The sequence below is a fragment of the Coregonus lavaretus genome (assembly GCF_964263955.1).
Source record: "Coregonus lavaretus genome assembly, chromosome: 11".
Taxonomy (NCBI): Eukaryota; Metazoa; Chordata; class Actinopteri; order Salmoniformes; family Salmonidae; genus Coregonus; species Coregonus lavaretus.
The window spans coordinates 15,106,846-15,174,410 of record NC_139998.1 but is presented as its reverse complement, the minus strand read 5'-3'; the positions used below and the strand labels follow the sequence as shown (position 1 = coordinate 15,174,410).

The 67,565-nt window shown below is 42.8% G+C and overlaps 1 protein-coding gene across 1 annotated transcript; it reads left to right on the top strand.

Moving 5' to 3' along the window:
- The first annotated feature begins 7,461 nt into the window (after positions 1 to 7,461).
- LOC311137749 (protein VAC14 homolog) lies at positions 7,462 to 48,245 on the top strand. The gene is made up of 19 exons (XM_084172326.1): positions 7,462 to 7,706; positions 8,607 to 8,757; positions 10,553 to 10,720; positions 10,807 to 10,869; positions 11,082 to 11,189; positions 11,480 to 11,589; positions 11,703 to 11,824; positions 13,797 to 13,934; positions 17,092 to 17,235; positions 31,632 to 31,695; positions 44,308 to 44,452; positions 44,544 to 44,609; positions 44,930 to 45,077; positions 45,158 to 45,290; positions 45,442 to 45,616; positions 45,835 to 45,953; positions 46,070 to 46,149; positions 46,814 to 46,964; positions 47,132 to 48,245. The coding sequence occupies exons 1-19, from the start codon at positions 7,606 to 7,608 to the stop codon at positions 47,304 to 47,306; spliced, it is 2,361 nt and encodes a 786-aa protein (XP_084028452.1). The 5' UTR covers positions 7,462 to 7,605; the 3' UTR covers positions 47,307 to 48,245.
- Positions 48,246 to 67,565: the final 19,320 nt, after the last annotated feature.

Sequence of the window (67,565 nt, the reverse complement as noted above, 5' to 3'; positions counted from 1 at the left end):
ACAGTGTAGAAGTAGTACCATAACCTGTCCAGTCGTAGATGGCAAATTGTAGGCCTGTTCAAAGCCCTGAAAATCCAGATTCTGTGATCTTGATATTGTGGTATCTGGATCAGAATAATCCTATTTATTTATTTATAAATACAGTGGGGAAAAAAGTATTTAGTCAGCCACCAATTGTGCAAGTTCTCCCACTTAAAAAGATGAGGCCTGTAATTTTCATAATAGGTACACGTCAACTATGACAGACAAATTGAGAATTTTTTTTCCAGAAAATCATATTGTAGGATTTTTAATGAATTTATTTGCAAATTATGGTGGAAAATAAGTATTTGGTCACCTACAAACAAGCAAGATTTCTGGCTCTCACAGACCTGTAACTTCTTCTTTAAGAGGCTCCTCTGTCCTCCACTCGTTACCTGTATTAATGGCACCTGTTTGAACTTGTTATCAGTATAAAAGACACCTGTCCACAACCTCAAACAGTCACACTCCAAACTCCACTATGGCCAAGACCAAATAGCTGTCAAAGGACACCAGAAACAAAATTGTAGACCTGCACCAGGCTGGGAAGACTGAATCTGCAATAGGTAAGCAGCTTGGTTTGAAGAAATCAACTGTGGGAGCAATTATTAGGAAATGGAAGACATACAAGACCACTGAAAATCTCCCTCGATCTGGGGCTCCACACAAGATCTCAACCCGTGGGGTCACAAGCAAAAATCCCAGAACCACACGGGGGGACGTAGTGAATGACCTGCAGAGAGCTGGGACCAAAGTAACAAAGCCTACCATCAGTAACATACTACGCCGCCAGGGACTCAAATCCTGCAGTGACAGACGTGTGGTGTGGACTCGAGTCATGTGACTTGGACTCGAGTCAGACTCGAGTCATGAATTTGATGACTTCAGACTCGACTCGACAAAATGTACAAAGACTTGCAACTCGACTTGGACTTTAACATCAATGACTCGTAACTTCACTTGGACTTGCGCCTTATGACTCGAGAAGACTTGCTACTTCCCATGAAAACTGGGGGAAAAAATTTTCACACGGCCGCGCCGCTCTCCGTTTATCTGCATCTGTGAAAAAAATGTGCACCATCCACCTGTATGCATACAGAGAGCGCGCGCTGCCTGCACGTTATCCAATCACTGTAGTCCCACGTTGTTTTGATTCGACAGCATCTAAGCAGGCACATTGCAAGACAACCAATGAAGCAACAACGCGCCAGTTGTCAAAATGATACCGAAGATAGTTTGGTTTGGCTATAAAAATTACGAGGTAGTCGACAAAAAACGAGTTGCAATCTGCAAAACATGCGGATCGAAGATTACAGACGGAGCTGCCACAACGTCCAACTTTGTTCGACACCTGAAGTTGCACAAAGAAAGGTAAGTTTTGAACGAATGCTACGCACCTTATCGGATGTACCGTAACTTACTAGCTAGCTGCTGCATATTTACTGTATCAACGAGACAAACGCACGTCTCCCTTGCTGGTTCATGCTTAAAAAAATATGGATTTTTGAACTGCTATTATATGGACATTCTAAAACGCTTTCGTGAAAAACGCTTAACGTTCTTTAATGTACTAAGACAGTGTTATTAAAAGACCAAACTCTGTAAATATCATATTAATAAAGTATACTATGTACAAAACATCAGATGAGCCCAGAATATGAACGCAAACACGTTTAATAACACGTTGCGTTTTCCTCCCATAGAAAACTATTATAAGAAAAGGCTTAACGTGTCTTAATATACTGAGACAGTAATATTAAAAGACCAAACTATAAATATCATATTAATAAAGTATACTAAATGTACAAAACATCAGATGAGGCCAGAATATGAACGCAAACACGTTTAACAACACGTTAAGTGTTTTCCTCCCATAGAAAACCATTATAAGAAAAGGCTTAACATGTCTTATGTAGGCTACTATGTATTCTGGGCTCATCTGATGTTTTGTACATAGTATGCTTTATTAATATGATATTTGCAGAGTTTGGTCTTATAATATTACTGTCTTAGTATATTAAGCATTAAGCAACGTTAAGCGTTTTTCACGTTAAGCGTTTTAGAATTCAGTTTCAGAGTTGCTGGTGTGCTGCCTCATTGAGGTCGTTTATGTAATTTTGGTTAATCACAACTAAGCTGAACTGTCGCTGAAGACAAAATATCACAATTAAACAATGAATGCACCCCCTTTCACAACTCGGATGTAGTTGGTGCATCCCTAAACCCATCCAAGTACAACAGGAAACATAGTAAGACGTATACATTGTAAAGAGGAAAATGATAACACAGTCACAGTAGATCCACCATTAGCCTTCCCTTTTCATATCATGCCCAAACAGCAGACAGCGCATGGACAGAGTGCTACCGTAGTCTACAGTAGGTCTGTGAGGCAGCGCACCACTGGGATATATACAGTATATAATAAAATAATAACGATTATAGTAGTAATGTTCAGAGATGCAATAGATTATTATAGTGCAGTTCTTAACTAATGGGAATATTGTTTAGCTTATTTTTGGTTTAATTTGGTTTACTTTAGTTATTTAATTTATTCAATTATTTTGTTTTTCTATACTTTTCATGCCAACTTGCCATGGCCCCCCTAGAACCCCCTCGCGGCACCCAAGGGTCCCCGTCCCCACTTTGAAAACCACTGCTATAAAGCATATGACTTCAGTTTCTTGAGGGAAAGGGCTTTCTTATGAATTTTGAAGCAGTGAAAATATTCTTAATATTGCATACACTGACACTGAAATGTATTATCGTAAACCGTAGTGTACAATAGGCAATGAATATTAACACAACAACATTGATATGAGTAAAGAGTAGTTTCAAATACAACATGTGTGGCTGTAAAGGATTTTCTGACATCTGTTTCATATTCTTCTCTGTTACAGGTATGAAGAATACCAGATGAACAAAATCATCGTAGATGAACCACAACAGCCTTCAATCTCACAATTCCTTGACACTCGTGTAGGGCGTTACAGCCTGACCCACCCACAGCAGAAGGCCATCTCCAATGCGATACTGTCTGACTTGATTATTGATTGCAATTTCCCTCTGTCTATTGTGGAAAATAAGAGCTTTCGTCACTTTCTGGCTGTGCTGGACAGCAAGTATACCCCAGTATGTCGCCGAACGCTGACCACAAAAACAGAGAGCCTTGCTGAGGAGAGACGGTCAAAGTTAAAAACTCAATTGAGCAACACTGACCATGTTTCAGTCACTGTGGACATTTGGTCTGATCGAAAGATGAGGGGATTCCTTGGTGTCACTGTGCACTGGATGGAGCGAGATGCAGAGAGGGTACAGCTAAAGACTAATCTCTTGGCCTGCAACCGCTTCAAAGGCTCTCACACAGCAGAGCGAATCTGTGACCAATTTGAGGCAATATGTGATGAATACAACATCAAAGCTAAATTGGACTATATAATTAGTGACAATGCTGCTAACATGCGCAAGGCATTTACAGTCTGCTTCCCCAGCGAACAGGAGGAAGATGAAGATGCTGGAGATAATCTTGATGATCCTGAGCTATGGCATGACTTAACCCAAGAAGACCAGCAAACCGTCGATGCTGCTATGGCAAAGAAACAGCGCCTGCAGTGTTTTGCACACACATTGCAGCTGGTTGTGGGAGACGGTTTGAAAGAAACAAAAGCGGCATGTCCTTCTCTCTCCAAGTTATCAAAACTTAGCTCCCTGCTCCACACAAGCACAACGTTTAAAGACATCTTCGATGGTGAATTTGGGGAGCACAGAGGCATCCCTGCTGCAGTGAGCACGAGGTGGAATTCCACACTGCGGCAGGTAAAAGCAGTCCTTCATTGTGATCAGCAAAAGCTCTGCGCAGTTCTTGAGAAGGCCGGGCATAAAGAACTGTCATTCACACCACGAGAGTGGAATCTACTGAAGGAGTTGGTGGACATCTTAAAACCGTTCGGAGAAGCAACTGATTTGACACAGGGGGAGAAAGTCATTACAATCAGTGCAGTTGTTCCATCCATCTTGTCCCTCAATCACCATCTTGAGAAGCTGAAGCCTCAAGTTCGTTTCCTGAGTGGCCTGGTCAGAGGTCTGCAGGCATCCCTGAAAAAAAGATTTCTTGGGATCTTCATTAATGTAAAAATGGCCCAGTCTCAAGAAGGGATCACTGCCCCCTTTTCAGACACAGTCTACCTGAAAGCAGCTGCCTTGGATCCAGCCTTTTGTCTGCTGTGGATTGAGCCCCATGTGCTGGTCAACCGTGACATCAAGGCAGAGGTGGCACAACGAGTTAAAGGTAAATATTATTGACTTGCAATGCAACTTAAATGCAACGTACAATAATTTGATCTTAATCTGATATAGGATCTAATGTGATATTAATCTGACTTTAACAATAATAAAAAATTTCAGTCTTGAACAGTATCATCAACATCAGAAATAAGGGCTCTTTTGTTTCTGCTGTTGTGACACGTTTTTATTTTTATTTTTAGAATTGATCCTGCAAGATGCTGCAGAGACAGAGCAGCCTGTGCCGGTGCCTGCTGAAGAAGAACTAGAGGACATGGAAGGAGAAGGGCTGTTTGCTGCATACCATAAGAGGCAGAAAAGGGATGTTGGGACCCCACCAGCAGTACAGCTAAGTCACTACATTGACATGGCAGAAGGACAGAATGCCCTTTTGTTCTGGGCACTGAACAGTAAGACTCTTCCTTCACTCTTTCAAGTAGCCATCCGAGTCTTGGCAGTGCCTGCTTCTAGTGCTCCAGTGGAGCGAGTTTTCAGCCATGGTGGCATCATTCTGCGTCCCCATCGTGCACAAATGACTGACAGACTTTTGGCCAATTTGATCTTTTGCAAATGCAATGCAGTATAGGGGCCTCCCTCCACCTGTCCACAGCACGCATGCGCGCACACACACTCACTCTCTGCTCATCACCTGTCCACACAGCTCTCTCTCTCCTGTGGTAGGAGTTTCACATGGAGTAAGATCTGTTCATTTGCAGTGCAGGTTCCCACACTGTTTTTACTTCCAGAGCTTTTGGTGTTTGTCCTTCCCCGTAAACCATTTTCTCTCTCTCTCTCTCTCTCTCTCTCTCTCTCTCTGCATTGTTCTAGTGCAATATGCTGTTCAAATACAAGCATTTTTTTTGTGAAAATTAAATGTTATGTTTTTTGCTGTATTTGATTAATGTTATTGTATAAAAAGGTTTAAATAAATACAAATCTTACAGACATACATGATTTGTATACATTTTATTTCTGTGGTAAGAGGACTTGAAATGACTCGAAACTAAAATGGTAGGACTTTGGACTCGACTTGAGACTTGATGGCTTTGACTTTTGACTCGACTTGGGACTTGCCTCATCTTTGACTCGACTTGACTCGGGACTCGAGGGCAAAGACTTGAGACTTACTTGTGACTTGCATAACAATGACTTTGTCCCACCTCTGATGATTAGGTCCATGCATGTTAATTAGCAGGATCCCATGCATGTTAGCTAACAGTAACAGATATCTCTGTGTTTAATAAACTGCCTTTTGCTTAAGCAAATTCCTCTCTGTCTAGCGTCGTTGGTTTTGTACTTCCTCTCCAATTATGTGTTCACCAACATTTTCTTTAGGAATATAGTGAAGTAAAAGTTGTCAAAAATATAAATTGTAAAGTACAGATACCCAAAAATGTTTTACTAAAGTAGTACTTTACACCACTGGATATCAAACACTTCGTTGTCACAGTGCAGTGTGACATAAATCGAGTAAATACTGTCAATCTATAACGATCCGATGTAACAATTCAGGCAAATAGTCGTTTCTCACCAAGGACACCGTCGCGGACACAGCAGAAAATGACCATGAGGACCAAAAATACCTAGTAAATGTCACATCCATTAACCTACATAGCATTTACAATGTTCATTAAACAGACTTAATTCATAAATGTGTTGTCGGTTGTAAAAGTTTGTCATTTTGTTAACACAACCATAACATTTTCAACACACATTCAAGTTGAATTTGAGAGCCATTAGTTATTGCAATCTCGTTTTGTAAGAGTTTTTTATGAACTATAAAACGTCAAAGTAACATATTCCTGGCTGAAGAAGACCAAAAAACGTAGCATTGTCAACAATCATATACTCAACAAATCGAAAGGACTAGACCGGTGATTACCACAGACCTATAAGTGATTGCCTGTATGAAAAAACACCTGTTTAAATTTCACCTGAGCGAATAGGCCTACCTCCTAGCACCCCCTAATGGCTCTTTCCAGTCACACAGCCCAATTTCCCAGAGCGCCCCATCTTCCATCCAGCAACCTTATTGGCCAAGCATAGCAATCAACAGTCACCCCATCAGTAATCTAATTGCAGAACACCCCCTCCTAATCAGAACACCTTTGCAGCGAGAGACGTGCTTTCCTCCATTTTGATGAACATTTCAGGCGTTAGCATACCTCCCGCAGAACTCCTTTTGGATTGAAACACTGCTGTCCATTTTAAATTGTGCATCAAACTGTAAGTGCCATATTACTAATTTCTCAGGAGCTGAGAGGTTTTTGATCAGTTTTACAAAAGCGAACATTATCATGAGCATTTACGTTAACATTAGGGTTGTTGTCCGTAGGGTTCCTTATGCAGGGGGCAAATTGAGAACATCATATAGAACACATTTCAGACTTTTCTCTCCGCTGACCACATGTCTAAAAAAGTCCTGCATGTGGGCCATACCCTGCACAAAAAAGCAATAACTTGTGGGGGACAGACCCACGTGTGGAAATTCTGTTTAATTATACATTCCATGAATGTAAAAAAAAAAAAAAAAAAGCCCCAACTGCATAAGGACCAAACCGCCACACAATCGACAGTAAGTTGAAATATAATTGTTTTTAACTTCCGGCGGCCGGCTGACTATTACGTTTTTTTGTGAGCTAATTACCAACAACGTCAGTGTGTAAATACTAGCATTGCTAAAAACAGCTAGCCTACACATTTCAGCAACAGTGATGAAAAGTTCATTTAACACAAGTGGTGTCCCATTCCAAATGTAAAAATGGACCATGTTTTTTTATTATCCAGTGAGAGTGCCTGTGCGTCATTCTGGGGGTGCGGTTGAACGTTTGCTACGTTACGAAATGGTTTGTACTGAACGACACATTTCACCCAAAACGCACCTGTACGTTCTTGACAGACATTTGTACGTTTGTTCCGTTTGGTGGGTGTGGCTTGAAGCTATTAGTGACGTGTTCAAATGGCAGCGGTGCACATTGAAATCAAAACACCACCCCTCCCCGTTTTTCAGCTGGTCTTTAGCACCGTTTCCGTTTAATTGAACCTTCCACTACGTTTTTTCATACTGAACGCAGCCCTGATGTTAAAGCGCCCCACCCCTCCCGTTCATTTGCAAGTGACGTTCAAAACAGAGCTTCAGATCTGTGCTTGACTACCCGCCCTTCAAGGAAGTCATGTGAGCCAGGAAAATGGCTACATGAGCAAGTCTCTTAGGACGAATCGCTTCATATTGTCAATAGGTATCTTCGCAACGAACATCTTTCCACGCGCCGTCGTAACAGGTTATCCCAATTTTCTAAAACAAAGATGGCTTTGAAATATAATTCGGCTTCGAAGCCTGCTATTCTCAGGTTGGGTATCGGGGACTATTTTCTTTCTGATTTGCGTCGTTATTGGAATAGTTTAGGGTGAGTTTATGAAACAACGTGCACCTGATTATTAACCGAACTGTCAAGTTCCCCGCTAAAGCCTCTGAAAATGAACACCGAGAAAGACTTCTCGCCTTTGACCCCAAATATTGTCAGAGCACTCAACGACAAACTGTACTATTGTTTTGTGTTTGTAGGAGGTAATATATAGCCTTCCGAAAAGTTTTTGCCCACCCAAGGCTACTTGTCTGTCTCATACCTGTGCATCACTGGCATAGTTGGTACGAGTCAGCTAGTGGGAAGGGTTTGTACAGTAATGTGACCATCACGTCACACACTCCATAGAATTTCAATTAAGTTGGGTTTGGCTGTGGGCAGTACACATGGTAAGCAATCTCTTGAGAACCCATATGAGATGTCACCCACTGCCATCAAATGATTAATTGAAATGCTCTGGATTTTGAAAGTTGAGGCCTTTTTATTAAGTGAAATTAAATAGGGAAACCTGCATTCTTTCAGGCACATGATACTGGTTTGTCCTTGTGTTTCCATTCATGGGACATGTAAAAGGCATCATGTGACACTCAAGTTAAAATGGGAAAGGATTATGGAGCATTAGGTGGTCCTGCCACAGGCCCCTGATTGGGTTATTTCGCTGCATTGTATGATAAGTTGATGGCTGGAGACAGACTGTGGGCAGGCCTTGTTCTAGCCAAGTACTAACACTCCTGATTAAACTCATCAATGTCTTTATGATTAGGCCTAAGCCTAGTTGATCAGTGGAGGCAAATGTTTTGGGCTAAAGCCTGCATTGCACACCATGTGTATCCCCAGGACCAGGATTGAACACTACTCTGATTATTGTGTGTCCTAATCTCGCTAGACAGTTGTTTCTGTATGTTCATGAACATAGCCTTTCTCTGTTGCCTTAATCCACAGACTGGTGAGGGAGTTTGTGGCTCAGAACAACTCTACCCAGATCAGACATGTTATCCAGATCCTGGCCTCAGAGTTCGCCCTGTCCCAGCACCCCCACAGCCGCAAAGGAGGCCTCATAGGCCTGGCAGCATGCTCCATTGCCCTGGGAAAGGTAATGGCCTCTGGGCGCCCATACACAGATCTGCAACGCATTATACATTACACAGGGTTGTTTTGTAGTTTGCATATCATGCTTTTTTTTTTTAATGCTTTTGTTTTCCCCCGTTCCAACAAGTTACAAGTTTGTAAGTGCGTCTGGATAAGTGCGTCAACATTTCATGTAAATGCATCGACTTAATATACAGTCGTGGTCAAAAGTTTTGAGAATGACACAAATACTAATTTTCACAAAGTCTGCTGCCTCAGTTTTGATGATGGAATTTGCATAAACTCCAGAATGTCATGAAGAGTGATCAGATGAATTGCAATTAATTGCAAAGTCCCTCTTTGCCATGAAAATGAACTTAATCCCCCAAAAACATTACCACTGAATTTCAGCCCTGCCAAAAGGACCAGCTGCCATCATGTCAGTGATTCTCTCGTTAACACAGGTGAGTGTTGACGAGGACAAGGCTGGAGATCACTGTCATGCTGATTGAGTTAGAATAACAGACTGGAAGCTTTAAAAGGAGGGTGGTGCTTGAAATCATTGTTCTTCCTCTGTTAACCATGGTTACCTGCAAGGAAACACGTGCTGTCATCATTGCTTTGCACAAAAAGGGCTTCACAGGCAAGGACATTGCTGCTAGTAAGATTGCAACTAAATCAACCATTTATCGGATCATCAAGAACTTCAAGGAGAGAGGTTCAATTGTTGTGAAGAAGGCGTCAGGGCGCCCAAGAAAGTCCAGCAAGCGCCAGGACCGTCTCCTAAAGTTGATTCAGCTGCGGGATGGCAGCAGGCAGGTGTGAGTGCATCTGCACGCACAGTGAAGCAAAGACTTTTGGAGGATGGCCTGGTGTCAAGAAGGGCAGCAAAGAAGCCACTTCTCTCCAGGAAAAACATCAGGGACAGACTGATATTCTGCAAAAGGTACAGGGATTGGACTGCTGAGGACTGGGGTAAAGTCAATTTCTCTGATGAATCTCCTTTTCGATTGTTTGGGTCATCCGGAAAACACCTTGTCCGGAGAAGACCAGGTGAGCGCTACCATCAGTCCTGTGTCATGCCAACAGTAAAGCATCCTGAGACCATTCATGTGTGGGGTTGCTTCTCAGCCAAGGGAGTGGGCTCACTCACAATTTTGCCTAAGAACACAGCCATGAATAAAAAATGGTACCAACACATCCTCCGAGAGCAACTTCTCCCAACCATCCAAGAACAGTTTGGTGATGACCAATGCCTTTTCCAGCATGATGGAGCACCTTGCCATAAGGCAAAAGTGATAACTAAGTGGCTCGGAGAACAAAACATCGAAATTTTGCGTCCATGGCCAAGAAACTCCCCAGACCTTAATCCCATTGAGAACTTGTGGTCAATCCTCAAAAGGCGGGTGGACAAACACAAACCCACAAATTCCAAGCATTGATTATGCAAGAATGGGCTGCCATCAGTCAGGATGTGGCCCAAAAGTTAATTGACAGCATGCCAGGGTGGATTGCAGAGGTCTTGAAAAAGAAGGGTCAACACTACAAATATTGACTCTTTGCATAAACGTAATGTAATTGTCAATAAAAGTATTTGACACTTATGGAATGCTTGTAATTATACTTCAGTATACCATAGTAACATCTGACAAAAGTATCTCATAACACTGAAGCAGCGAACTTTGTGAAGACCAATACTTGTGTCATTCTCAACTTTTGACCACGACTGTACATGTTCGAGAAGACTGCATTTAAGTCATTTTTTAAAGTTGAGATTGCATCCCTAATGTATTTGGTGTGTTAATGTGTGTGACTTGCAGGACTCCGGGCTGTACCTGAAGGAGCTTATCGAGCCCGTACTCACCTGCTTTAATGATTCAGACAGCAGACTGCGGTACTATGCCTGTGAGGCGCTCTACAACATAGTGAAAGTGGCCAGAGGAGCAGTGTTGCCCCACTTTAACGTGCTCTTTGACGGACTCAGCAAGGTAACCAGAGTCTCAATGCTCTGAGAAGACATGCCCAGAGAAGACATGTCTTTAGGCTACCTCTGATGTTGTGCTCTCTACTCCAGCTTGCTGCAGATCCTGACCCCAATGTGAAGAGTGGCTCTGAACTCCTTGACAGACTGTTGAAGGTGAGATTCCAGTACAAACCATGTCGAGACATTTCCTGGAAATGTAATGTCAGGTTAGAATGGGCTTTGGCTAGATTAGGTGGTTAACGATAGTGCTTTCAGTATAGCTAAAGCGACAAATGGAACAATCAGTTATAGATGAATGGCAGCTAAGGTAAGAGATGAGTTCGGTCATGAACCCCCCAAAAAATGTTACTTCTCTGCCTTCACAGGACATTGTGACAGAGAGTAACAAGTTTGACCTGGTGGCGTTTGTCCCCCTGCTGCGTGAGAGAATCTACTCCAATAACCAGTATGCCCGTCAGTTCATCATATCCTGGGTGAGTATGTCTGTGCATGGCTTTTACAACTGATTGCCATGTCACAATAAAACATATTTTGTTGATGAGCAGAATAAGACCTGTTTCTATACTTTTACAGCAATATCATTATTCATCACTCTTTATTAATTCATATCCATTCCTTAATAGCCATTTTAACGTTTTGGTCAAATGTGGGAGTTTTTTGGCTATCCTATAGCCCACCTAAAAGTGTGTTATGAAAAATGTTATACACTGGTAGTTGTATTAATAGCAGCTGAGGTTGTCTCTCTGGTTCTCCCCTGCTACAGATACTAGTTCTGGAATCTGTTCCGGACATCAACCTCTTGGACTACCTGCCAGAAATCCTTGATGGACTTTTCCAGATCTTAGGGGACAGCAGCAAAGAGATCCGGAGGACGTAAGAACCCTTTATTCCTATTTTCTCTTCCCATATCCAAACCCTCTGTTCTCCCCTCCTCATGCTGCTGGACTCTAGGAAGGACACTGTGACTGTCGTTTCTTGTCTTTCAGGTGTGAAGTTGTCTTGGGAGAGTTCCTGAAGGAGATCAAGAAGACTCCCTCTAGTGTCAAGTTTGCGGAGATGGCCAACATCCTGGTCATCCATTGCCAGGTTTCTGATGAGTCCAAACTCAGTAAGTTTCACATGGGGATCCATCCATTAAATCTTTAATTAAAACTGGTAAAGTGGAATTTCAGGAATATGTCCTTAGATTAATCTGTAAGCAATTGTTAGGGTTTAACACTACAACCGCTGGGCCTCGATGGACCCCCCTTCAAGCTAACGAGCAGTCATTCTGACTACGACATTTTAACAGTGTAAATAATAGATTTCATGTATGCTATCGCAAAAATAATAATTTGGTTGTTTTTATGAAGGTCTTAGGTATCATTAGAATACGATTTTTATTTTATTTCAAATAACACAATAGCATTTTAATTAGTTTGTTGCTGTATGTAAAAACCACAAACACAAATTCAAGTGTGCAATCACTGTTATTCGTGGAGTGACTTACAACTCTGAAACAGAAAGCATATGTGTTGGAACACGGTAACAGCTTATTTTTATAACGACAAAATGAAATAGCCCAGCCACAAAGACACATGGTCAGCAAGACGCGCGGTCAAGTGATGAAAACATCAGTAGCCTGGGGAAGTTGTGTAATTCAAATAAAACCAGAGAGGATGAGTCGAACTTTGGGCTACTTGGTGAATTTGCAAAACAAGACATTGCTAGATGCAGATCACCAAAACATATGAGCACGCTTCTGCGCCTCTCTCCGTCACGCTGGCCTGCCTGCTCTCTCTTCGCTAATGATGCAAATATGTCTTCGGTCTGTTGCGTGTAGAATATCCTAGCCTATTCATGGCACCGATGTCTTCGGGCCAGTCTTGCGAGCACGGAGTAGCCTACTCTTCGTATTTACCAAATATTAACTTACAGTAGGCTACCGGAACCTGTATCGATTACGCTTTTCAGACATAATGGAATGTGGCCCCTTGAAAGCGCAACCACATGTTTTTTTTTCTTTTCTGTCTGTTCGTGTAGGCTATACTACGTTTTTTTTTTTATGCAGACACAACCTTTTCTAGTGGTATGAATGGACATTTTACTTACATTTACATGTCTGTAAAGGAATGCTCCTTCCAAAGCGGGACTAAAATCCATCAGTAGGCAACCAGAACTGTCAATCAAATAATCGGGAGCTGCTGCGTGCAGCCTGTGTGTATACCACTAAAAAAGTACTTTAAAGTTTGTTAAATACCGTGACTTATCAAGACATTTAGTAGAAATAAAACATCTAGCTACCATACCATAAAAAACAACACAGCAGCACATCAACCAGCAACGTTTATTGTTAGGGAAAAAATACAGAACATTTTATGCCGGAGCAGAATTCTACTGTCTGAGAAGGTACAGACCTGAGGCTGCACTTTTTATTTTATTTTATTGTCTGTAAAGTTATCAATTGTCTCTTGACATGTTACTGTAGCTGTGTTCTATTTATGTCTGTAAAGGGTTGCGGTGTATAGAACTTATTTGCCTGCCCCTAGTGGTCATGCATACGTAATAGGAACATTCTGCATTGTAAACTGATGTGGAATTTTGTAATTGTTTTTCGTTTTAACGGAAAACCGATTTTAAAAACAGGACCATAGATCGTAGCTGGGCTTAGTGTGTGTAAGAGGAACCCAGCATTCACCACACTATAACCATCACAGGGGTAGTGTGACTCATTAGCCAATGAGGAAAGAAGAACTGATCTGCTCTAATGCTGCAAGGAAATCTGATATTAGTGGCAGGGAGAGCTTGCATTGCTTTGAATATCTTCTGTTTTTAAATTGACTGTTTTTAATTTATGTTCTGTTTTTTTTAAGCACCCACTTTCAAAATGCCACTGTGGTGCGATCTAGGCCTGTTCTATCCATTAGACAAAAATATGACTTACACAGTTATCCCTAGTGGAATGAAGGTTGAAAGTTCAGGAGTGATTTGATATTCGCCTGAAAGTTTCTAACAAGTTATCACAGAACCATTTCCAAGTTCTCTGTCTTATCAAAGTCCCCACCTGGCTCCAGAATGACTTTCTCTTTCTGTCCTTCTAGCTAATGACCTAATCCAGTTGACAGCCATGACGTGGATGAGGGAGTTTATCCAGCTGGCTGGGAGGGTGGTCCTGCCCTACTCCTCTGGCATCCTGACTGCTGTCCTGCCCTGCCTGTCCTACGACGACCGCAAAAAGAGTATCCTTCATCACGTTAAGCTTAGTATCAAATCAAAATCATATCAAATGTTATTTGTCACATGCGCAGAATACAACAGGTGTATTACAGTGAAATGCTTACTTACAAGCCCTTAACCAACAATGCAATTTTAAGAAAGAACAACAAATAATTAAAGAGCAGCAGTAAAATAACAATAGCGAGGCCATATACAGGGGTACCGGTACCGAGTCAATGTGCGGGTGCACCGGTTAGTCAAGGTAATTGAGGTAATAGGTACATTAATAGAGTTATTAAAGTGACTATGCATAGATAATAAACAGAGAGTAGCAGCAGTGTAAAGGGTGGGGGGGGGGTGCAAATAGTCTGGGTAGCCATTTGATTAGACGTTCAGGAGTCTTATGGCTTGCGGGTAGAAGCTGTTTAGAAGCCTGTTGGACCTAGACTTGGCACTCCGGTACCACTTGCCGTGCAGTAGCAGAGAGAACAGTCTATGACTAGGGTGGCTGGAGTCTTTGACAATTTTTAGGGCCTTCCTCTGACACAGCCTGGTATAGAGGTCCTGGATGGCAGGAAGCTTGGCCCCAGTGATGTACTGGGCCGTACGCACTACCCTCTGTAGTGCCTTGCGGTCGGAGGCCGAGCAGTTGCCATACCAGGCAGTGATGCAACCAGTCAGGATGCTCTCGATGGTGCAGCTGTAGAACCTTTTGAGGATCCATGCCAAATCCTTTCAGTCTCCTTAGGGGGAATAGGTTTTGTCGTGCCCTCTTCACAACTGTCTTGGTGTGCTTGGACCATGTTAGTTTGTTGGTGATGTGGACACCAAGGAACTTGAAGCTCTCAACCTGCTCCACTACAGCCCCGTCGACGAGAATGGGGGCGTGCTCGGTCCTCTTCTTTTTCCTGTAGTCCACAATCATCTCCTTTGTCTTGATCACGTTGAGGGAGAGGTTGTTGACCTGGCACCACACTGCCAGGTCTCTGACCTCCTCCCTATAGGCTGTATCGTCGTTGTCGGTGATCAGGCCTACCACTGTTGTGTCATCGGCAAACTTAATGATGATGTTGGAGTCGTGCTTGGCCATGCAGTCATGAGTGAACAGGGAGTACAGTAGGGGACTGAGCACGCACCCCTGAGGGGCCCCCTTGTTGAGGATCAGCGTGGCAGATGTTTTGTTACCATCCCTTACCACCTGGGGGCGGCCCGTCAGGAAGTCCAGGATCCAGTTGCAGAGGGCGGTGTTTAGTCCCAGGGTCCTTAGCTTAGTGATGAGCTTTGAGGGCACTATGGTGTTGAACGCTGAGCTGTAGTCAATGAATTGCATTCTCACGTAGGTGTTCCTTTTGTCCAGGTGTAAAGGGGCTGTGTGGAGCGCAATAGAGATTGCATCATCTGTGGATCTGTTGGGGCGGTATGCAAATTAGAGTGGGTCTAGGGTTTCTGGGATAATGGGATAATGGTGTTGATGTGAGCCATGACCAGCCTTTCAAAGCACTTCATGGCTACAGACGTAGGTGCTACGGGTCGGTAGTCATTTAGGCAGGTTACCTTAGTGTTCTTGGGCACAGGGACTATGGTGGTCTGCTTGAAACATGTTGGTATTACAGACTCAGTCAGGGAGAGGTTGAAAATATCAGTGAAGACACTTGCCAGTTGGTCAGCGCATGCTCGGAGTACACGTCCTGGTAATCCGTCTGGCCCTGCGGCCTTGTGAATGTTGACCTGTTTAAAGGTCTTACTCACATCTGCTACGGAGAGCTTGATCACACAATTGTCCGGAACAGCTGATGCTCTCATGCATGTTTGTGTTACTTGCCTCAAAGCGAGTAAATAAGTAATTTAGCTCGTCTGGTAGGCTCGTGTCACTGGGCAGCTCGCGGCTGTGCTTCCCTTTGTAGTCTGTAATAGTTGGCAAGCCCTGCCACATCCGATGAGCGTTGGAGCCGGTGTAGTACGATTCGATCTTAGTCCTGTATTGATGCTTTGCCAGTGTGATGGTTCGTCGGAGGGCATAGCGGAATTTCTTATAAGCTTCCGGGTTAGAGTCCCGCTCATTGAAAGCGGCAGCTCTACCCTTTAGCTCAGTGCGGATGTTGCCTGTAATCCATGGCTTCTGGTTGGGGTATGTACAAAAGCCATATCTCAGACTGCCCATCTCAATCTTGTCTTTTTATTGGCCAGTCTGAGATATGGCTTTTTCTTTGCCACTCTGCCTAGAAGGTCAGCATCCCAGAGTCGCTCTTCACTGTTGACGTTGAGACTGGTGTTTTGTAAATAGACAGCTACGAAGAATATTGATAAACTCTCTTGGTAGATAGTGTGGTGTACAGCTTATGAGATACTCTACCTCAGGCGAGCAAAACCTAGTGGCTTCCTTAGATATCGTGCACCAGCTGTTTACAAATATACATGTCTTATCGGAGGCTGCTGTTCTATCCTGCCAATAGTGTATAACCCGCCAGCTGTATGTTATTAATGTTGTCGTTCAGCCACAACTCGGTGAAACATAAGATATTACAGTTTTTAATGTCCCGTTGATAGGATATACGTGCTTGTAGTTCGTCCACTTTATTATCAAACGATTGTAAATTGGCCAATAGTATAGATGGCAAAGGCAGATTAGCCACTCGTTGTCGGCTCCTTACCAGGCACCCTGATCTCCTTCCGCGATATCTTATTTTCTTTTTACTGCGAATGACGGGGATGAGGGCCCTGTCGGGTGTCTGGAGCAAATCCCTCTCGTCCGACTCATTTTAAGAAAAATTATTTGTCCAGTTCAAGGTGAGTAATTGCTGTTCTGATATCCAGAAGCTGTTTTCGGTCATAAGAGACGGTAGCAGCAACATTATGTACAAAATCATTTACAAACAATGCGAAATAACAAAAAAGCACGGTTGGTTAAGAGTCCATAAAACGGCAGCCATCCCCTCCGGCACCAAGCATACAGTATAGTCCTGCAACAATAGTTTTTTTTATAGAAACATCATGGTGTCAGATGGAATGTATAACTAGATGCTTTAGCAAAGAATGGTAACTATTAGGCCTTTTTTCACTGATCAACTTGGTAATGGTTGTTTACTGTAAGATAGTGTGCTCGCGTATATCAAATCTGGCCACCAGATGGCGCCATAGCTCTATTTCTGGAGGTTTGTATCCTTCACTGATCCTGTCCAGGCACCAAAGAGGCTGCCAGTGCCTGCAACCACAGCCTGATGAAGCTGGTGACCCCTGAAGATGATGAGGATGAAGAAGAAGCTGGAAGCGGTGACAGCCCACCTAGAGAAGACAGCCTGCCAAAGACCGAGGGGGATACTAACGGTAAGTTACCACTAGTGATGCTTTGTTTTAGTTTGTCCAAATTGGCCTGCATGACAAGGATGGTTGTTAATTCCAAGGTGAACAGGGAGGAGAATTGAATCAAGGTAATTTTATTCCCAAATCCTGTCATTGTTTACAGCAGGTTGCTGTGACTCAATTCGAAAAAGGGGAAAATGTTTTGCCTTAGGTCTGGGCCAGTGTCAAAATGTTTACCTTTTTCTATTCTGACACCCTGCTTATTGTGTACATTTTGTAGTCATTGTTCTAGTATTGAAAAAGTACAGACATTTCAAATCCCGTTTAACACTAGGTTTTTAAATGGATTGGTTCTGGGGGGTTTTCCTGTGGGGTTGAGACCTCGTTGTTTGGATTTGAAAAATCCAATAGATGTAATGACAGTGGGCGGCGCTCTTGGGCTCTGTGTGAGTGAGAAAGACATGGAGGAGAACCGACTAGGGCTGTGACGGTCCTGGACGGGTCCTGTTGTAAAATCTTAGATGCCATCGCCTGCCGTTGTGCCCTTGAGCAATGCACTTAATCCCCCTACAACAACTGCTACACAGACCCCATAGTATGGAAGCCCCCTGCTCTCACCTCTCCAACCTGTACATGTGTCTTTTCGGAGGGCTTGGGTTAAAGCGGTCAAATTCTAATTTCCGTTGGACCTTGTGTGTACAATTGGACAAATAAATAAATTAATAAGATGGATGTCTTGCTCTAATGGAAAGTGCACTGTGCTGTTGGTTTTGTGTGTAATCTATGCTTCTGTGCGTCTGTCCTGGGAGAGGAATGTGCTGGACATGCCTCTTGGAATTCATGATCAGGATGTAATGTTGCCTTAATGTACCGTATTTAGTGTTAACGGACTTCCAAATGCATTATGCAGATTTGGATAATGTAAAGTATTAAATGTGATTTGCATTGGCCGGGAATCGGTTATACAGTGATTGTGCCAGCCCTTCATTATCGATGCATCGTGCCGACAACATCAAAACTGCCTTTCCAGTCTCTGAATTCAGGAGGACTTCGAGTTAGGTGTAAGCCGACTACATGAATCCCAGGGCTGACGCGTAATGTCTGGCAGGAAGTGAGCTGGCAACCGGAGGGTTGCTGGTATCAAATCCTAGATGCCATCGCCTGCTGTCGTGCCATTGAGAAAGGCACTTAACCCCCCTACAACAACTGCTCCACGGACCCTGTAGTATTGCAGTCCCCTGCTCCAACCTCAGAGAGGACTGTGAGGGACATTTAGCGCCTTCAGAAAGTGTTCATACCCCTTATTCCACATGTTGTTGTTACAGCCTGGTGTCAAAATGGATTTAATTGATTTTCCTCACCCATCTCCACACAATGTGCTATAATGATCAAGTTAATGACATGTTTTTAGAAATGTTTGCAAATGAAATTCAGATCTAATTTACGTAAGTATTCACACCCCTGAGTCAATACATGTTAGAATTAACTTTGGCAGTGAGTACAGTAGATTTTTTTTTTCTGGGTAAGTCTCAAGAGCTTTGCACACCTGGATTGTAAAATATTTGCACATTATTCTTTTTGAGATTCTTCAAGCTGTTTCAAGTTGGTTGTTGGTCATTGCTAAACTGCGATTTTCAAGTCTTGCCATAGATTTACAAACCGATTTTTAAGTCAAAACTAACTAGGCCTCTCAAACATTCAGTGTTTTAGGTTATTGTCCTGCTGAATGGTACATTTGTCTCCCAGTATCTGTTGTCAAGTAGACTGAACCAGGTTTTCCTCTAGGGTTTGGCTGTGCTTAACTCTATTCATTTTTTTTTTTATCCTAAAAAAACTCCCAAGTCATTACCGATGACAAGTATACACATAACATGATGCAGCCACCACCATGCTTGAAAATATGAAGAGTGATACTCGATACTCGGTGATGTGTTTTGTTGGATTTGCCCCAAACGTAACACTTTGTATTCAGGATATGAAGTTAATTTCTTTACAGTTTGACTTTATTGCCTTATTGCAAACAGGATGCAGAATACTTTTATTCTGTACAGGTTTCCTTCTTTTCACTGTCATTTAGGTTCGTATTGTGGAGTAACTACAATGTTGTTGCTCCATCCTCAGTTTTCTCCTCTCACATCCATTAAACTCTGTAATTGTTTTAAAGTCACTATTGGCCTCATAGTGAAATCCTTCAGCGGTTTTCTTCCTCTCCGGCAGAGTTAGGAAGGATGCCTGTATCTTTGTAGTGACTGTGTGTGTTGATACACCATCCAAAGTGTAATTAATAACTTCACCATGCTCAAAGGGATATTCAATGTCTGTTTGTTTTTTTACCAATACAGTGAGGGAAAAAATTATTTGATCCCCTGCTGATTTTGTATGTTTGCCCACTGACAAAGACATGATCAGTCTATAATTTTAATGGTAGGTTTATTTGAACAGTGAGAGACAGAATAACAACAACAAAATCCAGAAAAACGCATGTTATAAATTGATTTGCATTTTAATGAGGGAAATAAGTATTTGACCCCTCTGCAAAACATGACTTAGTACTTGGTGGCAAAACCTTTGTTGGCTATCACAGAGGTCAGACGTTTCTTGTAGTTGGCCACCAGGTTTACACACATCTCAGGAGGGATTTTGTCCCACTCCTCTTTGCAGATCTTCTCCAAGTCATTAAGGTTTTGAGGCTGACATTTGGCAACTCGATCCTTCAGCTCCCTCCACAGATTTTCTATGGGATTAAGGTCTGGAGACTGGCTAGGCCACGCCAGGACCTTAATGTGCTTCTTCTTGAGCCACTCCTTTGTTGCCTTGGCCGTGTTTTGGGTCATTGTCATGCTGGAATACCCATCCACGACCCATTTTCAATTCCCTGGCTGAGGGAAGGAGGTTCTCACCCAAGATTTGACGTTACATGGCCCCGTCCATCGTCCCTTTGATGCGGTGAAGTTGTCCTGTCCCCTTAGCAGAAAAACACCCCCAAAGCATAATGTTTCCACCTCCATGTTTGAAGGTGGGGATGGTGTTCTTGGGGTCATAGCCAGCATTCCTCCTCCTCCAAACACGGCGAGTTGAGTTGATGCCAAAGAGCTCGATTTTGGTCTCATCTGACCACAACACTTTCACCCAGTTCTCCTCTGAATCATTCAGATGTTCACTGGCAAACTTCAGACGGGCCTGCATATGTGCTTTCTTGAGCAGGGGGACCTTGCGGGCGATGCAGGATTTCAGTCCTTCTTGGTGACTATGGTCCCAGCTGCCTTGAGATCATTGACAAGATCCTCCTGTGTAGCTCTGGGCTGATTCCTCACCGTTCTCATGATCATTGCAACTCCACGAGGTGAGATCTTGCATGGAGCCACAGGCCGAGGGAGATTGACAGTTCTTTTGTGTTTCTTCCATTTGCAAATAATCGCACCAACTGTTGTCACCTTCTCACCAAGCTGCTTGGCGATGGTCTTGTAACCCATTCCAGCCTTGTGTAGGTCTACAATCTTGTCCCTTATACATCCTTGGAGAGCTCTTTGGTCTTGGCCATGGTGGAGAGTTTGGAATCTGATTGATTGCTTCTGTGGACAGGTGTCTTTAATACAGGTAACAAGCTGAGATTAGGAGCACTCCCTTTAAGAGTGTGCTCCTAATTTTACATTTACATTTTAGTAATTTAGCAGACGCTCTTATCCAGAGCGTCTTACAGTTGGTGAATAATATATTTTTTTTTATACTGGCCCCCCGTGGGAATCGAACCCACAACCCTGGCGTTGCAAACGCCATGCTCTATCAACTGAGCTACATCCCTGCCGGCCATTCCCTCCCCTACCCTGGACGACGCTGGGCCAATTGTGCGCCGCCCATGAGTCTCCCGGTCGCGGCCGGCTGCGACAGAGCCTGGATCCTAATCTCAGCTCATTACCTGTATAAAAGACACCTGGGAGCGAGAAATCTTTCTGATTGAGAGGGGGTCAAATACTTATTTCCCTCATTAAAATGCAAATCAATTTATAACATTTTTGACATTCATTTTTTTGTTGTTATTCTGTCTCTCACTGTTCAAATAAACCTACCATTAAAATTATAGACTGATCATGTCTTTGTCAGTGGGCAAAGGTACAAAATCAGCAGGGGATCAAATACTTTTTTCTTCACTGTAGGTACCCTTCTTTGCGAGTCATTGAAAAACCTCCCTGGTCTTTGTGGTTGAATCTGTGCTTGAAATGCACTGCTCGACTGAAGGACCTTACAGATAGTTGTATGTGTGGGGTACAGAGATGAGTTAGTCATTCAAAAATCATGTTTAACACTCTTATTGCACACAGTGAGTCCATGTGACTTAAGACATTGTTTTATTATCCTGAACTTATTTAGCCTTGCCATAACAAAGGTCTTGAATACTTATTGACTTTTCATTTTTAATTAATTTCTAATCATTTCTAAAAACATAATACAATTGACATTATTGGATATTGTGTGTAGGCCAGTAAAAAAAATTGGGAGTGGCTCCTAATCCATGACCGGATCTTTTATTTCTGAGGCTCCGTATCCGTGAGTGCGCAAATTCTCATGGGAATTTGGGACTTCAGTCAACATGCCTAAACCGGATTAGATGCGGCTAGTTAGATCAGAGTTAAATGCCAAAAAGATGATATTCGCAAAGTCACTAAGCAAAACAAACAGACAACCAAAACCGCAATAGCGACTACAATGTCAAAACATGATTTTGTTAATGAGTTCACTACCATTTGCATGATTCTTTGGACCCATGACTGATGTATCGTCATTAGCAAGCCAGAATTGGCTACTTAGCTAGCAAACTCCAGTCCAATACTATCCATGTGCATTTCTATGTATGACTGACTCTCATACATACTTTCACATATCCTGCCCTATTTATCTGGGTATATTGGTTATTTGGTGTCTTTACATGCACTTATTTGCCCAACCGTTTATGGTTGAAAGTGCTTTTTGTAGAGATTGGAGCTAATAATATTCAGTCATACACCCAATAATATCCACATCTGTGGCCCTATCAAATTTGTCCTTGCTCGTAGCGTAGTTCTGTAGTACAGCTATCAAAATTGTGCCTCTGTTTTTAGACTGATAAGAATTGTATTTGACAAACTGTGTCTGTACTCAAACAGCATCTGGAGTGAATATAGCTTCATAAATGTGTAATATTTCACAACTGTGCCTCGAATGCCTTTCAATGTTTGGTTTATATAGTATTATCTGAAGGAGGAATCTCTAAAAAAGGTATTATGCATTGGCTGGGAATTGAACCCGGGCCACCCGGCTCACGTGCAGCAGGCGAGAATTCTACCACTGTACCACCCATGCTTAAATGAGTATCGGGTGTATCCTGCTCTTTTGAACGAGACCGAGAGCCACGTCACTAAGGGGTTGGCCAGAGAAGAGGGAGAGGGGAGGACTGCCTGGAGGAGAAAAGGTGAGGGAAGGGGGGAGATGAGTCATTCTTCTCCTCCTGCTAAGGTGCTCTGAGCCGTACCCTCCCCGCCTGCACATGTTTGCTCTGTCTCCCCCTCCCCCCGCCATCTAGGGTGAGTGAGGGGAAGTAGTGTATGAAGAATGCGCCATAAGCTGCCATCAGCCTGTAATCACATTAGGCTGCTGGTAACCCACCCCTCTCCCTGACAATAGCAGGTCAACAGCAGGAGTATTTAAGGTACTCATAAAGTCTGTGAGAGTCCAGGGTTCTGTTCTCAATGTACCTTTTGTTATACATGCTCATTCAGTCTGAGTCTATGTGCTGAGAAAATCTGCCGTCCTGCTTTGACATACTCAGTCACTTGTTTGCTGTGCTCCTCCCCTTCACTCTGGTTGGTGGTCACTCTCAGGCTAGATGATTTTGTGGAATGAAGTTCCTTTTTAAGCCCTAAGCAGGGAAATTCTAGCATGTAAAGCATTGGTGGTTCAGTGGTAGAATTCTCGCCTGCCACGCGGGAGGCCCGGGTTCGATTCCCGGCCAATGCATGCATTTCCTTTTGCTCTGGTAGTGGATTTGAATAAATGGGTAACACATTTGGCATTGCTATGACTTGTACCGTGAACATTTTCAATAAAAGTTAGAATGCATTTTCTGTTTTAGCTTGTCCTCTGATGGTTTTCCACAATATTTACATTGAGGGGAAAAAAGTATTTGATCCCCTGCTGATTTTGTATGTTTGCCCGCTGACAAAGACATGATCAGTCTATAATTTTAATGGTAGGTTTATTTGAACAGTGAGAGACAGAATAACAACAACAAAATCCAGAAAAACGCATGTCAACAATGTTATAAATTGATTTGCATTTTAATGAGGGAAATAAGTATTTGACCCCTCTGCAAAACATGACTTAGTACTTGGTGGCAAAACCCTTATTGGCAATCAGAGGTCAGACGTTTCTTGTAGTTGGCCACCAGGTTTGCACACATCTCAGGAGGGATTTTGTTCCACTCCTCTTTGCAGATCTTCTCCAAGTCATTAAGGTTTCGAGGCTGATATTTGGCAACTCGAACCTTCAGCTCCCTCCACAGATTTTCTATGGGATTAAGGTCTGGAGACTGGCTAGGCCACCCCAGGACCTTAATGTGCTTCTTCTTGAGCCACTCCTTTGTTGCCTTGGCCGTGTGTTTTGGGTCATTGTCATGCTGGAATACCCATCCACGACCCATTTTAAATGCCCTGGCTGAGGGAAGGAGGTTCTCACCCAAGATTTGACGGTACATGGCGCCGTCCATTGTCCCTTTTGATGCGGTGAAGTTGTCATGTCCCCTTAGCAGAAAAACACCCCCAAAGCATAATGTTTGGTGTTCTTGGGGTCATTCTTGAGCAGGGGGACCTTGCGGGCGCTGCAGGATTTCAGTCCTTCACAGCGTAGTGTGTTACCAATTGTTTTCTTGGTGACTATGGTCCCAGCTGCCTTGAGATCATTGACAAGATCCTCCTGTGTAGTTCTGGGCTGATTCCTCACCGTTCTCATGATCATTGCAACTCCACGAGGTGAGATCTTGCATGGAGCCCCAGGCCGAGGGAGATTGACAGTTCTTTTGTGTTTCTTCCATTTGCGAATAATCGCACCAACTGTTGTCACCTTCTCACCAAGCTGCTTGGCCATGGTCTTGTAGCCCATTCCAGCCTTGTGTAGGTCTACAATCTTGTCCCTGACATCCTTGGAGAGCTCTTTGGTCTTGGCCATGGTGGAGAGTTTGGAATCTGATTGCTTCTGTGGACAGGTGTCTTTAATACAGGTAACAAGCTGAGATTAGGAGCACTCCCTTTAAGAGTATGTATAAAAGACACCTGGGAGCCAGAAATCTTTCTGATTGAGAGGGGGTCAAATACTTATTTCCCTCATTAAAATGCAAATCAATTTATAACATTTTTGACATTCATTTTTTTGTTGTTATTCTGTCTCTCACTGTTCAAATAAACCTACCATTAAAATTATAGACTGATCATGTCTTTGTCAGTGGGCAAAGGTACAAAATCAGCAGGGGATCAAATACTTTTTTCTTCACTGTAGGTACCCTTCTTTGCGAGTCATTGAAAAACCTCCCTGGTCTTTGTGGTTGAATCTGTGCTTGAAATGCACTGCTCGACTGAAGGACCTTACAGATAGTTGTATGTGTGGGGTACAGAGATGAGTTAGTCATTCAAAAATCATGTTTAACACTCTTATTGCACACAGTGAGTCCATGTGACTTAAGACATTGTTTTATTATCCTGAACTTATTTAGCCTTGCCATAACAAAGGTCTTGAATACTTATTGACTTTTCATTTTTAATTAATTTCTAATCATTTCTAAAAACATAATACAATTGACATTATTGGATATTGTGTGTAGGCCAGTAAAAAAAATTGGGAGTGGCTCCTAATCCATGACCGGATCTTTTATTTCTGAGGCTCCGTATCCGTGAGTGCGCAAATTCTCATGGGAATTTGGGACTTCAGTCAACATGCCTAAACCGGATTAGATGCGGCTAGTTAGATCAGAGTTAAATGCCAAAAAGATGATATTCGCAAAGTCACTAAGCAAAACAAACAGACAACCAAAACCGCAATAGCGACTACAATGTCAAAACATGATTTTGTTAATGAGTTCACTACCATTTGCATGATTCTTTGGACCCATGACTGATGTATCGTCATTAGCAAGCCAGAATTGGCTACTTAGCTAGCAAACTCTAGTCCAATACTATCCATGTGCATTTCTATGTATGACTGACTCTCATACATACTTTCACATATCCTGCCCTATTTATCTGGGTATATTGGTTATTTGGTGTCTTTACATGCACTTATTTGCCCAACCGTTTATGGTTGAAAGTGCTTTTTGTAGAGATTGGAGCTAATAATATTCAGTCATACACCCAATAATATCCACATCTGTGGCCCTATCAAATTTGTCCTTGCTCGTAGCGTAGTTCTGTAGTACAGCTATCAAAATTGTGCCTCTGTTTTTAGACTGATAAGAATTGTATTTGACAAACTGTGTCTGTACTCAAACAGCATCTGGAGTGAATATAGCTTCATAAATGTGTAATATTTCACAACTGTGCCTCGAATGCCTTTCAATGTTTGGTTTATATAGTATTATCTGAAGGAGGAATCTCTAAAAAAGGTATTATGCATTGGCTGGGAATTGAACCCGGGCCACCCGGCTCACGTGCAGCAGGCGAGAATTCTACCACTGTACCACCCATGCTTAGATGAGTATCGGGTGTATCCTGCTCTTTTGAACGAGACCGAGAGCCACGTCACTAAGGGGTTGGCCAGAGAAGAGGGAGAGGGGAGGACTGCCTGGAGGAGAAAAGGTGAGGGAAGGGGGGAGATGAGTCATTCTTCTCCTCCTGCTAAGGTGCTCTGAGCCGTACCCTCCCCGCCTGCACATGTTTGCTCTGCCTCCCCCTCCCCCCGCCATCTAGGGTGAGTGAGGGGAAGTAGTGTATGAAGAATGCGCCATAAGCTGCCATCAGCCTGTAATCACATTAGGCTGCTGGTAACCCACCCCTCTCCCTGACAATAGCAGGTCAACAGCAGGAGTATTTAAGGTACTCATAAAGTCTGTGAGAGTCCAGGGTTCTGTTCTCAATGTACCTTTTGTTATACATGCTCATTCAGTCTGAGTCTATGTGCTGAGAAAATCTGCCGTCCTGCTTTGACATACTCAGTCACTTGTTTGCTGTGCTCCTCCCCTTCACTCTGGTTGGTGGTCACTCTCAGGCTAGATTATTTTGTGGAATGAAGTTCCTTTTTAAGCAGGGAAATTCTAGCATGTAAAGCATTGGTGGTTCAGTGGTAGAATTCTCGCCTGCCACGCGGGAGGCCCGGGTTCGATTCCCGGCCAATGCATGCATTTCCTTTTGCTCTGGTAGTGGATTTGAATAAATGGGTAACACATTTGGCATTGCTATGACTTGTACCGTGAACATTTTCAATAAAAGTTAGAATGCATTTTCTGTTTTAGCTTGTCCTCTGATGGTTTTCCACAATATTTACATTGAGGGGAAAAAAGTATTTGATCCCCTGCTGATTTTGTATGTTTGCCCACTGACAAAGACATGATCAGTCTATAATTTTAATGGTAGGTTTATTTGAACAGTGAGAGACAGAATAACAACAACAAAATCCAGAAAAACGCATGTCAACAATGTTATAAATTGATTTGCATTTTAATGAGGGAAATAAGTATTTGACCCCTCTGCAAAACATGACTTAGTACTTGGTGGCAAAACCCTTATTGGCAATCAGAGGTCAGACGTTTCTTGTAGTTGGCCACCAGGTTTGCACACATCTCAGGAGGGATTTTGTTCCACTCCTCTTTGCAGATCTTCTCCAAGTCATTAAGGTTTCGAGGCTGATATTTGGCAACTCGAACCTTCAGCTCCCTCCACAGATTTTCTATGGGATTAAGGTCTGGAGACTGGCTAGGCCACCCCAGGACCTTAATGTGCTTCTTCTTGAGCCACTCCTTTGTTGCCTTGGCCGTGTGTTTTGGGTCATTGTCATGCTGGAATACCCATCCACGACCCATTTTAAATGCCCTGGCTGAGGGAAGGAGGTTCTCACCCAAGATTTGACGGTACATGGCGCCGTCCATTGTCCCTTTTGATGCGGTGAAGTTGTCATGTCCCCTTAGCAGAAAAACACCCCCAAAGCATAATGTTTGGTGTTCTTGGGGTCATTCTTGAGCAGGGGGACCTTGCGGGCGCTGCAGGATTTCAGTCCTTCACAGCGTAGTGTGTTACCAATTGTTTTCTTGGTGACTATGGTCCCAGCTGCCTTGAGATCATTGACAAGATCCTCCTGTGTAGTTCTGGGCTGATTCCTCACCGTTCTCATGATCATTGCAACTCCACGAGGTGAGATCTTGCATGGAGCCCCAGGCCGAGGGAGATTGACAGTTCTTTTGTGTTTCTTCCATTTGCGAATAATCGCACCAACTGTTGTCACCTTCTCACCAAGCTGCTTGGCCATGGTCTTGTAGCCCATTCCAGCCTTGTGTAGGTCTACAATCTTGTCCCTGACATCCTTGGAGAGCTCTTTGGTCTTGGCCATGGTGGAGAGTTTGGAATCTGATTGCTTCTGTGGACAGGTGTCTTTAATACAGGTAACAAGCTGAGATTAGGAGCACTCCCTTTAAGAGTATGTATAAAAGACACCTGGGAGCCAGAAATCTTTCTGATTGAGAGGGGGTCAAATACTTATTTCCCTCATTAAAATGCAAATCAATTTATAACATTTTTGACATTCATTTTTTTGTTGTTATTCTGTCTCTCACTGTTCAAATAAACCTACCATTAAAATTATAGACTGATCATGTCTTTGTCAGTGGGCAAAGGTACAAAATCAGCAGGGGATCAAATACTTTTTTCTTCACTGTAGGTGCCCTTCTTTGCGAGTCATTGAAAAACCTCCCTGGTCTTTGTGGTTGAATCTGTGCTTGAAATGCACTGCTCGACTGAAGGACCTTACAGATAGTTGTATGTGTGGGGTACAGAGATGAGTTAGTCATTCAAAAATCATGTTTAACACTCTTATTGCACACAGTGAGTCCATGTGACTTAAGACATTGTTTTATTATCCTGAACTTATTTAGCCTTGCCATAACAAAGGTCTTGAATACTTATTGACTTTTCATTTTTAATTAATTTCTAATCATTTCTAAAAACATAATACAATTGACATTATTGGATATTGTGTGTAGGCCAGTAAAAAAAATTGGGAGTGGCTCCTAATCCATGACCGGATCTTTTATTTCTGAGGCTCCGTATCCGTGAGTGCGCAAATTCTCATGGGAATTTGGGACTTCAGTCAACATGCCTAAACCGGATTAGATGCGGCTAGTTAGATCAGAGTTAAATGCCAAAAAGATGATATTCGCAAAGTCACTAAGCAAAACAAACAGACAACCAAAACCGCAATAGCGACTACAATGTCAAAACATGATTTTGTTAATGAGTTCACTACCATTTGCATGATTCTTTGGACCCATGACTGATGTATCGTCATTAGCAAGCCAGAATTGGCTACTTAGCTAGCAAACTCTAGTCCAATACTATCCATGTGCATTTCTATGTATGACTGACTCTCATACATACTTTCACATATCCTGCCCTATTTATCTGGGTATATTGGTTATTTGGTGTCTTTACATGCACTTATTTGCCCAACCATTTATGGTTGAAAGTGCTTTTTGTAGAGATTGGAGCTAATAATATTCAGTCATACACCCAATAATATCCACATCTGTGGCCCTATCAAATTTGTCCTTGCTCGTAGCGTAGTTCTGTAGTACAGCTATCAAAATTGTGCCTCTGTTTTTAGACTGATAAGAATTGTATTTGACAAACTGTGTCTGTACTCAAACAGCATCTGGAGTGAATATAGCTTCATAAATGTGTAATATTTCACAACTGTGCCTCGAATGCCTTTCAATGTTTGGTTTATATAGTATTATCTGAAGGAGGAATCTCTAAAAAAGGTATTATGCATTGGCTGGGAATTGAACCCGGGCCACCCGGCTCACGTGCAGCAGGCGAGAATTCTACCACTGTACCACCCATGCTTAGATGAGTATCGGGTGTATCCTGCTCTTTTGAACGAGACCGAGAGCCACGTCACTAAGGGGTTGGCCAGAGAAGAGGGAGAGGGGAGGACTGCCTGGAGGAGAAAAGGTGAGGGAAGGGGGGAGATGAGTCATTCTTCTCCTCCTGCTAAGGTGCTCTGAGCCGTACCCTCCCCGCCTGCACATGTTTGCTCTGCCTCCCCCTCCCCCCGCCATCTAGGGTGAGTGAGGGGAAGTAGTGTATGAAGAATGCGCCATAAGCTGCCATCAGCCTGTAATCACATTAGGCTGCTGGTAACCCACCCCTCTCCCTGACAATAGCAGGTCAACAGCAGGAGTATTTAAGGTACTCATAAAGTCTGTGAGAGTCCAGGGTTCTGTTCTCAATGTACCTTTTGTTATACATGCTCATTCAGTCTGAGTCTATGTGCTGAGAAAATCTGCCGTCCTGCTTTGACATACTCAGTCACTTGTTTGCTGTGCTCCTCCCCTTCACTCTGGTTGGTGGTCACTCTCAGGCTAGATTATTTTGTGGAATGAAGTTCCTTTTTAAGCCCTAAGCAGGGAAATTCTAGCATGTAAAGCATTGGTGGTTCAGTGGTAGAATTCTCGCCTGCCACGCGGGAGGCCCGGGTTCGATTCCCGGCCAATGCATGCATTTCCTTTTGCTCTGGTAGTGGATTTGAATAAATGGGTAACACATTTGGCATTGCTATGACTTGTACCGTGAACATTTTCAATAAAAGTTAGAATGCATTTTCTGTTTTAGCTTGTCCTCTGATGGTTTTCCACAATATTTACATTGAGGGGAAAAAAGTATTTGATCCCCTGCTGATTTTGTATGTTTGCCCACTGACAAAGACATGATCAGTCTATAATTTTAATGGTAGGTTTATTTGAACAGTGAGAGACAGAATAACAACAACAAAATCCAGAAAAACGCATGTCAACAATGTTATAAATTGATTTGCATTTTAATGAGGGAAATAAGTATTTGACCCCTCTGCAAAACATGACTTAGTACTTGGTGGCAAAACCCTTATTGGCAATCAGAGGTCAGACGTTTCTTGTAGTTGGCCACCAGGTTTGCACACATCTCAGGAGGGATTTTGTTCCACTCCTCTTTGCAGATCTTCTCCAAGTCATTAAGGTTTCGAGGCTGATATTTGGCAACTCGAACCTTCAGCTCCCTCCACAGATTTTCTATGGGATTAAGGTCTGGAGACTGGCTAGGCCACCCCAGGACCTTAATGTGCTTCTTCTTGAGCCACTCCTTTGTTGCCTTGGCCGTGTGTTTTGGGTCATTGTCATGCTGGAATACCCATCCACGACCCATTTTAAATGCCCTGGCTGAGGGAAGGAGGTTCTCACCCAAGATTTGACGGTACATGGCGCCGTCCATTGTCCCTTTTGATGCGGTGAAGTTGTCATGTCCCCTTAGCAGAAAAACACCCCCAAAGCATAATGTTTGGTGTTCTTGGGGTCATTCTTGAGCAGGGGGACCTTGCGGGCGCTGCAGGATTTCAGTCCTTCACAGCGTAGTGTGTTACCAATTGTTTTCTTGGTGACTATGGTCCCAGCTGCCTTGAGATCATTGACAAGATCCTCCTGTGTAGTTCTGGGCTGATTCCTCACCGTTCTCATGATCATTGCAACTCCACGAGGTGAGATCTTGCATGGAGCCCCAGGCCGAGGGAGATTGACAGTTCTTTTGTGTTTCTTCCATTTGCGAATAATCGCACCAACTGTTGTCACCTTCTCACCAAGCTGCTTGGCCATGGTCTTGTAGCCCATTCCAGCCTTGTGTAGGTCTACAATCTTGTCCCTGACATCCTTGGAGAGCTCTTTGGTCTTGGCCATGGTGGAGAGTTTGGAATCTGATTGCTTCTGTGGACAGGTGTCTTTAATACAGGTAACAAGCTGAGATTAGGAGCACTCCCTTTAAGAGTATGTATAAAAGACACCTGGGAGCCAGAAATCTTTCTGATTGAGAGGGGGTCAAATACTTATTTCCCTAATTTAAAATGCAAATCAATTTATAACAGTTTTGACATGCGTTTTTCTGGATTTTTTTGTTGTTATTGTCTCTCACTGTTCAAATACACCTACCATTACAATTATAGACTGATCAGTTCTTTGTCAGTGGGCAAACGTACAAAATCAGCAGGGGATCAAATACTTTTTTCCCCTCACTGTATAGGCTACAGTAAATACATTGCTCTCGATCATTCAATGCGATCACTGGCAACAATCAATTTATAATTTGCACCCAGTATTAACATTGGCTACTATTTAGCTTGAAAGGGTTTTCTGATGGCTATGACTCTAAACAACCTCTGTTTGATTTCAGATATGCTCAACGCGTCGCAGGAGTCTGTGGGTTTCAGCAACATCTGCTTCTTTACTCCCACAAGGTAAGTGCGGAGTGATGTGAATTGTGCAGTTAGTAATTAGCAGAGGTGTGGACTCGTCACATGACTTGGACTCTAGTCTGACTCGAGTCACAAATTTGATGACTTGAGGCTCGACTTGATAAATAAAATGACTTGACTTGCAGCCTCAACTCGGGACTCGACTTTGACTTGAAATTTTCTAGCCAGGTTTTGTCACTCATTTTGTGGCTCTCCACACAGCCAGACAGTAGCCGCAGCATCAACTTGCAAACAAATAAAAATATTACGTGCAACCGATTGGCTAGTGAAACGCACACTCAGCCCTCTGATTGGATCAGCGAACTGTCAACACCGGTTAAGTGAGCTAGCACAGTGGTTTTCAAAGTGAGGTTTGAACTGAATGGAAAAAATACATATTTATTATACATTTTAATAGGCTACGTATAGCCTACATTTTGTATTTTATATATATTTGCCTATTTATTTACGACCTCTGAGACATCAAACATGCAAAAGGACGCTATACATTTTAGTAATTTAGCAGACACTCTTATCCTGAGTGACTTACAGGAGCAATTAAGGTTAAATGTCTTACTCAATGGCACATCAACAGATTGTTCATCTAGTTGGCTCGGGATTCAAACCAACGACCTTCCGGTTACTGGCCCAACGCTCTTAACCACTAGGCTACCTGCCAAGGTGGAATCCTATTACACCGCCTCCTCGGATGTGTCAGGGCTTGCAGAAGATAACGGATTACAAAGGGATACCCATCCGTGAGGTGCCCAGTGACTCAGAACTCCCAAACGAGCTAAATGCCTTTTTACAGTGAGGTAAAAAAGTATTTGATCCCCTGCTGATTTTGTACGTTTGCCCACTGACAAAGAAATGATCAGTCTATAATTTTAATGGTAGGTTTATTTGAACAGTGAGAGACCGAATAACAACAAAAGAATCCAGACAAATGCATGTAAAAAATGTTATAAATTGATTTACATTTTAATGAGGGAAATAAGTATTTGACCCCCTCTCAATCAGAAAGATTTCTGGCTCCCAGGTGACTTTTATACAGGTAACGAGCTGAGATTAGGAGCACACTCTTAAAGGGAGTGCTCCTAATCTCAGCTTGTTACCTGTATAAAAGACACCTGTCCACAGAAGCAATCAATCAGATTCCAAACTCTCCACCATGGCCAAGACCAAAGAGCTCTCCAAGGATGTCAGGGACAAGATTGTAGACTTACAAAAGGCTGGAATGGGCTACAAGGCCATCGCCAAGCAGCTTGGTGAGAAGGTGACAACAGTTGGTGCGATTATTCGCAAATGGAAGAAACACAAAAGACCTGTCAATCTCCCTCGGCCTGGGGCTCCATGCAAGATCTCACCTCGTGGAGTTGCAATGATCATGAGAACGGTGAGGAATCAGCCCAGAACTACACAGGAGGATCTTGTCAATGATCTCAAGGCAGCTGGACCATAGTCACCAAGAAAACAATTGGTAACACACTACGCCGTGAAGGACTGAAATCCTGCAGCGCCCGCAAGGTCCCCCTGCTCAAGAAAGCACATATAAAGGGCCGTCTGAAGTTTGCCAATGAACATCTGAATGATTCAGAGGAGAACTGGGTGAAAGTGTTGTGGTCAGATGAGACCAAAATCGAGCTCTTTGGCTTCAACTCAACTCGCCGTGTTTGGAGGAGGAGGAATGCTGCCTATGACCCCAAGAACACCATCCCCACCGTCAAACATGGAGGTGGAAACATTATGCTTTGGGGGTGTTTTTCTGCTAAGGGGACAGGACAACTTCACCGCATCAAAGGGACGATGGACGGGGCCTTTTACCGTCAAATCTTGTGAGAGAACCTCCTTCCCTCAGCCAGGGCATTGAAAATGGGTCGTGGATGGGTATTCCAGCATGACAATGACCCAAAACACATGGCCAAGGCAACAAAGGAGTGGCTCAAGAAGAAGCACATTAAGGTCCTGGATTGGCCTAGCCAGTCTCCAGACCGTAATCCCATAGAAAATCTGGTGAGGGAGCTGAAGGTTGGAGTTGCCAAACGTCAGCCTCGAAACCTTAATGACTTGGAGAAGATCTGCAAAGAGGAGTGGGACAAAATCCCTCCTGAGATGTGTGCATACCTGGTGGCCAACTACAAGAAACGTCTGACCGCTGTGATTGCCAGCAAGGGTTTTGCCACCAAGTCATGTTTTGCAGAGGGGTCAAATACTTATTTCCCTCATTTAAAATGCAAATCAATTTATAAAATTTTTGATATGTGTTGTTCTGGATTTTTTTGTTGTTATTCTGTCTCTCACTGTTCAAATAAACCTACCATTAAAATTATAGACTGATCATGTCTTTCAGTGGGCAAACGTACAAAATCAGCAGGGGATCAAATACTTTTTTCCCTCACTGTGTGTGTATATACACTGCTCAAAAAAATTAAGGGAACACTAAAATAACACATCCTAGATCTGAATGAATGAAATAATCTTATTAAATACTTTTTTCTTTACATAGTTGAATGTGCTGACAACAAAATGACAAAAAAATTATCAATGGAAATCAAATTTATCAACCCATGGAGGTCTGGATTTGGAGTCACCCTCAAAATTAAAGTGGAAAACCACACTACAGGCTGATCCAACTTTGATGTAATGTCCTTAAAACAAGTCAAAATGAGGCTCAGTAGTGTGTGTGGCCTCCACGTGCCTGTATGACTTCCCTACAACGCCTGGGCATGCTCCTGATGAGGTGGCGGATGGTCTCCTGAGGGATCTCCTCCCAGACCTGGACTAAAGCATCCGCCAACTCCTGGACAGTCTGTGGTGCAACGTGGCGTTGGTGGATGGAGCGAGACATGATGTCCCAGATGTGCTCAATTGGATTCAGGTCTGGTGAACGGGCGGGCCAGTCCATAGCATCAATGCCTTCCTCTTGCAGGAACTGCTGACACACTCCAGCCACATGAGGTCTAGCATTGTCTTGCATTAGGAGGAACACAGGGCCAACCGCACCAGCATATGGTCTCACAAGGGGTCTGAGGATCTCATCTCGGTACCTAATGGCAGTCAGGCTACCTCTGGCGAGCACATGGAGGGCTGTGCGGCCCCCCAAATAAATGCCACCCCACACCATGACTGACTCACCGCCAAACCGGTCATGCTGGAGGATGTTGCAGGCAGCAGAACGTTCTCCACGGCGTCTCCAGACTCTGTCACGTCTGTCACGTGCTCATTGTGAACCTGCTTTCATCTGTGAAGAGCACAGGGCGCCAGTGGCGAATTTTCCAATCTTGGTGTTCTCTGGCAAATGCCAAACGTCCTGCACGGTGTTGGGCTGTAAGCACAACCCCCACCTGTGGATGTCGGGCCCTCATACCACCCTCATGGAGTCTGTTTCTGACCGTTTGAGCAGACACATGCACATTTGTGGCCTGCTGGAGGTCATTTTGCAGGGCTCTGGCAGTGCTCCTCCTGCTCCTCCTTGCACAAAGGCGGAGGTTGCAGTCCTGCTGCTGGGTTGTTGCCCTCCTACGGCCTCCTCCACGTCTCCTGATGTACTGGCCTGTCTCCTGGTAGCGCCTCCATGCTCTGGACACTACGCTGACAGACACAGCAAACCTTCTTGCCACAGCTCGCATTGATGTGCCTTCCTGGATGAGCTGCACTACCTGAGCCACTTGTGTGGGTTGTAGACTCCGTCTCATGCTACCACTAGAGTGAAAGCACTGCCAGCATTCAAAAGTGACCAAAACATCAGCCAGGAAGCATAGGAACTGAGAAGTGGTCTGTGGTCACCACCTGCAGAACCACTCCTTTATTGGGGGTGTCTTGCTAATTGCCTATAATTTCCACCTGTTGTCTATTCCTTTTGCACAACAGCATGTGAAATGTATTGTCAATCAGTGTTGCTTCCTAAGTGGACAGTTTGATTTCACAGAAGTGTGATTGACTTGGAGTTACATTGTGTTGTTTAAGTGTTCCCTTAATTTTTTTGAGCAGTGTATATAAATAAATAAACAAACAAACATGGGGGATTGGAATTGATGCAGACAATTACATTGATGGAAGTTACAATCTATCTGCAATATTAAGCTGATCTACCCCCCCTTAAAAAATCTGGCCCCTGGCTGGGCCACTCAAGGACATTCAGAGACTTGTCCCGAAGCCACTCCTGCGTTGCTTTGGCTGTGTGCTTAGGGTCGTTGTCCTGTTAGACTGGGGGCGACGGTTCACCTTCCGAGGTCCTGAGCGCTCTGGAGCAGGTTTTCATCAAGGATCTCTCTGTACTTTGCTCTGTTCATCTTTCCCTCGATCCTGACAAGTCTCCCAGTCCCTGCCGCTGAAAAACATCCCCCACAGCATGATGCTGCCACCACCATGATTCACCGTCGTTATGGTGCAAGGTTTCCTCCAGACATGACACTTGGCATTCAGGCCAAAGAGTTCAATCTTGGTTTCATCAGACCAGAGAATCTAGTTTCTCAAGGTCTGAGAGTCTTTAGGTGCCTTTTGGCAAACTCCAAGCGGGCTGTAATGTGCCTTTTACTGAGGAGTGGCTTCCGTCTGGCCACTCTACCATAAAGGCCTGATTGGTGGAGTGCTGCAGAGATGGTTGTCCTTCTGGAAGGTTCTCCCATCTCCACAGAGGAACTCTGGAGATCTGTCAGTGACCATCGGGTTCTTGGTCACCTCTCTGACCAAGGCCCTTCTCCCCCTATTGCTCAGTTTAGCCGGGTGGCCAGCTCTAGGAAGAGTCTTGGTGGTTCCAAACTTCTTCCATTTAAGAATGATGGAGGCCACTGTGTTCTTAGGGACCTTCAATGCTGCAGATATATTTTGGTGCCCTTCCCCAGATCTGTGCCTCGACACAATCCTGTCTGAGCTCTACGGACAATTCCTTCAACCTCATGGCTTGGTTTTTGCTCTGACATGCACTGTTAATTGTGGGACCTTATATAGACAGGTGTGTGCCTTTCCAAATCATGTCCAATCAATTGAATTTACCACAGGTGGACTCCAAGTTGTAGAAACATCTCAAAGATGATCAATGGAAACAGGATGCACCTGAGCTCCATTTCGAGTCTCATAGCAAAGGTTGTGAATACCTGTTCGCTTTGTCATTATGGGGTATTGTGTGTAGATTGAGGGGGGAAAAAAAGTAATTTAATCAATTTTAAAATGACGCTGTAACGTAACAAAATGTGGAAAAAAATCTATGGGTCTGAATAACTTCCGAATGCAGTACCAGTCAAAAGTTTGGACACCTACTCATTCAAGGGTTTTTCTTTATTTTTAAAATTTTCTACAGAATGCCAAGAGTGTGCAAAGCTGTCATCAAGACAAAGGGTGGCTATTTGAAAGATCTCAAATATAAAATATATTTTGATATGTTTACCTCTTTATTTGGTTACAACATGATTCCATATGTGTTATTTCATAGTTTTGTTGTCATCACTATTATTCTAAAATGTAGAAAACAGTAAAAAAAATAAGAAACCCTGTAATGAGTAGGCGTGTTCAAACTTTTGACTGGTACTGTGCATCTATGTATCTATCTATAATTTATCTTAATTTTTGTATTTTATTCCTCTTATGAATTGTGACTTGACTTGCTCTTAGAATGCGCGACTTGCACTTGACTCGAGACTCGGCCTGTTCGACTTGGAATTCGACGTGAGACTCGGACATTGAGACTTGCTTGTGACTCGAATAATAGTGACTTGGTCCCACGTCTGGTAATTAGACATTTGATCAGTTTCATCAATTCATATTTCAATTTGTTAGTTTCTCAAAGTGCTGTTTGATTGTCAGACTGCCCTCCGCAGCTGTATTAGTTGTAAATGGTTAATCTGGTGAGAGATTATTTAACAAAATATGTATTTGTATTTAAAAATGTATACCTTCCCTGTGGGCATCCCAATATTCACTGGCAGCATGTTCAGAATGAATGCAGATGTCCTAGAAAATAAATCCAGATTGGTCTTAATAATAGTAATATATGCCATTTAGCAGACGCTTTTATCTGAAGTGACTTAGTCATGCATTCATACATTTTATGTATGGGTGGCCATGGCAACTGGCTGGAATGATTTCCTTTGCTCTGTATGCCCCCACTTGGGGGCCTGCATTTAGCATTCATATATGATTAACCACAAGTTAGCCTTCTCTTCCCTATGAGACCTCGTAAGAAGTTCCAAAGACCCATGTTCTGCTCCACTGTGTCCACGGTGACACCCCGCCCTGGCCTGAAGAGTACCACAGTCCACCTCCAACTCTCCAAGTACTTAGACAACCCTTAGGATGTACTCTATAAAACCCTTAGGATGTTTCCCATACAACCCATCACATATTCAGTCAGGTCCATAATTATTGGCAACCTTGATAAAGATGAGAAAAAAATACTGTATAAAATAAATTATATAAATACTGAGCTATATTGGATGCTCAAAAAAATGTGGGAAATTATTACGTCAGATGACATGAGCTTTCTGACCATGCACACCAGTGGTGTGTTTGGTGTTGAAAAACAGAAGCATATGTGACTTGTTTCAGGAAACTAGGCGTATGTCGCACGTCACTAGTTCACAGGAGAGGCATTTGAACTTAAACTTATTTTTTTTATCAGTGTGTTTTTTGGCAGAAATGCCTTCTGGAACGTGAACTTTCATGTTCCTTAATAACAAACTTGTATGCCGTCTCTAAATACGAATACAATTGTTAAATTATGAGCCTAGTTGGTTTAGCCACGGAAAAAGACAGGAACCTTCCTGCTAGCCATGATTGGATGAGATAATGGATGGGCTTGACATGCCGAGAGATGAGTTCGGATTGGTCTGCCATGTAGCATGCTTCTGTCTATAACATGAGCTGCTCAGTATGTGTAGGTATTCCTTTCTAACACAGCTTTTTTGAAAGATATCACGAAAACCTGCAAAAGTGTTGCAAATGCTCCACTTTCTGGAGGACCGAATTTTGAAATCAGTGGAATGCCCGGTGGAAGCAGAGTATGATAGCTAAGGAGATGGAGAAAATTCTGGCGTTTGATTGCAAATATGCGGAGTGAGTCAAAGAGAACAGACAGAAGGCTGTTGTATAAAAACACTGGATTACATCTTCAAACTAAGGGCAACCATGTATATGGCTAACAGAGTCTAGCTAGCAACATGTCAGTCGTTTTCATAGCAAGTTAAAGCGTACTGTTAGCTAGCTAGTTAATGTTAGCTGGCTGGCTTGTTTAGGTCAACGACATCATGAACTTTACCTAGGACATTTTAGGCAAACACCTGGTTGCCTCTGCCAGGAGGCTGAAACTTGGCCACAAGTGGATCTTCCAGCAAGACAATAACCCCAAACACGAATCGAAATTCACAAATAAATTGTTAATTGACCACAAAATTAACATTTTGCAATGACCATCTCAGTGGTTTGAATTGAAGAGGGCAGTCCATAAGAGCAGACAAAGGATACCAATGATCTGGAAAGATTCTGTATGGAGGAATGGTCTATGATCCCTCCCAACGTGTTCTCCAATCTCATAAAACATTTTAGAAGGAGAGGGTGCTAGAGTATTGAAAATCGTGGTGCCAATAATTTTGACTGATCTTTTTGAGATTTTGTATTATTATTACTTGTTTGACCAAATCTCTGAGCATTTATGTAATTATAAAATATAATTTCACAATTATTTTGAGCATACAATATAGCTCATTTTTATTTGTCTTTTTTTCTCATCTTCATCAAGGGTGCCAATAATTATGGACCTGACTGTATTTATTATTATTGACCCTTAGATTAGTGGTGTACTCCATTCAACCTCTAAAATATGGTGTCCTACTCCATACAATGCTTAGATTACAGTAAAGCCCTGAGTGCAACCTTTAGTGACGTACTGCTCCTTGCAACCCTTGTTATGCATGAAACACACCGAGAATCTCACTGCCGATAGGTTCTTATCACAGTGGGAGGCCGTTCCTTCTCTTGCTAGAACAAAAACTGTACCATCTGTGCGATGAACCTGTCGTTTCTACTTGTAAAATCGCAATGCTCGTCAGTAGCCAACAACTTGACTCTGAGCCAATCACCGAGCACGAACACCCACGTGGGGGAGGCAACAGGAGAGACGACAAAAAGGAAAAAATTGGGAATTTTCTCCGTACATCCACGTTTAAATGTCATGAGCCAGTCAACTTCAAATGCAATGTAGTATAAGGGATGGTAGTTAGCTAAGTGCACAGACTAAGTGCACACAACACTAAATACTTCCTCTAAGCTAGCTAACCACTGTAGCTAGTATTGATATTATAATTACATCACAATGGATTAGTTTCCATGAAACAGCTACCTGTGTTAGCTGCTGAGTTAGTGTAGTGTCCTTGGCTAGCTAGATAGCCATGTTGCGCTAGCTAGCGAATATGCTAACGTTAGCTAGCCAGCTACATGTTTGGCTATGGGCTGGCACTGGCAGTATGAAATTATGGAGAGTGAATTCAATTGTTTTTTTGTCATCTTGCTAGGTAGGTTTCTAGCTGTGGCCATCTGTCTAGTATCAACAAGGGCTGTCAACAAAATAGTAACATTTGTGCAGCTAGCTAGCTAACGTTGGAATCTAGATCATAAACTAAGCAACACACATGGACATGCATGCTGTTCCAACACAAAAGAGATGAACTGCCGACCCTGTTTAGAGGTGCGAAGTACTGTCGGCAGGCAAACGTTTGACAATCCTACCTGTTTGTCTGAGCTATTGGATTACTTACAGTGAAGCCTTCCTGTTATTAATTAGACCAGATGTCACTGTTTTGCATGGAGACGAAATGTCATGCTTGTGTCTGGCCCCGTGACTGGTGCCATGTATTCGCAAAATCTTCAAAGCTATTGTCATTTGTCTAATCCTTGACATAATACACTTAATAAATTCTCACATGAAAACATTGTATCCTCTTTTCCACTTTGGCAAGTCACTTCTACAACACTGATAGTTTGACTTTTTTTGTGAGTATAGTATACTGAACAAAAATATTAACGCAACATGCAACAATTTCAACTAATTTACTGAGTTACCGTTCATGTAAGGAAATCAGTCAACTGAAATAAATTTGTTAGGCCCTAATCTATGGATTTCACATGACTGGGCAGGGGCGCAGCCATGGGTGGGGCCTGGGAGGGCATAGGCCCACCCACTAGGGAGCAAGGCCAAGCCAATCAGAATTAGTTTTTCCCCACAAAAGGGCTTTATTACAGACAAATACTCCTCACTTTCATCAGCTGTCCGGGTGGCTGGTCTCAGACGATACCGTAGGTGAAGAAGCCGGATGTGGTTCTGGGCTGGCGTGGTTACATGTGGTCTGCGGTTGTGAGGCTCTTTGGACGTACTGCCAAATTCTCTAAAATGGTAGAGAAATTAACATTCAATTGTCTGGCAACAGCTCTGTTGGACATTCCTGCAGTCAGCATGCCAATTGCACGCTCCCTCAACTTGAGACATCTGTGGCATTGTGTTAGTGGCCTTTTATTTTCCCCAGCACAAGGTGCACCTGTTTAATGATCATTGATATGCCACACCTGACAGGTGGATGGAATATCTTAGCAAAAGAGAAATGCTCACTAACAGGGATATAAACTAATTTGTGCACAAGATTTGAGAGAAATAAGCTTTTTGTGTGTATGGAACAATTTATGGGATCTTTTATTTCAGCGCATGAAACATGGCACCATCACTGTACATGTTGCGTTGATATTTTTGTTAAGTATAGAAGTGCCAAAAAAGTTGTGCATGCATTGGCCGGGAATCGAACCCGGGCCTCCCGCGTGGCAGGCGAGAATTCTACCACTGAACCACCAATGCTTAGCTATGGAGAAAAAGGGTGCCTCTGTTTTTGAAGGAGAGAAGAATGCTACAGCGCAGCAGGGTTGGAAGGGGGGGAGGGATTTGGGAAAAGTGAGGAAGCTGCAGACGTAAGTTGGGTGGAATGAACGAGTAGACCTGCAGAGAGGCTAGAAGCTGTTTGGCTGTGCTCAGATAAACATTGGGAACTGAGGAGGATCTGTCACGATAAATGTTTGCTCATTCATTTACATGGAGCTAGTTCGGACACACATACAGTGCGTTCGGAAAGTATTCAGACCCCTTCCCTTTTTCCACATTTTGTTACGTTACAGCCTTATTCTAAAATTGCTTAAATAATTTTTTGGACTCATCAATCTACACACAATACCCCATAATGACAACGCGAAAGCAGGTTTTTAGACATTCGCTAATTTATATATAAAATAAAATAAAATCCTAATTTACATAAGTATTCAGTGGTCGAAAAAGTACCCAACTGTCATACTTGAGTAAAAGTAAAGATACCTTAATAGAAAATGACTCAAGTCAGTCACCCAGTCAAATTCTACTTGAGTAAAAGTCTACAAGTATTTGGTTTAAAATATACTTAAATGTCAAAAGTAAATGTAATCGCTAAAATGTACTTAAGTATCAAAAGTAAAAGTATAAATCATTTCAAATTCCTTATATTAAGCAAAACAGAGAGCACCATTTTCTTGTTTTTTTATATGTATGTATAGCCAGGGCACACTCCAACACTTAGACATAATTTACAAACAAAGCATGTGTGTTTAGTGAGTCCGCCAGATCAGAGGCAGTAGGGATGACCAGGGATGTTCAGTTGATAAGTGTGTGAATTGGGCAATTTTTCTGTCCTGCTAAGCATTCAAAATGTAATGAGTACTTTTGGGTTTCAAGGAAAATGTATGGAGTAAAAACTACAATATTTTTTTAAAGGAATGTAGTGAAGTAAAAGTTGTCAAAAATATAAATAGTAAAGTACAGCTACCCCAAAAAACTACTTAAGGTAGTACTTTAAAGTATCTTTACTTAAGTACTTTACACCACTGAGTATTCAGACCCTTTGCTATGAGACTCGAAATTGAGCTCAGGTGCATCCTGTTTCCATTGATCATCCTTGAGCTGTTTCTACAACTTGATTGGAGTCCATTTGTGGTAAATTCAATTGATTGGACATGATTTGGAAAGGAGCACACCTGTCTATATAAGGTCCCACAGTTGACAGTTCATGTCAAAGCAAAAACCAAGCCATGAGGTCGAAGGAATTGTCTCTAGAGCTCCGAGACAGGATTGTGTCGAGGCAAAGATTTCGGGAAGGGTACCAAAACATTTCTGCAGCATTGAAGGTTCCCAAGAACACAGTGGCCTCAATCATTCTTAGAAGAAGTTTGGAACCACCAAGACTCTTCCTAGAGCTGGCCGTCTGGCCAAACTGAGCAATCGAGGGAGAAGGGCCTTGGTCAGGGAGGTGACCAAGAACCCGATGGTCACTCTGACAGAGCTCCAGAGTTCCTCTGTGGAGATGGGAGAACCTTCCAGAAGGACAACCATCTCTGCAGTACTCCACCATCAGGCCTTTATGGTAGAGTGGCCAGATGGAAGCCTCTCCTCAGTAAAAGGCACATGACAGCCCGCTTGGAGTTTGCCAACAGGCACCTAAATGACTCTCAGACCATGAGAAACAAGATTCTCTGGTCTAATGAAACCAAGATTGAACTCTTTGGCCTGAATGCCAAGCGTTATATCTGGAGGAAATCTCGCACCATCCCTACGGTGAAGCATGGTGATGGCAGCATTATGCTGTGGGGATGTTTTTTCAGCGGCAGGGACTGGGAGACTAGTCAGGATCAAGGGAAAGATGAACGGAGAAGTACAGAGAGATCCTTGATATAAACCTGCTCAGGACCTCAGACTGGGGCGAAGGTTCACCTTCCAACAGGACAAGGAACCTAAGCACACAGCCAAGACAACACAGGAGTGGCTTCGGGACAAGTCTCTGAATGTCCTGGAGTGGCCCAGCCAGAGCCTGGACTTGAACCCGATCGAACATCTCTGGAGAGACCTGAAAATAGATGTGCAGCGACGTTCCCTATCCAACCTGACAGAGCTTGAGAGGATCTGCAGAGAAGAATGGGAGAAACTCCCCAAATACAGCAGTGCCAAGCTTGTAGCGTCATACCCAAGAAGACTTGAGGCTGTAATCGCTTCCAAAGGTGCTTCAACAAAGTATTGACTAAAGGGTCTGAATACTTCTGTAAATGTTATTTTAGTGTTTAAATTTGTATAAATGTGCAAACATTTATAAAAGCCCGTTTTTGTCCTTTGTCATTATGGGGTATTGTGAGGGGGGGAAATTATTTATTCCATTTTAGAATATAAGGCTGTAATGTAGCAAAATGTGGAAAAAATCAAGGGGTCTGAATACTTTCTGAATGCACTGTAGATAAACTCTCCAGATTTCCCGTAGTTCCTGCTGGCCTAGCTGTGCTGTAGATCTGTTTGAACTGAAAGCTTGTGCATCGTGTTCTCTAGAGCAATGCTGACATGCTGTATCGCCCAGCTCTGTTGTGCAGTCCAACACCTGTGTCTCATTTGTGTGGGTCTACTGTTTTCTGTTATACCCGACCATGCCTCAAAGGCCTCTACAGTGTTTGATCTTCCTCTGTGGCATTTTAGTATCTGCTGTTAGCTGTTAAATATTTTGGAGTATGTGTTCCCATCATAACTTTGATGTCTTGTGTACTTCCATTCTTATCTGTATTCTCTCTCCTGAACAGTGCTGACCGGTCACAGGTGACCCTTGACCTTGATGGGATAGTTCAGGTGCTGGACCGCCACCTGCATGACTCCTCCACCGGTATGATGACCCGCATCGCCGTGCTCAAGTGGTTGTACCACCTCTACATCAAGACACCTCGCAAAGTGAGTCGTATTACCAATGCTGCTCCTTTCTGTGGAGTGTTTTACAGTATGACTATCAGCACACTAATCTGTGTGCCTTTGTGACGTGTAGATGTTCCGGCACACAGACAGTTTGTTCCCCATGTTGCTGAAGACACTCTCTGATGAGTCTGATGAGGTGAGTACTACATGCACCCACAGTTCAGAATCTCGCTAATGTTAAAGGTATACTTAATCCAAGTAGTCTATGGACAAGGTTGAACAGCAATCCATGCTTTGGTTTTGTTTGCTCGGCCACTGTTTCAAATGCTAACTTTTGATCATTTGTGGCAAATCCAATTGGCCAGGTAAACAAAACCAAAGCATGGATGCTGTCATACCTTGTCCGTAGACTGCTTACATGGTAAGGAAACCAATATGTAATTTGGCTGAACTATCTTTTTAATACATGTTTTTACATAAGTAACCAACCCCACCTCACCCCCATCTATCACTCAGGTCATTCTTAAAGACCTGGAGGTTCTGGCTGAGATTGCGTCATCCCCAGCTGGACAGACCGATTCCTCAGGCTCCTGTGATAATTCTGACAGCAAACTGGAGCTTCAGGTTCCTGAGGGGGCGAAGGCAGGCCCACAGACAGTCGTGGGTGAGTAGAAAATGGCTCTGGAACAGTAGTATAAAGCATAAAAGTAAATGATACATTAAGCATTCATTCTCACCCACCAGGTTCCAAAGTAGGCGACTCATCCCCCTCTACCCCCAGCATGAACTCCTACTTCTACAAGTTCATGATCAACCTGCTGAAGCGCTTCAGTTTGGAGAGAAAGCTGCTGGAGAACAGAGGAGCCTTCATCATCAGGTAGTGACATATGTGAAACAAAATGTGCTGAAACTCCAAGTTTCTCAGGAGACCATGGATTAATTGTTTTTCAACCTACTCCACCCCTCTGGGATTGTTTGTAGTTTGAGTTACCATCACCTCTCACTCTTCTTGCACTCATTCCCTCCAGGCAGCTGTGTCTTCTCCTGCATGCAGAGAACATATTCCACTCCATGGCAGACATCCTGTTGAAGGAGGAGGACCTGAAGTTTGCATCCACCATGGTGCAGACGCTCAACACCATCCTGCTCACCTCCGCAGAGCTCTTTCAGCTGCGCAACCAGCTCAAGGACCTGCGCACACAGGTAATGCCTGAGAAATGGGAGCCATTCCTCTGTATGGCTGACCACCACCATGGTTGGGTCATTTCCAATTTGAAAAATGTACAGGACATGAATTTCAATTCACTTCTTGAATGGACAGAATGGTAATGGATTGAACCCAACCCTGTTGACCAATGAGGTAGGGTAGTTTTCCCAGCTGTGTGTACTCATGTTAACTGTGTGTTTGGTGCCCCCTGCAGGAGAGCTGTGCCCTGTTCTGCTGCCTGTACCGCTCCTGGTGTCACAACCCTGTGGCCACCGTGTCTCTCTGCTTCCTGACCCAGAACTACCGCCATGCCTACGACCTCATCCAGAAGTTGTATCCTTTCTGGTTGTCTTTGATATACATTTTGCATATCAGCATTGTTGCTCCTCGTAGTGTATGCTTATTGGTATATTATGGCGTACTATATTTCCTTAATGTTATCCATTTAGCGGTGATTTGGAGGTGACTGTAGACTTCCTCATGGAAGTCGACAAGCTGGTACAGTTGATCGAAAGCCCCATCTTTACCTGTGAGTCTCACAGCTCAATATTAGATCAGAACACACACAGTGAATCCCAAACCACCCACTCGCCCCTACCAACTCACATGGATGGCCCTCTGTTTTCACGTGTTGTTAATGGAACTCTTGAGGGCGACTTACAGAGAGTTGCGAGGGGATCAACCCTTCAACTTTGGGACACACTTGTGACTTGAATGATGCAATTCATGTTCCACATTTCAATAATAAAACAAGCATGAAATTCAAATTAACAAATTCCCTCTGTCGTTTTACAAGATATAAACGTCAGTAACAGTTAAACATTTAATTTGGGTGGTATTTCAGTTGTTACATGTGTCAAGCCTCAATCAGACGTAACACGCCTCCATTATTTTTGTATTAAATTGCACAAACGCCAAACATATCGCAGTGTGTGTCGGGATAGCACTTTGCCCTGGAGCCTGCAGCCTTGCTGGCTTGGCTGAAGTGGGTATCGGAAGGTCTAATTAGCCCCTACACCCTCAATCATTTTCACTCCCTCAGCTTTTGGACACTGGTGCATATGGCAGAGGTGCAAATGGAGGGGGGAGGGGAAGGTACTGATTTGGGATTCAGCCACACACTGCACCGCACCGCACTACAAACACACACACACACTAACCAACCAACCTGTCTCAACTGTTTGTTTTTCTAGACCTGCGTCTCCAGCTGCTGGATGTGGAGAACAACCCATACCTGATCAAGGCCCTGTACGGCCTGCTGATGCTGCTGCCCCAGAGCCAGGCCTTCCAGCTGCTCTCCCACCGCCTGCGCTGTGTGCCTAACCCAGAGCTCATGAGGACAGTGTGAGTAGAACTAATTATTGTGTTATTGTGGTGTGCCCACTGCCCACAGTGTGCAGAATTCTATTCCCATGGCCATTACAATATTCGTCCCAACACTGTTCTCATCGGATGTGCCCCATGCATATGTATTGTTATAATTTATCTGGAAGCATGTTTTCATGTTGCAGGGATGAGTCGAAGTACATTGAGTCTAAGACTGTTGGCACCAAGCGTCCGGCCTACGCCCACATGGACTACAATGACCTGCTGCAGCACTTTGACCGGGTCCAGAGCAAACACCTGGAGGTGCGCCACCAGCGCTCGGGCCGCGCTGACCACCCAGACCGGAAGCTGGTGCTGTGACGCAGTGGGACCATCTTAGACCCCTGAGGCAGGGCACTGTGTAAAGCCTTCACCCACGCATGCCCACGCACGAAGACGCAAACACCCCAACCGGTAACTTAAAGGAACCAAACTGAATGAAGACTGCTCATCTCTTGTTTAGGAGAACCCTTGTGCTAATATTTTTTTTTGCCATTGAACGTAGTGTAAGCATAAAGGACATCGATTGTGATTTTCTTTTTTAAACAGTGTTTTTATTTAATTTTTATTAGCTTTTTTGTTCAGGTACTGGAAGTGTTGAGTTGCATACATACATGAACTCTCTCGCTCTCTCTCACACACACACACACACACACACACAGCCCATACATTCATATTTAACCCTACTTTCTCCAGACATGTGGAACATTTGTTTAGGCCCACCCAACCCTAGTTGGAAGAAGTGACAGGACCTTATTGTTACTAGAGGACAATCAAAGCTTGAATTTAGGGCAGGGCAAATCGCTTGCATGTTATGTTCGTTTTTTAGTTCTCTCACTATTTAAAGGCTTGATGTTACTTGGCAGGCCCATATTCCACAGTTGTCACAAAAGACCTGTACGACGGACATGTTCCTCCGACTCTAGTTTTAGGCTCTTCTTGTTCCTCAAATCTAAACAACTGGACACTCCCTCCCCTGAATTCAAGTCATGCTTGTTGAACAGTGTTACATATCTCTCTCTTGGCCCCAGAACTCTCCTCCACCCTTCCCTTCTCATTTCACTGATTTCATACTCTTCTCTACAGCCAGTTTCTTCCCCCCCACTGACTGCTGTGCACCCCTTTTCTCTTTTGAACTCTTATCATTTCTGTTCTTTTCTTATTTCTACCATACCTGCTTCCTGAGCAGGCCTTCTGTAGACCAACTCACCTCTTGTTATCAAGTGAAACGTATAAAATAAAGTGGACCATGTATAATGATTTGACTTCTTACTTTTCATCAGCTCGTATAGTCTACTATGCATGCGTATGTAAACAGCAGGTGACATCAGTCATGCTTTTATGGCTGGTGATTTATCTGTGGGTCAGGTGTTGGTTTCACAAGAACAATTAATTTCAGAAAGCCTATTTAAGATTTCATGCCACAAGTTGTTAGTACTTTATATTGAGCAAGGTGATCCTCACTCTCAGCAGATGTAGCTAGCGGAGTAATGTTTTGTCATACAGTAGCTAGCAGTTGGGCAGTAACAACAGTGGGGCAGCATCAAGCAGGTGTGGGCTCATTTTGGACAAGGATGAAGGCATGGTACATGTCAGTTACCATGAATATGCAGTGTTTCAGTTTGTTTACAGCTGATGCGCTTCGGTGATGCTGCTCAGACCTATTGTAACACGCAAAGAGCGATCCAACTTGTGTAATTAGTCTTTGACGTAAACGTGTCTCCCGTGAGACACTCCAATAGTGTTTCTTTGATCTGTAATTCTTTTGAACACACCCTTTATTCAATGTTGGCAACTGCTCCGGCTCCGTGTGACATTATCACATCACCAATGCCGTCCACCGTGACAAGTCTAATTACCACTCCTGCTTCTCACAGCTACAACTCACTGAGTGACTAACTAAAACTCTGGTTTCCTCTTACATGGGTGAAAATATTGACAATATCCTTACCTAACGCGCACTTTTTAATGGTGCTAAAAAGGTTCTAGCAGTTGATTCTCGCTGGTATGGACAATAGAGCAAGGCAACTCGTAACTTTGACTAAAAAGGTTGTGATATCCACATTGTGTATTACAAATCAACAGTGAATTTGCCAGTTGATGTGCACAGAAGGTAATTGCAGTGTTATTTCTGTCATCAATCCCTGTGGATTTCTTCAGAATGACCTCTTGTCCTCATTATAAAGATGAGTGCATCCATAACCTTATGCTGTTCTTTAACATGCACAGTTTCCCCCCAACACTGCGTTGACTGCACACATCTGAAAGATTGTTGGGTTCCGAAAACACATTTAATAATGAGATTTATTTAAAGGAATGTTAGATTGCTGTAATCTAACTATTGTGTTGAGTATAATGCATATGGGTGCTCTTGACACTAAAGCTGTAAGAGACCCATGCTTATACCAAGGTTTTCTGACTGATCAGAGCCAATTGCCCACATGGTTAATATAGACAAAAGGTGACCTCTTGTGGAATATTTAATTATTTATTGGTAATCAAAGTGTTGTAGATAAATGAAGTCCAGGGCCAGGAGATCACAGAGCCTGTCGGATACAAAGTAAAGTTAATATACTACATAAGATATAGCATACATTGATGGAGTGAGTGGGTGTACTTTTAAAACATAAAACACCAGGGCCCATATTCATAAAGTATATCTGAGTAGGAGTGCTGATCCAGGATGAGGTCCCCCTTGTCCATTCATTTTCATTTTAATCTCAAATCCAAAACCGATTCCAGATCGCACTCCTACTCTTGAAACCCTTTATGAATGGGCCCAGAATTACATGCGGATAGATCGTAGAGGTAGAAAGAGGGCTCTAGATGGATAGAACCCATTTTAGCATGGACCTTGCCATTGAGGGCTTCCCCTATTTTTAAGTAGTCAAGTGGGCCAAGTTTTTCAAAACGTTTTTAATCTGGATCAGAATTATCCGGATCCTGTAATCCAATTTTTTTGTAATCCCGCATCGGATCGATCTGTTTGAGTTTTTCAGAAAATAATCTGGTAGGATCACTCTGATCCTGATACCTCAATCTCAAGATCATAGAATCTGGTTTGAATATCTCTACACCTTGCCATCTACTGGACAGGTTATGGTACTACTTTTGCGCTGTCATGAAAACAGAGAGGCGTAAACTATACTGAACATAAATAAACGCAACATGCAACAATTTCAATGATTTTACTGAGTTACAGTTCATATAAGGAAATCAGTCAATTTAAATGAATTCATTAGGCCCTAATCTATGGATTTCACATGACTGGGCAAGGGCGCAGCCATGGGTGGGCCGGTTGGACAAACTGCTCAATTCTCTAGAACGACGTTGGAGGAGGCTTATGGTAGAGAAATTAACATTAAATTCTCTGGCAACAGCTCTGTTGGACATTCCTGCAGTCAGCATGCCAATTGCATGCTCCCTCAATTTGAGACATCTGTGGCATTGTGTTGTTACAAAACTGCACATTTTAGTGGCCTTGTTTTGAGGATGTCTCAAATTTTGAGGGAGCGCGCAATTGGCATGCTGACTGCAGGAATGTCCACCAGAGCTGTTGCCAGAGAATTGAATGTTAATTTCTCTACCATAAGCCTCCAACATAGTTTTAGAGAATTTGGCAGTTTGTCCAACCGGCCTCACAAACGCAGACCATGTGTATGGAGTCGTTTGGGCGAGCGGTTTGCTGATGTCAACGTTGTGAACAGAGTGCCTCATGGTGGCGGTGGGGTTATGGTATGGGCAGGCATAAGCTACAGACAACAAACACAATTGCATTTTATCAAAAGCAATTTGAATGCACAGAGATACTGTGACGAGATCCTGAGGCCCGTTGTCGTGCCAATCATGCGCCGCCATCACCTCATGTTTCAGCATGATAATGCACGGCCCCATGTCGCAACGATCTGTACACAGCCTGCATACTCAGACGCATCACCCATTGAGCATGTTTGGGATGCTCTGGATCGTACGACAGCGTGTTCCAGTTCCCACCAATATCCAGCAACTTTGCACAGCCATTGAAGAGGAGTGGGACAGCAGGCCACAATCAACAGCCTGATCAACTCTATGCGAAGGAGATGTCGCCCTGCATGAGGCAAATGGTGGTCACACCAGATACTGTCTGGTTTTCTGATCCATGCCCCTACCTTTTTTTAAGGTATCTGTGACCAACAGATGCATATCTGTATTCCTAGTCATGTGAAATCCATAGATTAGAGCCTAATGAATTTATTTCCTTATATGAACTGTAACTCAATAGACATTTTTGCATGTTGCGTTTATTTTTGTTCAGTATAAATCCACCCTTCTAGTGGTATCAAGATTATTATAATTTTCAGATTTGGAACTATCGTAATCATTACCTTTTTTGAGTTTTGAAAAAACGCAAAAACATTTTAATTCTGATTTAAAATCTGATCCGAATCCCATAGGATTTGAATCTCATTTTTTAATTTTGAAGTACCAAATTCTAAGATGTATTCTAATCAGATTGTCAAAATCAGATCAGAAAAGTTTTTGAAAAACTTGGCCCTGGACACAGTTTTTCAAAAGTTATCTGATCGTATTTCAGTAATCGTATAGGATTAAATCTTAGAATTGGGTATTTCAAAACTGATTTTTTAAATTCTGGATAGGGATTCGGATTTGGTCATCCAATCTCACCTTTAAAGATGCACTCCAGCTATTTTGGAATTTGCTGTTAAAAAAAACATTCTACATTTAAAAATGGTAATGTACACACAATTCATGGTAACAAAATATGTTTTGCGCAAAATAGTGTATTTTTAGACGACTGCAAACTTCAAGGAGTTGGTCTGATTGTCTTCGGCGTCCACCTTTGCTTGCGGGAACAATAGACGGGTTGGTTGTTTAGCAACAAAACCAACGCGTGCGCAACTATGGGGCAAAACGGAGGGGGTTGACTTAGGTTGTTGACAACATGTAAACTATATTTAGTCTCCAAATGTTTATTGAAAACAAATACATTTGCACAATGAGTACTTGTCTCTAATACATTGTTAGTAGTTTATCTAGCTAGCGTATTTGACATATTAGCATTGACAAATCTGTCAAAACACCTCAAAACAAGACGCATGGGATCAAGAACAAGATAAAACTAGCTGAAACGAGCCACCTACGATTCTCCACATGGCAGCTTCTTGTCATTGTTGCTAGCCATCTGACCATTCAGAATCATAACAAAGCATAGCTTCCGGCCCCATCAAAGCGTGGGCATAATTTTCGTGATGTTGTCAGCCAACCTGTCTATAGAGGAGCAATAGAGAAAAAAAGAGGAAAGGCCCACCCCCCATGTCATGAGGATACCTGGACCACCTATTGAGATGTGCCTTTTAAGTGAATCAGGTGATAAATTAGGTGAAAAGGGGACTGGAGTGGGACTTTAAGATGCTCTCCTATTGACTTTAAAACCCAGAAAAATTGACTTGGGGTTTCAAGGGTTGATGGGCTCATTGTCGTCAACTCATTGTTGATTCCCACTGCAAACATTGGGGTGGCAGCCTCATTTGAACTGTGGTAAATATGAATCATTCCAGTTGCCAACAACTCCACTAGATGGCGGTGAATGCTCACATCAATGTCTCTGCCCTTAAAGGTCCAATGCAGCCGTTTTTATCTCAACATCCTACAATTTCTGGATTACAATTAAGTACCGTACTGTGATTGTTTAAAATTAAAATTGTCCAAAATAAACAAAAATAGCTTCTTAGCAAAGAGCAATTTCTCAAGCAAGGACTGTCTGGGAGTGGTCTGAGTTGGGAACGCTATTGGCAGAGAGGTTTGGAACGCTTTCTTTTTTATCTAACTAATTTACCACCTGGTAATGTCACCAGGCAGGACAAAACTCCATCCCACCAAAACGGCAGTAAAAGGGTCATTTTCACAATTTCACAGTATTATTCCAACTTCATAAAACACAGGAAAGTCTAGGTTTTCACTGCGCTGGGCCTTTTAAGTAAATCAGGAGAAATTAAGCGAAAAGGAGACGAGTAAGACTTTAATCAGGATTAAATGTCGTTTTTCAAAAGTGATTAGGATCATTTTGATGCTAGTTTTTATGGAAATCAGGATTATCTTGATCCCACTGGAAGGGTGGATTCAGGGTGGATTTAGAAAGGTGAAAGGCACTACAAGCAAGGCATTTCAATGCAACTAAGGTGACAAAGTTTTAAAATGTTCTTACAAAATGTAAAATGTAAATGATAGCCAAAGGTTCATTATGTTAAATTGACCACAGTATAGGTATGTGGTCAGTTGTTATATTGAGAAGTGTCAAATGTGTTTACTTATTAGTGCTATAAAGGTTATCTTTTTATCTAGGTACCTTTTATGCAATTTACTCATTTCTGTTTCTCTATGACAGTGTAGAAGTAGTACCGCACTTGTCATCTCCCGTCTGGACTACTGCAACTCGCTGTTGGCTGGCCTCCCTGCCTGTGCCATTAAACCCCTACAACTCATCCAGAATGCCGCAGCCCGTCTGGTGTTCAACCTTCCCAAGTTCTCTCACGTCACCCCCCTCCTCCGCACACTCCACTGGCTTCCAGTTGAAGCTCGCATCCGCTACAAGACCATGGTGCTTGCCTATGGAGCAGTGAGGGGAACGGCACCTCTGTACCTTCAGGCTCTGATCAGTCCCTACACCCAAACGAGGGCATTGCGTTCATCCACCTCTGGCCTGCTGGCTCCCCTTCCTCTGCGGAAGCATAGCTCCCGCTCAGCCCAGTCAAAACTGTTCGCTGCTCTGGCACCCCAATGGTGGAACAAGCTCCCTCACGACGCCAGGACAGCGGAGTCACTCACCACCTTCCGGAGACATTTGAAACCCCACCTCTTTAAGGAATACCTGGGATAGGATAAAGTGTTCCTTCTAACCCCCCCCCCCCCCCCCCCCCCCCCAATTGTAAAGTGGTTATCCCACTGGCTATAGGGTGAACGCACCAATTTGCGAGTCCCTCTGGCTAAGAGCGTCTGCTAAATGACGTTAATGTGCCCTTGAGCAAGGCACTTAACCCTAATTGCTCCTGTAAGTCGCTCTGGATAAGAGCGTCTGCTAAATGACTAAAATGTAAATGTAATAACCTGTCCAGTCGTAGATGGCAAATTGTAGGCCTGTTCAAAGCCCTGAAAATCCAGATTCTGTGATCTTGATATTGTGGTATCTGGATCAGAATAATCCTATTTATTTATTTATTTATTTATAAATACAGTGGGGAAAAAAGTATTTAGTCAGCCACCAATTGTGCAAGTTCTCCCACTTAAAAAGATGAGGCCTGTAATTTTCATAATAGGTACACGTCAACTATGACAGACAAATTGAGAATTTTTTTCTCCAGAAAATCACATTGTAGGATTTTTAATGAATTTATTTGCAAATTATGGTGGAAAATAAGTATTTGGTCACCTACAAACAAGCAAGATTTCTGGCTCTCACAGACCTGTAACTTCTTCTTTAAGAGGCTCCTCTGTCCTCCACTCGTTACCTGTATTAATGGCACCTGTTTGAACTTGTTATCAGTATAAAAGACACCTGTCCACAACCTCAAACAGTCACACTCCAAACTCCACTATGGCCAAGACCAAAGAGCTGTCAAAGGACACCAGAAACAAAATTGTAGACCTGCACCAGGCTGGGAAGACTGAATCTGCAATAGGTAAGCAGCTTGGTTTGAAGAAATCAACTGTGGGAGCAATTATTAGGAAATGGAAGACATACAAGACCACTGAAAATCTCCCTCGATCTGGGGCTCCACACAAGATCTCAACCCGTGGGGTCACAAGCAAAAATCCCAGAACCACACGGGGGGACGTAGTGAATGACCTGCAGAGAGCTGGGACCAAAGTAACAAAGCCTACCATCAGTAACATACTACGCCGCCAGGGACTCAAATCCTGCAGTTACAGACGTGTCCCCCTGCTTAAGCCAGTACATGTCCAGGCCTGTCTGAAGTTTGCTAGAGTGCATTTGGATGATCCAGAAGAGGATTGGGAGAATGTCATATGGTCAGATGAAACCAAAATATAACTTTTTGGTAAAAACTCAACTCGTCGTGTTTGGAGGACAAAGAATGCTGAGTTGCATCCAAAGAACACCATACCTACTGTGAAGCATGGAGGTGGAAACATCATGCTTTGGGGCTGTTTTTCTGCAAAGGGACCAGGACGACTGATCCGTGTAAAGGAAAGAATGAATGGGGCCATGTATCATGAGATTTTGAGTGAAAACCTCCTTCCATCAGCAAGGGCATTGAAGATGAAACGTGGCTGGGTCTTTCAGCATGACAATGATCCCAAACACACCGCCTGGGCAACGAAGGAGTGGCTTCGTAAGAAGCATTTCAAGGTCCTGGAGTGGACTAGCCAGTCTCCAGATCTCAACCCCATAGAAATTCTTTGGAGGGAGTTGAAAGTCCGTGTTGCCCAGCGACAGCCCCAAAACATCACTGCTCTAGAGGAGATCTGCATGGAGGAATGGGCCAAAATACCAGCAACAGTGTGAACCTTGTGAAGACTTACAGAAAACGTTTGACCTGTGTCATTGCCAACAAAGGGTATACAACAAAGTATTGAGAAACTTTTGTTATTGACCAAATACTTATTTTCCACCATAATTTGCAAATATATTCATAAAAAATCCTACAATGTGATTTTCTGGAAAAGAAATTCTCATTTTGTCTGTCATAGTTAACGTGTACCTATGATGAAAATTACAGGCCTCTCTCATCTTTTTAAGTGGGAGAACTTGCACAATTGGTGGCTGACTAAATACTTTTTTCCCCCACTGTATGTATGTATGTATGTATGTATGTATGTATGTATGTATGTATGTATGTATGTATATGTGTATATATATATATGTATGTATATGTGTATATATATATATATATATACACACACACTACCATTCAAAAGTTTGGGGTCACTTAGAAATGTCCTTGTTTTGGAAAGAAGCAATTTTTTTGTCCATTAAAATAACATAAATGGCTATTGTAGCTGGAAACGGCTGATTCTTTATGGAATATCTACATAAGCATACAGAGGCCCATTATCAGCAACCATCAGTCCTGTGTTCCAATGGCACGTTGGGTTTGCTAATCCAAGTTTATCATTTTAAAAGGCTAATTGATCATTAGAAAACCCTTTTGCAATTATGTTAGCACAGCTGAAAACTGTTGTGCTGATTTAAAGAAGCAATAAAACTGGCCTTCCTGAGACTAGTTGAGTATCTGGAGCATCAGCAATTGTGGCTTCGATTACAGGCTCAAAATGGCCAGAAACAAATAACTTTCTTCTGAAACTCGTCAGTCTATTCTTGTTCTGAGAAATTAAGGCTATTCCATGCGAGAAATTGCCAAGAAATTGAAGATCTCGTACAACGCTGTGTACTACTCCCTTCACAGAACAGCGCAAACTGGCTCTTAACCAGAATAGAAAGAGGAGTGGGAGGCCCCGGTGCACAACTGAGCAAGAGGACAAATAGTGTCTAGTTTGAGAAACAGACGCCTCACAGGTCCTCAACTGGCAGCTTCATTAAATAGTACCCGCAAAACACCAGTCTCAACAGTGAAGAAGCGACTCCGGGATGCTGACCTTCTAGGCAGAGTTGCAAAGAAAAAAGCCATATATCAGACTGGCCAATAAAAATAAAAGATTAAGATGGGCAGTCTGAGATATGGCGTTTTCTTTGCAACACTGCCTAGTTGCCCCTCTATGGCTGTCAAAGGCCCGTCCAACTGATTCGTTCTGGCACCGGCCCTGATTGTAATGTTTTTTTTTACACTGAGTGGCTTGCGAAATTATTCACCCCGTTGGCATTTTTCCTATTTTGTTACTTTACAACCTGGAATTAAAATTGATTTTTGGGGGGGTTTGTATCATTTGAATTACACAACATTCCTTCCACTTTGAAGATGCAAAATATTTGTTTATTGTGAAACAAGAAATAAGACAAAAAAACAGAACTTGAGCGTGCATAACTATTCACCCCCCCAAAAGCCCAGCTCTGTGGAGTGTACGGCTTAAAGTGGTCCTATGGACAGATACTCCAATCTCCGCTGTGGAGCTTTGCAACTCCTTCAGGGTTATCTTTGGTCTCTTTGTTGCCTTTGATTAATGCCCTCCTTGCCTGGTCCGTGAATTTTGGTGGGCGGCCCTCTCTTGGCAGGTTTGTTGTGGTGCCATATTCTTTCCATTTTTTAAATAATTGATTTAATGGTGCTCCGTGGGATGTTCAAAGTTCCAGATTTTTTTTATAACCCAACCCTGATCTGTATTTCTCCACAACTTTGTCCCTGACCTGTTTGGAGAGCTCCTTGGTCTTCATGGTGCCGCTTGCTTGGTGGTGCCCCTTGCTTGGTGGTGTTGCAGACTCTGGGGCCTTTCAGAACAGGTGTGTGACGGATCAAGTGACAATTAGATTGCACACAGGTGGACTTTATTTAACTAATTATGTGACTTCTGAAGTTAATTGGTTGCCCCAGATCTTTTTTAGGGGCTTCATAGCAAAGGGGGTGAATACATATGCACGCACCACTTTTCCGGTATGTTTATTTTTATTTTTAAACAAGTATATATATTTTTTTACTTCATCAATTTGGACTATTTTGTGTATGTCCATTACATGAAATCCAAATAAAAATCCATTTAAATTACTGGTTGTAATGCAACTAAATAGGAAAAACACCAAGGGGGATGAATACTTTTGCAAGGCACTGCAGTCAAACTTTTGCAAGACACTGCAGTCAATTGAACAGGTTTTTTAACAGGTTTCACCTTTCTGAATCCACCTTTCCAGTGGGATCAAGATTATCTCGATTTTCTGCATCAAAGCTATCCTAATCACTACCTTTTTGAGTTTTGAAAAACGCAAAAACAACATTTAATTCTGATTTTAAAGGTCAGATTGGATTACCAAATCCGAACCCCCGGATGCAGGATCAGAATTGTATTTTTCCACTTTGAAATACCCAATTCTAACATATAATCCAATCCAATTGCTGAAATCTGATACAAGTTTTGAAAAACTGGGCCTCATTTACTTCTTTAAATTGGGTTGCCTCATTCTCTATGGGTTGCCAATGGTTTGTAAATGGCTTTAAACTGTATCACTGCCATCTAGTGGCCGCAATAAATGAATGACAAGATTTGGTTCAGGACTCCAGCACTGCATGTGGCAGTAAATTACCAATATTCGCTTTTTTCAAACACAAAAGAAGACAATTGACTACTTTAACATGGAGATGGCATGGGCAACGTCATTGAGGCTGGCACAGATGCCATAATGGCACAGATGCAAAGATGATTCCTCTTTCTATCTCCATGGAATAGACAGTCAAATTACCTTAATCTTGAAACTGCATGGAAAGAAACATTGATTAGTTTGGATTAAATCACATTGTGATAATTTCAATTTGCACATCATACCTGCATTTAAATAATCCCGAATTAACCCCTTACACTCGTGGGAATTGGCCTATATGGATAGGGCAAAATTGAAATCTTTCCTACTGAAGAAAGATGAAAATCATATGCATAACCATGGTAGCATTTGAAAAGGGAATAGTTTAGAGATTATGGGGAAATTATTACACTAAAGGTGAGGACACAACAGTTCACCTGACATAAGACTGAATCCAAACATTACACTGTTGATTTTATGTGCATTTTACATTTACTGTACTTTTCACTGCATTTGTTGATAATGAAATCTGAAAATACTCTGTATACATTCAGTAACATGAGAAGAATATTCTTGGAAAATATGGGGTAGGTGCAACATAAGACAAAATAATTACAAGGGTTTGAGTGAGAGGCCTAACTGGTTTTTCCAAATGGCGCCACACCTCTCCAAAGTGTGCACAGTTCCTAAATAATTTCAAAGCACTTTTATGACTCAAAGAAGAGTCTTCAACTATAATTGCTTTTTTGTTGTTGCTCCTAGCTGTGCTGTTGAGGAACTAGAGCGAGCACACTTGTAGTTGATTTGTTTGGAACAGCCCTGCATCCCCGCCTTTACACAATTACCATTTTTGTTTACTCAATCCAAAAACGGTCCATTATAAATCGCAATCTGGGTCAGGTGGGCATAATTTGAAATCTTATTCTATTGCCAACATGACTAGCTAAATTATAAAATACGATCTTACAGTGTTGGGGAGAAGCAGATCTTACCTGCACTCTGGTCAGCAGATTAACTTTCAAGGTCTTCAAAGCCAGCGTCAGAGGTGTCATTTGTAATTTAAACCTGCTTGGCCTATGTCTGCTAAGAGTATCAGAACCTTTGGCTTCGTAGTCAAATGGAATCGATAAGCTGAGTTGAAAGCTCCTTGGAGTGGCTCTTCTGTAGTAGCCAACAAGGGTGGCTAATGGTCTAAGTGTCGCAAAGCTGCGAGGCACTACTGGGGTACTTTTTGACCTGAAGTCTGCAGGAAAAGTTCTACTCTGGGGTGAGGAACTGTGGACCTGGCCATGCTGGCTGGGGTGATGTGCTTATCTGTGGTACTGGGGCTCCTCCATGAGACTGCCCACTCTCAACATATTGACCCTTCGCTAAGTCCTGCCCCAGAATTTTGGGCAACCAATCGCAGCACTCCATTGGATAGCAACTGAGAATTGACCCTTCGCTAAGCTCTGCCCCAGAATTTTGGGCAACCAATCGCAGCATTCCATTGGATAGCAACTGTCACTAACCAGGTTCGAGTCGGGTCCGACCAGCCTTGACCAATGAGGGCAGTGGCAATAGCTGACAGTTTTCATGAAAAAATAAATGGTTTAAATGGTTAAATAATTGATCAGTGCACCAGGGGTACTTGCAACTGTAATTCCTGAAATGCAGAGCCTGTTGGACTATTTTTCGAATCCGAAATGTATACTTTTGTTACATTGTTTGCTAGGTGGTTAGCTAACTGTATATGCCACCATTGAAAACACTGCTAATGCTAGTTAGATAGCTAACCAGTAATTATAACTCGTTTTCTCAATGAATGTTAAGTTAGCTATATTATGAATATAACTCATCTGCTGTTGACATCAGGATATGATTTGAAAGCACTCATTAGCTACATAAGTGGTTAGTAACATTGACTGCATGCTTACAGTGCATTCAGAGCCATGCAGTGGCTAGCCACACTAAAAACGTTATTTTACCAGGTTCCCCTGAAGCAAATGTTATAGTTTAAACTTATCAGGACAATATATGGCCACTAGAACAGACATATGACTGCTTACTAAAATATACAAGTTACACTAAGTGAAAGACAGGCTCTCCACGTATTGTATGAATGGGGACCATGTTAAGTCAAACTTTAGTCGGACAAGTCAGGACAAGGCGGCAAGCTAGCATTCGCATTCGCCTGATGCGTGGGAACATTCTGATCTAGGGGAAGTTCTCCAAAAATAGCAGTGAACGGGTTGGGGCTAATGGTTTTATTACACATATGTGAGAATGCCTAAAAAATGTGGTCCCAGAAGCCACTCAAAGATTGGCATGACCAAAACGTGTCCCACAGTCGCTGGACTCCGATGGCATCTCAAACACATGGGGTCAACATTATATATTTTTGCCAATCTGTAATTTGAGTAATGGAGACGGTGCACAACTTTGAACTGAATGAGCCCGTGCCTTGTGCAAAATGGTGTGGATACACTCAATACTATGTTGCCATATGTAGGGCTGTGGCAGTCATGAAAATTTGTCAGCCGGTGATTTTCAAGCAAATAACTGTTGATCTCACGTAATTGACCACAATTAACATAAACTAATTTAGCCACGGATGCAGACCTTTGGAACATCTTCATTTAAAAAAAGTCTAAATCTATGTAATATAGCCTACACCTTCACAATAATTGATTCTTTATTTTAGACCGGTCTAAACAAGCATGATATGAAGAAAATGTAGCCTATTTCAGAAGAACAGAATAACATACTCTGAGTTGTCCTTATGTTAGGTCCTGATCTGGCTATGCCAAATGGCTGTGAGCTACACTAGTTAATTTAGCAGACAAGATTTGCTTAGAATTCCGTGGCATTATTTTATATTATTTTATAGTATGAAGAATACAATTTAACAAAGCTGAATAAAATCGAAAGGATATTTTCTCCAAACGATTTGAGGGAGTGCGCACATGCGGCTATTCTGTGTTGAGCGCTTAACAAAGAAATAGGTACTCCAGAAATGACAGAACAAATAATGCAACAAATATCGGGGTTAAACTCAAATATACTAATTGATTAAAAAAAACAATCTTTTGACAAAATGTTTAAAAAAGATATAATCTTCGTAAATGATATCATAGGTAGGACTGGTGGAGTTATGTCACACATGCAGGTAACAAAAACATATGGAAATGTCTGCTCTACCCAAAACTACAACCAAATAATTGCAGCATTAACGCAAAAATGGAAGAGGAAAGTGGAAGGGGGAAAAAGTAAGGAACTTGTCTGTCGGCCCTGCATTAAAGAACATAATTGGTTAAAGAAAATTGTGATAAATAAAAAAGTATACCAGTTTCATTTAAGGACCAAATGAATGACAGCCGTCTCATATAGATTGCAAAATAGTTGGGAAGAGATTTTTGAAGTACCGATTCCATGGCATAGTGTTTATGAACTGATACGCAAAATGACGCCGGATTCAAAACTTATAATTTTTCAATTAAAATTATTATGTAAAATGTTTGCTACCAATAGAATGTTATTTATATTGGGGATACAATCTTCCCAGCTCTGCAGATTTTACTGCGAAGAGACAGAATCATTCGATCATTTATTTTGGTACTGTCCATTTGTAGCTTGTTTTTGGACACAGGACCTGTTTGAACTCGTTACCTGTATAAAAGACACCTGTCCACACACTCAATCAAACAGACTCCAACCCCTCCACAATGGCCAAGACCAGAGAGCTGTGTAAGGACATCAGGGATAAAATTGTAGACCTGCACAAGGCTGGGATGGGCTACAGGACAATAGGCAAGCAGCTTGGTGAGAAGGCAACAACTGTTGGCGCAATTATTAGAAAATGGAAGAAGTTCAAGATGACAGTCAATCACCCTCTTCTGGGGCTCCATGCAAGATCTCACCTTGTGGGGCATCAATGATCATGAGGAAGGTGAGGGATCAGCCCAGAACTACACGGCAGGACCTGGTCAATGACCTGAAGAAAGCTGGGACCACAGTCTCAAAGAAAACCATTAGTAACACACTACGCCATCATGGATTAAAATCCTGCAGCGCACGCAAGGTCCCCCTGCTCAAGCCAGCGCATGTCCAGGCCCGTCTGAAGTTTGCCAATGACCATCTGGATGATCCAGAGGAGGAATGGGAGAAGGTAATGTGGTCTGATGAGACAAAAATATAGCTTTTTGGTCTAAACTCCACTCGCCATGTTTGGAGGAAGAAGAAGGATGAGTACAACCCCAAGAACACCATTCAACCGTGAAGCATGGAGGTGGAAACATCATTCTTTGTGGATGCTTTTCTGCAAAGGGGACAGGACGACTGCACCGTATTGAGGGGAGGATGGATGGGGCCATGTATCGCGAGATCTTGGCCAACAACCTCCTTCCATCAGTAAGAGCATTGAAGATGGGTCGTGGCTGGGTCTTCCACCATGACAACGACCCAAAACACACAGCCAGGGCAACTAAAGAGTGGCTCCGTAAGAAGCATCTCAAGGTCCTGGAGTGGCCTAGCCAGTCTCCAGACCTGAACCCAATAGAAAATCTTTGGAGGGAGCTGAAAGTCCGTATTGTCCAGCGACAGCCCTGAAACCTGAAGGATCTGGAGAAGGTCTGTATGGAGGAGTGGGCCAAAATCCCTGCTGCAGTGTGTGCAAACCTGGTCAAGACCTACAGGAAACGTATGATCTCTGTAATTGCAAACAAAGGTTTCTGTACCAAATATTAAGTTCTGCTTTTCTGATGTATCAAATACTTATGTCATGCAATAAAATGCAAATGAATTACTTAAAAATCATACAATGTGATTTTCTGGATGTTTGTTTTAGATTCCGTCTCTCACAGTTGAAGTGTACCTATGATAAAAATTACAGACCTCTACATGCTTTGTAAGTAGGAAAACCTGCAAAATCGGCAGTGCATCAAATACTTGTTTTCCCCACTGTATATATGTGTGTGTGTGTGTGTGTGTGTGTATATACATACATACATACATACATACAGTGGGGGAAAAAAGTATTTAGTCAGCCACCAATTGTGCAAGTTCTCCCACTTAAAAAGATGAGAGAGGCCTGTAATTTTCATCATAGGTACACGTCAACTATGACAGACAAAATGGAGAAAAAAAATTCCAGAAAATCAGATTGTAGGATTTTTAATGAATTTATTTGCAAATTATGGTGGAAAATAAGTATTTGGTCAATGACAAAAGTTTCTCAATACTTTGTTATACACCCTTTGTTGGCAATGACACAGGTCAAACGTTTTCTGTAAGTCTTCACACACTGTTGCTGGTATTTTGGCCCATTCCTCCATGCAGATCTCCTCTAGAGCAGTGATGTTTTGGGGCTGTCGCTGGGCAACATGGACTTTCAACTCCCTCCAAAGATTTTCTATGGGGTTGAGATCTGGAGACTGGCTAGGCCACTCCAGGACCTTGAAATGCTTCTTACGAAGCCACTCCTTTGTTGCCCGGGCGGTGTGTTTGGGATCGTTGTCATGCTGAAAGACCCAGCCACGTTTCATCTTCAATGCCCTTGCTGATGGAAGGAGGTTTTCACTCAAAATCTCACGATACATGGCCCCATTCATTCTTTCCTTTACACGGATCAGTCGTCCTGGTCCCTTTGCAGAAAAACAGCCCCAAAGCATGATGTTTCCACCCCCATGCTTTACAGTAGGTATGGTGTTCTTTGGATGCAACTCAGCATTCTTTGTCCTCCAAACACGACGAGTTGAGTTTTTACCAAAAAGTTATATTTTGGTTTCATCTGACATTCTCCCAATCCTCTTCTGGATCATCCAAATGCACTCTAGCAAACTTCATACGGGCCTGGACATGTACTGGCTTAAGCAGGGGGACACGTCTGGCACTGCAGGATCTGAGTCCCTGGCGGCGTAGTGTGTTACTGATGGTAGGCTTTGTTACTTTGGTCCCAGCTCTCTGCAGGTCATTCACCTTGTCCCCCCGTGTGGTTCTGGGATTTTTGGTCACTGTTCTTGTGATCATTTTGACCCCACGGGGTGAGATCTTGCGTGGAGCCCCAGATCGAGGGAGATTATCAGTGGTCTTGTATGTCTTCCATTTCCTAATAATTGCTCCCACTGTTGATTTCTTCATACCAAGCTGCTTACCTATTGCAGATTCAGTCTTCCCAGCCTGGTGCAGGTCTACAATTTTGTTTCTGGTGTCCTTTGACAGCTCTTTGGTCTTGGCCATAGTGGAGTTTGGAGTGTGACTGTTTGAGGTTGTGGACAGGTGTCTTTTATACTGATAACAAGTTCAAACAGGTGCCAATAATACAGGTAACGATACCGGTAATTAACGGTCATGTGGAATTTGACTGCCTTCAATACTCGTGAACGCGTGTGTGGCGGTAATACGGTCACCACAACAGCCCTAGCCATATGTCATCGGGTAGCTTACCACCCATGTCTTGCTCCCATGCAGATTTTGGATTTGCCCAGGAAGGCGGATTAATGTTCTGTATTATGTGATATAATCTGAAGATTGTGCCCTTCAGATACGGGTTAAGATCTAAGCACCTCTCGACTGGACACTAGAGTGGAAATGAAGGGAAAGTTGTTTAGCAAATCTGCGCATTTTCAGGTACCTAAATAGATGGTATTGGGAATATTATTGTCAACCCTTCAGAGTATCGAATGAGACAAATGTGTTATCAGCAAATACGTCACAAAAAACACCAGACCATTCCTATGCCAGAACTGGAATGCTGTGTCAATCTGGACTGGAATGCTGTGTCAATGCATTCACCTTATAGCCAGTGGAATAACCACTTTACAATATGTTTTTTTTTTTTTGGGGGGGGGGGGGGGGGGTAAAGAATACCTGGGATAGGATAAAGTAATCCTTCTATTTTGCAGGGCTCTGGCAGTGCTCCTCCTGCTCCTCCTTGCACAAAGGCGGAGGTAGCGGTCCTGCTGCTGGGTTGTTGCCCTCCTACGGCCTCCTCCACGTCTCCTGATGTACTGGCCTGTCTCCTGGTAGCGCCTCCATGCTCTGGACACTACGCTGACAGACACAGCAAACCTTCTTGCCACAGCTCGCATTGATGTGCCATCCTGGATGAGCTGCACTACCTGAGCCACTTGTGTGGGTTGTAGACTACGTCTCATGCTATCACTAGAGTGAAAGCACCTCCAGCATTCAAAAGTGACCAAAACATCAGCCAGGAAGCATAGGAACTGAGAAGTGGTCTGTGGTCACCACCTGCAAAACCAGTCCTTTATTGGGGGTGTCTTGCTAATTGCCTATAATTTCCACCTGTTGTCTATTCCATTTGCACAACAGCATGTGAAATGTATTGTCAATCAGTGTTGCTTCCTAAGTGGACAGTTTGATTTCACAGAAGTGTGATTGACTTGGAGTTACATTGTGTTGTTTAAGTGTTCCCTTTATTTTTTTGAGCAGTGTATATACACACATATACAGTACCAGTCAAAAGTTTGGACATACCTACTTTTGACTGGTACTGGTCCTCTCACTGTCAACTGCGTTTAATTTCAGCAAACTTAACATGTGTAAATATTTGTATGAACATAACAAGATTCAACAACTGAGGCATAAACTGAACAAGTTCCACAGACATGTGACTAACAGAAATGGAATAATGTGTCCCTGAACAAGCTGATGATGCTGTGACACACCGCCCCAGACCATGACGGACCCTCCACCTCCAAATTGATCCCGCTCCAGAGTATAGGCCTCGGTGTAACGCTCATTCCTTCGACGATAAACGTGAATCCGACCATCACCCCTGGTGAGACAAAACCGCGACTCATCAGTGAAGAGCACTTTTTGCCAGTCCTGTCTTGTCCAGCGATGGTGGGTTTGTGCCCATAGGCGACGTTGTTGCCGGTGATGTCTGGTGAGGACCTGCCTTACAACAGGCCTACAAGCCCTCAGTCCAGCCTCTCTCAGCCTATTGCGTACAGTCTGAGCACTGATGGAGGGATTGTGCGTTCCTGGTGTAACTCGAGCAGTTGTTGTTGCCATCCTGTACCTGTCCCGCAGGTGTGATGTTCGGATGTACGGATCCTGTGCAGGTGTTGTTACACATGGTCTGCCACTGCGAGGACGATCAGCTGTCCATCCTGTCTCCCTGTAGCACTGTCTTGGGCGTCTCGCAGTACGGCCAATGCAATTTATTGCCCTGGCCACATCTGCAGTCCTCATGCCTCCTTGTAGCATGCCTAAGGCACATTCACGCAGATGAGCAGGGACCCTGGGCATCTTTCTTTTGGTGTTTTTCAGATTCAGTAGAAAGGCCTCTTTAGTGTCCTAAGTTTTCTTAACTGTGACCTTAATTGCCTACCGTCTGTAAGCTGTTAGTATCTTAACGACCGTTCCACAGGTGCATGTTCATTAATTGTTTAGGGTTCATTGAACAATCATGGGAAACAGTGTTTAGACCCTTTACAATGAAGATCTATGAAGTTATTTGGATTTTTACAAATTATCTTTGAAAGACAGGGTCCTGAAAAAATGACATTTCTTTTTTTGCTGAGTTTATATATATATATATATATATATACAGTATACATTAATTTTAATAGCAGGACACTGTAAAGTCCATTATCCCTCTGAAGAGTATGAATTAGGCTTTTTGAGAAGGTTTGAAATCCAAGCAACCTGCCTACACATAGCTTGAAGTACAGTACCAACATAGTTACTGTAGTAGGTCAAAGCTGTGTGCTTGAAAACCTTGGTAGAGCATGGGTGTAATAGGCATTGTGGTGCTCATGTGAATTTCCTTTCTTTCTCTGCTTCAGACCAATTCCTATTCTCACTTAAAACATATTTTTTTATTTTTAATTTCCATGTCTCTGCAATGGAAGGTGATTATGCAATATTATAATACAACATTATAGTTCAGCTTAACACATGCTCTTCTTGTGAAGTCAGTGGTTCCTGCACCATAGACAGGCAATTGCTTTGGAGTTGAAAGTTTTGATATTTCTATATGATCAACCCATAAATAATCTAGACCTACATGCAACAGTACCTCTTGCGCTTTTTACAATGATTTCACAAGGCCTAATTCACATGATATATGCCTAAATACTTATAACCACTAGGCTAATAAATAATCACATATTTTTCTTTCGATTATTTCATTAACCAACATCATGTTATTTCAAGCACAATATCACATTGTTAAAAAAGATGCCTAAATTGGTCATGCATGTAAATGGGCAATTTAAAGTATTTAATTGTGTTTGGTAAAAATCATAGACCTTTCAAATGTTTATGCAACTTTATCATCAAGTAACTACTGTGCCAAAGCGATTTAGAGTTGTTTAACGGTAGTGACGAGTGTGTGGATATAACAGTGATATTATCAAAATTCCACATTTAAACCA

Coding starts and splice junctions, on each gene's coding strand:
- LOC311137749 (XM_084172326.1), top strand. CDS start 7,606: ATGGCTTTGAAATATAATTCGGCTTCGAAGCCTGCTATTCTCAGGTTG. Junction 10,721..10,806: donor TCTTTGACGGACTCAGCAAG/GTAACCAGAGTC, acceptor TCTCTACTCCAG/CTTGCTGCAGATCCTGACCC. Junction 45,078..45,157: donor AGGCCCACAGACAGTCGTGG/GTGAGTAGAAAA, acceptor CTCACCCACCAG/GTTCCAAAGTAGGCGACTCA.